At 41.0% G+C, this 57604-nt stretch overlaps 4 protein-coding genes across 4 annotated transcripts; 1 reads left to right on the top strand and 3 right to left on the bottom strand.

Moving 5' to 3' along the window:
* Positions 1-16047: 16047 nt before the first annotated feature.
* Positions 16048-29780, bottom strand: LOC311056412 (dual specificity mitogen-activated protein kinase kinase 6). The gene is made up of 12 exons (XM_084073001.1): positions 29747-29780; positions 26560-26629; positions 26196-26244; positions 25767-25880; positions 24143-24262; positions 23758-23874; positions 23476-23527; positions 23230-23357; positions 22440-22517; positions 21212-21351; positions 20787-20832; positions 16048-20040 (listed from the first exon to the last, which is right to left on the bottom strand). Exons 1-12 carry the CDS (start codon positions 29763-29765, stop codon positions 19963-19965), a joined length of 1011 nt encoding a protein of 336 aa, XP_083929127.1. The 5' UTR covers positions 29766-29780; the 3' UTR covers positions 16048-19962.
* Positions 29781-34063: 4283 nt separating this feature from the next.
* btbd17b (BTB (POZ) domain containing 17b) lies at positions 34064-38236 on the bottom strand (the record flags this gene model as incomplete). Its single annotated transcript, XM_084071800.1, has 3 exons — positions 34064-35138; positions 35688-35973; positions 38143-38236. 3 exons carry the CDS (start codon positions 38234-38236, stop codon positions 34064-34066), a joined length of 1455 nt encoding a protein of 484 aa, XP_083927926.1.
* A 4087-nt stretch (positions 38237-42323) lies between these two features.
* On the top strand, positions 42324-50249 carry LOC311055640 (G-protein coupled receptor family C group 5 member C-like). The gene is made up of 5 exons (XM_084071889.1): positions 42324-42702; positions 43777-44807; positions 47478-47581; positions 47843-47968; positions 48245-50249. Exons 2-5 carry the CDS (start codon positions 43844-43846, stop codon positions 48275-48277), a joined length of 1227 nt encoding a protein of 408 aa, XP_083928015.1. The 5' UTR covers positions 42324-42702; positions 43777-43843; the 3' UTR covers positions 48278-50249.
* Positions 50250-51644: 1395 nt separating this feature from the next.
* On the bottom strand, positions 51645-56527 carry ccdc137 (coiled-coil domain containing 137). The gene is made up of 6 exons (XM_084072161.1): positions 56355-56527; positions 55355-55503; positions 54637-54859; positions 54026-54108; positions 53714-53793; positions 51645-53137 (listed from the first exon to the last, which is right to left on the bottom strand). The coding sequence occupies exons 1-6, from the start codon at positions 56435-56437 to the stop codon at positions 52940-52942; spliced, it is 816 nt and encodes a 271-aa protein (XP_083928287.1). The 5' UTR covers positions 56438-56527; the 3' UTR covers positions 51645-52939.
* Positions 56528-57604: the final 1077 nt, after the last annotated feature.

Below are 57604 nucleotides of genomic sequence, written 5' to 3'. Positions count from 1 at the left end.
ACTGATTAGATTTTGGTTTGCCAAATGAGTAAGGTTCACTGAGACGTCAAAAAACATGTTTCTGGACGTAAACTCAAGAATTCATGTGCTAATTATAACGACATTTCACACAAATATCTAACAGGATATTAATGATGAAGTGAAGCTTTTTGTGATGAAAGTCAATTCTCATCAACACAATATCTCAAGGACACTGGAGAGAATTTATTTCCATCTAATGAAAGCTGTGTATACAGACTGTAGGTGTAATGGAGCCCGATGTCTCTAGTAGAGAGAAAACAGGGCAAGTTTTCCATGTCCAGTGAGTAGAGCATGCAGGTAACAGGAGAGCGGCGACCGGGCACCACCTCAGGAAGCCCTCGGAGCAGAGAGAGGTCTTAGTGTTACACCAGGGCTCAGGTAATCAAGGTTCTGTTGCGGACCGTTGGTTTCCCTACTCTTGTACAACAGTAGACCAGCAGTCAGCCAAAAGTCAAGCTGTTGATTCCCAGACTAGAGGGGGTGAAAGATTACAGAGATGGTTATATGACAGCAATAAGTTATCATTTTTTTGTGGTTGATGGTTTAATGGTTTTTATCAGGATCCTGCCATTTGAGACTCTGAATATGTGCCTGCGCGCAGTATCACGTGTGTGTAATGCACACAATGTGATGTGCCAGCCTGTGAGATTCATTTGAAAGGGGGAAGCTTTCCCAGAAGCCTGGATTATTTGTCCTTCAAATTGTAGCAGATTTAGAAATAATCTGGTCAAAGATCCAGCCTTTTTCCAGGTCTATTTCAGGGACGATATACATCATCTCATTCAAAAGGGGCAATTGACTTTCCATTCCCTAATAAACCATGAATGAGTTGAACGCTTTGGGTCTGGGGACACTAATAGCTTCCTGGTGCACTTGCCGGGTCCCAGGTGCGAGACCAGACTGCTGGCTCTGGTCCTTCAAGTCTCGCTGTCTCTCAGTTAATCAAGAAAGACCTTCCTCTGTTCCAGCGGGGAACATAATCCCTTAACATACTGTACACTCCTGCCTCCTTCAATGACACTTTATAGCCCTGCCGTGAAACATTTACACGTCGCTTTCATTCACTCTGTCCCTCTGTTTCCATTGGTGTCCTTCTGTCTGTCTTCATCATTCACGGCCTGTCAATTTGTCTGGCTGTCACGCTTTATCTGTCCTTTTCTCTCTCTCTCTCTCTCTCTCTCTCTCTCTCTCTCTCTCTCTAATCAATGTCACTAGCTTCACTTGCCAGTACTTGTAGAGGAAACTACAAGCATAAATATTCTTGTTCTGCATTGTGTCTACTTGACAAGAAAGTACTCAATGGTCTGAGATGTGACTACTATCTTTCAACACTGATCCAACAAAGACATAATATGGGAGAAAGGGATAGAAATCTAGGGTTAAGTTCACAATCTAGTTTAGTGGATTCAGAAGACTAGCAGAGGTTCATATCCAACATTTTGTCTCTGTGGAGCCAGTACAATTTTAGCCCTTGTTGTTTGGCATCAGCAGGCACAGACTTGCAGAGTGGCCTTGATGAGAGTTTAGCGTCTCTCTACACTCTCCATCGCTGGGGACCAGCGGATGTTTCCATTAGAACAGCTGGGTTCTAAATGTACTGCCTCTCCTGCAGGAAATACGAGCTTGAGTTAAAGGCTAATTTATACTTGAACTACTGTACTGAACTTTTTCCGTGGAAAATAAGCTATCTTTGTTGTACGACCACCTTTAAATTAGCCTTAAGAGGCACTGTTTTTTGCTTTCTCGCCCCACTACAAGGAGCCATGTGATGCTACTGAGGAATAGATAACACTGTAGTTCACCTTCTGACCTCACTGCAATATCAACAACAGGTGTGCAAAGGTCCGAGAAATACAGTCAAGAGTAAGATAAACTTGCCGTGGGGGAATTATCCTTTCATTTGAATGTAAAGTAGGCTAATCAGACGCAATGAATGGCAGCAGATCATAGCTTGGGCCATTGTAGTACATAAGCAGCAGCTACATTTGCATAAGAGGTGTTTTTTTTAACAGTGTTAAGAAATTGTCGATTAAGTCACACCTTGATGCATTGTGTGCTTGTCAATCTGCTGTAAAATAAAACAATTATAATAATTATTATATATTTGATTAAAAAAATACACATTATACATTTTAGCCTATAAAAACATGCCCAAATTTGGGACGCCATGATAAAAGTGGTTAACATCTAACCATGACGTAAAGGTAGATATCAAAATTTCACTTTTGAAGACTATGGTTCACTCCCTGCATTTTACACGGATATTGTGTGTGTATGAGTTTGTGTTTGTGTGAATGGGACGGGGACAGACGGGGGTGGGGGGTGGGGGGGGTGCAGGTGTGAGTGAGGCATGGTTGTGCATCGACACAACCCCTCGTTCATTCATTCATACCGCTCCAGAACATTTCTGTGGCTTCTGTGTGAGTGGTCTATTTACACTTTGCCCACCACAACATCACTGGCAGATCAATAGACACTGGTCAGTCACGCTAGAGGTCATCGATGGAAACACATTTATGTAATCAGGGGAATGGAAGATGCGAGGTCTCCAAAAATCATTTTCTACCTCTTTATGCCCTTATGCATATCGCACTGTACATCTGGCAGAAATTCAAAGCTGTGGGTGGGTTTAAATATAGGCCCTAATGCCAATATGAATTTGCAGCTGTTCTGCTCCCTGCCATGAGTTCTCCTCAGGCAATGAATAGAGAGATATTACATTTCACTTTCTTCGGCTGTCCTGGGTTTTAAAATAGCCGGAATGTCCCAAAACATTCAGTTTAAAAAAACAAAAAACATGTGCACTCCACATTCACTCTGGCTGGTGTCACATAATATTAACTTAACAGTTAAATTCCTAATGACCATTATAGGCCATGACTGAGCCCTATGAAGCCTATAATAGCATACTTACAGCAGTGTCGCTTTCAGAGAAATAACAGATTTCCAACTGATAACGGTGACGTGCAAATGACAAAGTCTGCCAGGCTTAATGGGAGCTATTACAATGACATGCTCTTGGCTCACGGCGTCCTCTGTGGTACAGTATATCCACAAACAGCCATCGCATGACTGAGACACACCTAACTTTTCTGCAGGGTTTCAAGTTCTTCCATTGCAGTGCTGAGTTACAAATGCCAACCAGTGCAGAACGGTGTCACCCATTCCCCTCTGCGTGGCCCCGATCTCAAAGTGACCTGTTTAAACCAGGGCACGATATAAAGAGCATCAAAAACCAGTGGGAAAACCCCCCAACATATCCTATAATGTTTATGAGGCCAAGTTCAAACGGAGAGCCTGTATTTACATTGTCGTGCTGTGTTTCCAACGATGCTGCTATACTGTGTCAGGAAGCAATATGACCCTCAGTGATGTGATGAAACACACTGTCATCGGGTTTTTATGACGATCTGTTGTTTCAATCACAAATATTTGCTTTCAGGTGGCACATACACACACATACACACACACACTCTCACGCACGCACGCACACACATAAACACACACGCTCGGCTCGGTTCATCACGGTCAAAGACACACCCACGGAAACAGACACAGGCACACAGGTACACACACACACACACACACACACACAGACGTGAAACACCATAGGGGCAGATTTGCTTTGGCATGGTGATTTGTGATGGATGGTGTTTGACACTGGCGTCTCGGGGTGTAATTACGATGTACTTTGGTCCAGGCTCGGCTATCAAATCCACTAATCTAGCCAGGCTATCACCTTCAACGTCCATAGCAGAAGATGAATGTTCAAGGCAGCGATTGTTTCAGCACCACCAGGAGAAGCTGAGCTGCTGTACTGGATTATGAGGCTGTAATGCTAGGAGTATTTCCAATGGTTTGAGCAGAGTACCACCTTCCAACTTCATTTGGAAAAGAGACTCATAAGCTGGATAATCAATTCGAAACACCCAAGTCCGCCAAAACGACAAAGGTTCACGTTTGGAATGTGCCTGAAGCAGGCTACTCACGATTCCCATTTCGGCTTCTATTCTCTACCTCAGTGTTTCAACTTGTTCCCCTGGGGGTATTTTGAAATAAAGTATTACTGTTATGGATACTCAGGGGATACTTTCCTATTATTGATTAAGAACAATTGATTAAAAAAGTCCATTGACCACGAACCCTAGAGAACCCTAGACCTATTCTGGGGTGAATATTCTGTGAAGATTGTAGTTATACAAGCTCACAACGCATCGCAGTGCATTGTGAGCTTATAGATTGGCTATTTTCGGCAAAGATATGTACTGTAGCATAGAAGGAAAAAGGATGGGGCGGTAGTATAGACCCCAGTGGGTCTATATTAAAAACAAAAAAGTTGCCCTAGCTATATAGTGCATAATTTCTTCACCTGGCCTAAGTCATTGTTTCATCTGAAAGACGAACAAAATAAGATCAAGGAAACTGATGAGTGGTTGAAATGTGTAACAGAAAACAAGGACAAAGAATGAGCACAAAAAGAGAGAAACACCAACACATCAGTATCAGGAAGAATAATGTTTTGTGCTGGGTGAAGGGGGTACTCAGCTGACAGAAATAGACTGTAGATGGGGTACACTAATAAAAAAGTGTTTGACAACCACTGCTCTATCTAAAACAGCCTGCTTTCATCTGATAAACACTGTAGTTCCTTGTTTTTGTTTAATGCCCTGTGTAAGAGGTGTCATTTCAGTGCTCAAACCTGGCATCCAATTGTTGCCAAGTGGGTTAAATGTAACAGACTTGGAAAAACTGCGGCAGAGTTCTAAGGTCTTCTGTCATTTTTCATCAAAACGTAATTATCTAATTACCTCATGGTTTAGTGATTGAAGCCTTTGATTCCCGAGAGGACAGCTTTCCCTCCCAGGCTTTTCATATAAAAGGGAGGATGATGAGGATCATAAAAATGCACTTACAATTTACAATTTAGGTATTTAGCAGACGCTTTTATCCAGCGCTATCTTATACAAAGTGCAAGATCAGAGTAAATGGCAAAATGACCGGGTCAGGTAAATAGAGAGCAAAGGAATCAATTAAGTACTACATAGGAACTAGGATACCAGGTAAACATCAAACCTAGCTAAATAACATTCTTAGCATTTGTGGTCAAGCAGTAGAATGTCTAAATAACTCAACATATGTCATCCATAACCAACACATATGCTAGCATAACTAGCATCTATGGAAGATAGGTGACAAAACTGTATATAAGGAATGAGGATTGCTAGGGAAGTCTGAAATTGAAACTGAAGAGGTGAGTTTTCAGCTCCTCCTGTGTAAATGGGGAGTCCTGACTGGGAGGGGGCTGACGTTATTCGCTCTGTAGATAGATTTAAAGCACAGCTCAAGACCTGTTTTTTCACTCTTGTTTTTTAGTTGATTTTCAAATCCCTGTGTTGTTATTCATGTCCTCACTGTTTTGCCCGAGTCATAGTTTTGCTATTCATTTAATGTTGTTTTATGCTTTTTTGCTTTTGCTTTTATTGTTAAATTATTTGTACTTTTTCTGTAAGGCTGTGTAATTCCACAGCTTGGGAGCCAGGAGGGAGAAAAGTATAGGCTGCTTGGAGTATTGGACAGGGTGTCATAGGGAAGGTAGGTAAAGACCAGCAGTGGAAAGTAACTAAGTATATTTAAGTACTGTTCTTGAGTAAAATGTTGAGGTACTTTTGCTTTACTTGAGTATGTACATGTTTCAATCCTTCATTCATACTGCTCCACTACATCTCAGAGGGAAATATTTTACTTTATACTCCACTACAAGTATTTGAAAACTTTAGTTACAAGTGAGTAAGATTTAGTGTAGAATGTGAGTGTAGATTTAGACAACAAAAACACTTTAGGCTCTATTTTAGACTGTATATTCGAAAACAGCCGATCTACAAGCTATGTTTGTGAGCTTGTAGACCATTTTCAAAAAATACTTGAATAATTTTTATGGCAATTCTTTAGTACTTTTACTTGAGTCAAATTTTGAATGTGGGCTTTTTGAATGCAGGGCTTAGTTGTAGTATTTCTACATTGTGGTATTGCTATCTTTAGTTTAAAAAAATCGGAGTTCTTCTTCCACCGCTGGTACAGACGTCCTGTGTTAGCTGATCTAAGTGTGGAGGAAGGGGTGTGGGGTTTGATCATGTTCTGTGAGCCAAGAGGGTGCCATGCCCGTGGTTGCCTTGTACTCTAGATCATCACCAGTGTTTTGAATTATATGCAGGCAGCAACCAATTGAAGGGAATACAGAAGGGGAGAGTCATGAACATTTAGGGAGGTTGAAGACCAGATATAGTGTGGTATTCTAAAACTATAAATTGTCAGAGATTTTCAAAGTAGGACACAAAGGCAAGGGAAGAAAGCAAAACTTGACATGGAAGCCTCAGAACAGACAACAAACCAATCTATGACAACCATTTCACAGGCAGGTATAAATACGCTTGGAAACTAACTAGACACAGGTGAACTAAAGAACAATCAACACAGGGATTGGCTGGAACTGAACAGGACACAGGTGAACTACAATTGCAATTACAAGACAGGTGAGACAGGCAACTAAAGGACCATTACTTCAAAATAAGGAACAGAAACACAAAACACACAAAACAAATGAAAGGCAAAGTGTACACAGACATCCAGTGGAGTACAGTATGTACAGCGCTGGATGATATGTGCAGTGGTGGAAGAAGTACTCACATTTTTTACTTGAGTAAAAGTATCATGTATGTAGAAATACTCTGTTACAAGTAAAGGTCTGGTATTGGTATACAAAAAAAAGTATCAAAATATACTTAAAGTACCAAAAGTAAAAGTGCTCATTATGCAGAATGTCCCATTTCAAGTTTAAAAAATGTTTAAATATCTTTTGAAAATAGCCGATCTGCAAGCTCACAACGCGTCACAATGCGACGCGCTGTGAGCTTGTAGATCGGCTATTTTCAAATAGCCTAAATATATATAGAGCTTAAGTGGTTAATGTATGTTTTGTAAAGATCTAAAGGCAGTAAAGTAATCATAAAGTAGTAAAGTAAAGTAACTAATAACTAAATAACTAGTTTTCAAATAATTGTATACTAAGAGTAAAAATACAATATTTTCCTCAGAGATGTATGTGATGTAGAAGTAAAAGTATTGAAAATTGGAAATACTGTACTAAAGTAAAAGAAAATACCTAAAAATTGTAATACAGTACTTAAGTACTTGGTTACTTTTTACACCACTGACAATGAATTGTTGTCAATGGGCGAGACATGACAAACCACCTGTATGGTCCCGTAATGTTCTCAATGTAGGTCTCAGGTGTCAGACCAGGTTAATGAACTGTTTCCTCATTCAATGAATGCGGATCCTTTGCTGATTCAAGTTCTTGGTTTCCTCATTCCAGCAGTGTGGGATCTTCCCTTTTTCACTGCACACTAAGATGCTCCAATATTTAGACTAGCTTCACAATTAGGCTGTTGACATGATCTGTTAGGGTTTGAATAATGTTTCAAATTGTTAATCGTGTGCTTCCTTTTTGTCTCCCTCGCAGGCAGGGAGACAAAAAGAGAGAATTTGTTCACTACTTCCTGCTGTAAAATGTCCCCACCTAACCTGTCATCCAAGTTTGTCTGAGGAGAGATTGGTCACATAACACGTATCATTGATACGTGTTATGTGACCTGATCTCTTCATCCTAATAACACTATACACTCTGGTGTGGCTGATGTCTGTGACAACACACATTACCCCTTCCATCACATCCCCTCTGAAACCTTAACCAACCTTAATGGACCATACTGCTGTCAATACATGTCATTATCTATTCACAGCTTTGCCCATTATGTCATACATAATCATGGGCCATTTTCGTTAATGGCTTTATTTTTAGATTTCGCGTGTGTTTCACCAAAGTCATTAAAATGTTACTTGAGCCTGTTATAATTGAGTCAATGTTTTCTAAACATCATTGCACGGTGTAAAGTCAAGGACCTTTGAATTGCATTTGAATAAATAATCTCCAAGGGATAATTTTCACTGTGACTTTTGAAATCAATTCACACTTTAAATTGCACTAAAACAATGCAACTATCTAATCTGAGGCTAACATTTGGCAAAATTGCAGATCTACAAGCTCACAAATGCGTTGCAACACGACACGTTGTGAGCCTGTAGATCAGCTATTTTGGGTGAAGAGATTTGGTGTACAGGGAAATACTAGTGGACCTAGTACAGAGCCCTGGGGGGACCTATATCAAGTTCACTATATAGTGGTTAACATGCAATGGGAGCCATCAAAGAGTTGCGTAAGCTTGCGCACTGACAACCAACCCTCAGGTCTGGTCAGATCTGGTTCCATCATCTGAGTTTTTTTTTCCTTTTTTACCTTCAACAAACACGGAAGTGTGCTGACATCCCCCACCAGGGGACATCCTGTTTTGTTTGGCTGTTTATCCCAACGAGGTGCTAGGTAGAAGAGATGGGGCCCCGCCAAGTTATCTGAGAGGGGCCTCTTGCAGCTCTGCCATGTAAGGACACCGTGACTAGGATGGCTCAGCATTCCTTGGCACAGGATAGAGGGGTTGGCTACTAGTTGCGGGCTCAGTGCTCTGGCTGGGATGACCCTCCCTGTGTACTGTTAATACTTTTCTCCAATTAGTTGGCCTCCGTTCTTTCACAAACCTCATATTGTCCATACAAAACCTACATTGAATCATTATTATCACCAATTATGTTTTTTCCCTCTCCCGTTTGTCTCGCTAATGAGTTGCTGTGTTCCTAAAACACTGAATTCTGATGGGAATAGTGACTGTAGTCACTACACTAGTCAGTAGTCACTCAAGCTTTGTGTACGCCACACCAGTGGCTCTCAACCTTTTCTGGCCGTGACCCCCCAAAATAATCATATTTGACCTGGGGACCCACCACCCTGAATTGTAGGAGTTGAGGCAATTGTTTGACTCGGTTCCACAGATAAATATTGTGAAAATAGCCGATCTACAAGCCCATTGTACAAGCTTGCACAGCCCCTTGTACTAGATCGTCTATTTTCACATTTTTGACTCTTCCTTATATTATTTGACAATTTGGTCAATGTTTGACCAGTTTTTATGTTTTTTTTTTTTTTTTTAATTAGGCCTTAAACGTAAAAGGTCTTAAACATCATTCAATTGTCACATCACTGTCATTTGGGGACCCCCCCCCCCCAAAATCATGTGGGCCCCCCGACTGGGGGTCCCGACCCACAGGTTGAGAACCCTTGCACTACACTGTAGTCTATACACATAGCTTGTCTGACACAGCTTTGTCCATCTTGCAGTCTGTGTCTCATGGTATAAAATGCACTTCTTACAGTTGTGCAGTCATCTGACCTTAGGGAGACAGAAGGATATTGTGTCAATGATAACACCTATGATAACACCTATATCATATACACTTATTGCAACACAAAATATGTTATTACCACGCTGGGCAAGACCTGGGATGTTGGTTGTCTAGGAAGTGAAGAACCGGAAACGGTTGCATTTGACGGAAGTACTGCCCAAGGAAATGACGTTGATGCTTTACAAATCTGTTAACATTCTCCGTGAATGAAATGAGTGTTGTGATTGGTCAAAAACATATCGTTTCCGGGGGAAACGCGCACGACGATAATCCTACCCACTCAGCACTTCCTAGACACTCGCTGCTTTAGGTCGTGACCAGGCTCTTCTTTTCGCAGATAAGTGAGGCTGGGACCGAGGCTAGTTATTACAGACAGAACTGGAGGTGACAGAAAGTGGGCTACTTAAAGAGATAGTACAAGACCAAGAGACTATTGGCAGAAGGGTGGCATAAGAAGAAAAGGCAGTGTTCATCCTGCAATCTGCCTATTAGATTATGAGGTATCTTGCGTTAAAGGTTATACATTTGGCCGGTACTAGAGGTCATGGGGTGACTGAATATTCAGGATTCTTCCTCCAGGGAACATGAATGCACTCAGTTTCATGGCAATCTGTCCATTAGATTTTGAGATAACCTGTGTACAATTGGAAACTTTTCGCCTACTGGTGGCGGTAGAGGAAAGCACACATGTGTCATCAAAAACAATGGGGATCATCCTCACGGGATCATGAAGGTGAACAACAAATTCCACGGCATTACAGCTAGGAGATGTTGTTTGGGATCAAAGTGGTACGGATGGACCGACTGACTGACCAATATCGCCATCTCCCGCCAGCGGGACTAAAAATATATGCTATTAAGTACAAGGATGTCATCCGCATTTGTGAAAAAGGTCAATAGAAATAGATCCTGTTGTTTTGAATTCATACAGTCAAACTAAAGAGAGCAAGAATTCAATCACTGCTTGCTCAAGTGATCCAGTTACTACTATTTGTTAAATCTGTTCTGTAAGCAGGTCCTAACAGACGGACAGACCACCAGAGTCAGGAATGTACGGGAGAAGCCTATCAATGCATAAATCATCGGGCTGCTAAGATATGGTCAGAAGCCAGCTATGATGGCCAGCCATTGGTATGATATCTCTGACACCTGTTTCAGACCGTAACCACAACAAAAACAACCACTGATGTTTACAATGGTACCCCTGGGCTGGGATTCTATGATAATGATATGGTTTATTACTGTGTATTTGAAGACAAAGATTATGTTTCTTGTGTATTTCAAATGTTGGAGGACTGGATGAATGACATATTGCAAATTTTTGGAAGATCTTCTATGTAGAATAACCAAGAGTGTGTAAACGTGTACCCAAAAAACAATAAGATTAACCCGTTACAAGGATTAGGGTCAAATATCAACTATGAATAGAAACATTACATTGACTAGTTCAAAACAGAGGGGAAGCTATGAGCTTGTATTGGTTACTATCAGTGGTGGAAGAAGCACTCAGATATTTTACTTAAGTAAAAGTAGCAATACCACAACATAAGAATACTCTGTTACAAGTAAAAGGCCTGTGTTCAAAATGTTACTTGAGTAAAAGTACAAAAGTATTGGCATCAACATGTACTTAAAGTACCAAAAGTAAAAGTACTAAATTGTTTGAAAATAGCAGATCTTCAAGCTCACAACGCGTCATGGTGTGACGCATTGTGAGCTTGTAGATCGGCTATTTTCAAATAGACTATGTATAAAATAGGGCTAAAGTGGTTAATGTATGTTTTATAATATAATAATTTATATCTGCAAAGTAACTAGTAACTCAGGTTTTCAAATCATTTTAGTGGAGAAAAAGTACAATATTTGATGTAGTGGAGAAGAAGTAAAGGTACCTCAAAACTGTACTTAAGTACAGTAGGCTACTTCAGTAAATGTACTTAGTTACTTTCCACCACTGGTTACTATAACATTTAGCATGTGTCACCGTCACCCATTTTAGCCCCTCCAGTGGCAGTGTTGGTCAGTTGGTCAGTCAGTCAGTCAGCCGGTCAAGTTTGACCAACTATCCGTCCGCAGCTTTGGTCCCAAACGATATATCTCGATAAAACTATTGGATTACCATGAAATTTACTGTGCACATTCATGAAATGAATACTGATTGTGGTTACCAGATGGCCTTTCCTCTAGCCCACCATTAGGCCACAATTTCCACTTGCACACCAGATATCTCAAAAGGGGATTGCCATGAAACTTGCCGATCGTATAAATGCTATAAATGCAGAGGATGACCCCTGATGATTTTAGTGACCTATAATGACCTTTGCCCGAGGGCCACCATTAGGCCAACTCTACCAGTTGCACACATAGTAATAATGTTCAATCAATGTTGACATTCCAGGCTTCTCAGCTAGTGATCACTTGCTATCTTTGATGCAAATATCAATTCTTAATTAAGATCATTGATTATTTGTGAAAATTCCTTTTCCTTCTCTCTGTAGTGTGAGAATTATTATAACACACAGTAAAGTCCAGTATGTTCATTTATCTCTGAAATTGTACTGTGTAGGAGTAGGCCACAGAGAAGCCATCATTATATGGCTGGGAACAACATTTGTGGCATGTAAGGGCAAATAGCATTAAATCCCTCTTGGTGGTACAAATGGGTTGTGGATTCTTGTTTCCCCTCAGAGTCTCATGTCATTGTGTTGTGTTGGGACAGTAATTCATATTGACTTTGATGGCCATTTCCCTCATGTATGGCAATCCTTTTTAAGAGGTGTGTTACATAAGTTCTCATGAGAGGCCTTTTTTCCTTAACCCATTAAGACCGGGAACGCGTCGTTTTAGATTTCTTTGGCTATTCAAAAATAGCAGATACGAGCTTGTAGATCTGCTATTTTTGAAAAAACATGAAGATTTGTGCAAATCTTTGAATATATATATGTTTTAAGCTTGTAACTCAAATCTTTGCTTCTGGGGGGTCCCTGGAACAAAATATTTCGAGATGGGGTTCCGCGGCCACATTTTGGGGGTCCTTAACATGAAAAGGTTTGAGAACCACTGATATAGCAACATGTGTTTCTTTTTTTTTTTTAACTGTTATGATTTAGAAGACATTTTGTAGAATCCACCTCAGGTGTTAATGGGTTAAAAAGACTGTCTTTGGTTTGGCGAACGGTCCACTCTTCCATACAACCCATTGAGTTTCCTCATCCTAGCATAAAGACATTAGGCTTTGACAGACATGCTGAGCAGAGTGGTCCACAGCTTTTGTTGACCTTCTCTGCTAACATTCTCTGCTAAAAAGCACTCGGAAAGAGAGACGGAAATGGACTAGTGTTGCTATTCAATACAGAGCCTTTAGAATTAGTGGTTTGCCAAGAGCACATTCACTTCTGTCTCACCTTACATAAAGATGTTTACTCAAATAGACACATCAACCGCAGCATTGCCGCAAAGAAGCACGTGTTACAGAAGACAACGCTACACAGCAGAATCCTGAGTGTTTATTTAACTCCGAGACTTTACAAATTAACTAAATTGATGCTTATAAGGGTCTATTTGGTTCAATTTGAGTTACAAATGGATACATTAACACTGAAAAAAGTACTGTGTTAAGTGCAGGGACAACCATTGCCCTCAGTGGTTAAACATTGTCCATGCATTTCTCTTTCAAAACTGGTGGGTGGAGGGATTAGCTACTGGTGGTTGCACCGAGCATGGCAGGTTTTAACATTTAATCACATTTATAGTCCACATTTTTAAACTTGATATTTAGATTTAAAAAACATTATTCTGCAACTGATGTTTTCAAAGTTTTATATCAGGCTTCTGAAATGTGTTATACATTTCTTTATTTAGCTAGTGTTTAATTATGAATTATTATGACAGGTTAGATGAGATGTACAGCTTCAGATGGCCTTTTGTCAAGGATTTGGTGGTGAAGGAGAAATGGATCAATTTAAACCATTTAAAAGGATCCCTGGCTAATAAGCCTTTTATGCCTTAATACATTATAATTGCCCTCTATAACAAAACATGTAAATGAAATCAATTATTTAGAAATAGTTGATGATGTAATTTGTCCAGGTGTGGCCCAGCCCTATAGAATGTATGGAATGCATGGGCTAATATAAAATGTTTAAAATATTGTTTTGATGCCGTAGGAAGTATTACGTCGGTTTTTAGTTAGCACATGCATTCCATACGTTCCTAGGGACCACACATGTGATGGGAGTGGTCCCTATTGAGTATAATATGAACTATTTCTAAAATAAATAAAATATTTAAGGTGTTTTCATTTTTTTATTTTAGTTATATAGGGCAATTATAACGTATTAAGGCATTTAAGGCTTATTAGCCAGGGATCCTTTTAAGCTCAGACTATAAAAAGTGGCAAAAAACACACATTTATTTCTGTTAATAAAAATGTGGTAAATGTGGTAAGCTTTTCATACCCCTTTTGTTATTACATGCACACATTCACACGCATAACTGCCAATGAACACAAACAACCTCTCTTCTCTTTCTCTCTCTCTCTCTCTCTCTCACACACACGCACACACAGTGTGATATTTCAATCTGTTTCAATGCAGACTCTTCAAATCCACAGTGCAGATTCATGCATACATTCACACACACGCATAACTGCGTATGAACACATATCTCTCTCTCTCTCTCTCTCTCACACACACACACACACACACACACACACACACACACACACACACACACACACACACACACACACACACACACACACACACACACACACACACACACACACACACACACACACACACACACACACACACACACACACACACACACACACACACACACACACATCTTTCCCACACAATTAAAACCTCATTCATACTTGATGCCCCCTTTGAAAGCTTCCAAATCAAAGAACTTCCAATTAAGCCTTTACTATGTACAAACTGTAAGCTTTGAAGTGCCTTGTTTTGTCTGTTTTCTTTGTCCTATGTGCACGCTCACACAGACACAGACACACACACACACACACAGCTTGGAATTTGGGATTATTAAAAAAAATAAAGATATTCATTGTCTGGCAGCTTGTAAGCGGTAGGTTTGAGATCTACATCTGATCTACATGCCATGGTATCCACGTGTACAGAACGTTTGAGCGCACTGATCCAATACATGCCATGGTATCCACTGATCTACATGCCATGGTATCCACGTGTACAGAGCATTACAATGCATGTGCGTTTGCACGTGCTGGGCCAGGTGCAACCCATCTTTCTCTTGTTTCAGTTCCACTTTCATTATGGTGTGGCATCACATCAGTGGATACAGGGAACAGGTCTGTGCTGAGAAACGTCTGCAGAGACCATTTACTGCTGGTAGAAACCAGTGGTGGACAAAGTATGTCCACCACTGGTTTCTTCAGGAATACTTAAGGATTTTTAAGTAAATCCTGAAGTATTCAAAAAGGTACAAATTACGAAGTATATTTTCTGAAATGTTCGGAAATACTGAAAATAGCAGATCTGCAAGCTCACAACGCGTCACTCTGTGACGCGTTGTGAGCTAGTAGATCGGCTATTTTCTCTCTCTCTCTAGGTAGTCCTCAGACGAGCCCTCCATCGTCGCTTCCAGTCATCCCGGTTCTCCACACGTGACCAGCTCGTCGGTACTGTGCGCCACAACATCTTTCTGGAGTAGCCTACATCCACGTAAGTTAGTGTGGGACGTCCTCGTGACCGATGCCCGTGTGTTGGTCCCCACAGCACCCATTTTCTGGCTGGCAGCTCTTGATGTCTTTGGCAGCGTCTTTCACTATATTTGAAATGGGGCTTAAGTGTAGGGGTGTAAAGATACAGTAACTGTATCGATTCATCGATTTTAATTTAACGATTCAACTGTATCGATATGCAAACAGCAAAATATCATATCGTTTGACATTGTATCGTATCGTTTGACTTTGTATCATATGCAAAGAGGGAAAGAGGGGTTTAATTACTTTTCCATTCCATATTGCTACACTTGGTCTATAGATAAATGTGTGTAATCTGTGTTCATGTCAAGGTGCTTTTGTTTGTCCATAATGTGTTCAAATATTACAATGTCCATGTATTTGCCAGAGAATCAACAGTGTTTACTCATCTACAGTATATCCATAATAATACGTTTTTCCCTTAAAAAACCTGCACTATCCACGTTTCACACAGATTCTTTTTTTTGCTAAATAGTTACTGTATCGATTTCAAATCATTGAATCGTATCGTAACGAATGAACCAGTATCGTCAACCATGTATCGTGATGTGCACCTTCTTTCATTGGTAGAAAACCATAGAGAGATAGAGATAAGATAGATATATAGATACTGGTCAGACTGAATTAAATGTAGACTCTCAGATGTTTGATATTGATATCACAATTTAATAAAAATGCATGGATGGCACATTTGACAGCGCTGCCCCCCTCCCACCAAATGTATGAATGTGTGTGTGTGTGTGTGTGTGTGTGTGTGTGTGTGTGTGTGTGTGTGTGTGTGTGTGTGTGTATAATTTTATAGCAGATCTACAAACTCACAATGCACTGCAACATGTGAGATTGTACATTTGCTATTTGTTAACAAATAGGGCTTAAGTGGTTACAAAAAGTTAAAAAAAGAAAGAAAGGAAAACACAATACAACCTTACTGAAGAATAAAGCCTTTATTTGTATTTTTTTTTTCTTATCTTCCCGTAGTTCAAGTTTGTCAGTCCCACCCAATGACAAGGTGGAAATAGAGTGAAGGAGTTAAGAGGTAGAGCAAGTGTTCCATTCTCATTGTGATGAGCGAAAAAAAAACAGAAGAAAAAAAAACCTAAACTCACTTTTACACACTATGGGAATGGCCATTCAAAGGCCTATACCTACTGGGGAAACAATAACATTACAGCAGCTTCTCTGTGGCTTTGCTAGCTTTCCCTTCTTATTCACAATTATAAATACTCCTCGCTCTCTGACGTCTTTTTTTTTTCTTTTTCCCATTGACTTTTGATAAAGATCACACTACAGTGTAAACTGGAGAGGGAGTGAACGCTTGCCGCGTAAAAAGGGACACGCGGCAGTCGTCATCGTCACTATCGTCACCACCACCACCATCATCATCACAGTCTTTGAACACTTGGAGTGGGGAAAGTGCCCCATAGCAAAGGGTCTCTTGATGTGTACCCGAGGTTAAAGCCCAATTTTATGCTTCGGCGACAAAGTACCATGCAACAAAAAAAAAGGAGGGAAAAAAAGGGGGGGGGGGGGACGTACTTTCATTACATTATTTTTATCGAGCGCTGCATCGCACGACACTTCGTCGCCAAAGCATGAATCAAGCTTTAAGGGTCACTGCATAGTACAGTCAGACAGAAGAGATAATGGCTGCCCTCTATGGCCCAGATAGAGGCTCTCAGTCCAGCACTCAGGAGGAGAACAGCCCGGGGAAAAAACGGGGCCGTGTCCATATAAAGCAGGGCACAGAAACCTGAGCGGTGGAACTTGACAGCACACATCAATCCAAAATAGGAGTACAAGAGTCAGCTGGCCCTGTATATGTGTGTGTGTGTGTGTGTGTGTGTGTGTGTGTGTGTGTGTGTGTGTGTGTGTGTGTGTGTGTGTGTGTGTGTGTGTGTGTGTGTGTGTGTGTGTGTCACACTGTATTAAAACTAACTACCAATAACCACTCTAGGAGCTTCTTCACTGCCAGGTGACAACAGTGCCAAGTTACGTGGAAAAAAAAGAGATAGTATTTACATCTTCAGCACATAAATTATTTCCCTAATATACTGTATGTGTAAGGCAATAATAAAGGTCTCTGAAATAACAAAAAAAAAACAATAGGTGCCTCTGATGAAAAACAAAAAACCGACTCCAGCATTCATTCAGAAAGGTAAGCAAACGGGAAAACACATTGAAATTCTGCCAGTCGAGTCAAAACGCAGCCCAAACCAAGTCCAAAAGAGGGAAAAACTAAACAACTAATGCAATAATAAATTCATGAGAACAATCTTCAAAATGGCACAGTAACACAGTAAAATCATCTGTGTTAATTCAACTATGAGAGTGTACAAATAGGACCAAACGGATCCTTAGGTAAGTAACTGAGTGTTCAAATGTAACCATATTTGGGCTGTGAGATGCCACCGCCCATCGGCGATTCGATTGCTCAGATGAATGACAATGCCCCCCCCCCCTATCGCCAATCCTATCGCTACGCCCAAGCCCCAGGTTATGCTTAACAATTAATCAAATAATCAATTTAATCCATTATTAAAAGATACAATAAAACAATCGATCCCCATTTGTTAAAAAAAATACAAAAAAATCTAGAATAGTGAAAATAGACTATGTACAAGCTCACAACGCATCGTGACACATTGTGAGCTTGTAGATCTGCTATTTTCACAATTCTGGCACAACTCCATTGTGCGATAAAGTAGAAAATAATGCTTAAGTGGTTCATCTTGGTTGATATATAAAAAAATACAAAATATAAAAAAACACACTTCTCGATTATTTGATTAATCAAAAAAGGAATCAATAAAATAATCGGTAGTGTATGTATACTCGACATACTTTCCCCACATAAATGCCGAATGGAGCAGCCTCGTCTTTCCAGTTCATAGTTCTGGCGCTCCAAATAGTATTAAGTTCTTGTTTTCCCATTCTCACCTAAATATAATACCAATTGAACACATAATGTACAATGTGTTTTAGCCATACGTTAACATATTGATGTATTGTATCTGCAAATATGTACAATATGTACGTCTTTGTAAGATGTACATATTGTACATCCTGAACAATTGCACTGTGCAAGTTGGAAGTAGATGATTCCGACCCTACCGGTAGGCGCTGGGTCGACACAGCATGGCCATCGGCTCGTACGGCGCGGCACTTTTGTCAGCGCGCCTGCCTCGTTGCCAATATATTAATCGGCTCTTTTATTACAACAAAAGGACTAGCTGCTACTGTCTATTACGCATTAATATACATACATTATACATACTAAGATACGTATGAAGTTCCAAATGGACCTTGAAGGGTCCATTTTGGTTACATTTGTACACTCTCAAGAGTTTAATTAACACTCGGTATTTCACAGTGAAGATGGAGCCATGAGCGTGAATAGACGACCCCTGAACAACTGCAGGTAACAACACCGGCTAATTCCACTAGCTACTGCAGGGGAGGCGTGCAGCTTACACAGGTGTGTCTTCCTGGAGCAAAATTAGGTCGGATGACATGGATTCCTTACATTCCTGCCTTACATTAACCACTTAAACCCTACAGACAAAGTTGACCGGAGTCCCCCAGGGCTGTATAGCGGGCCCCCTCCCGTTCTTTTTGCTCTAATCTACAGGTCTTTGTGGAAAATAGCCCATCTATAAGCTCACATCGCGTTGCACGCTTGCAGCAGATCTGCTATTTTCGAGCGATCGACCCAGAATAGGGATGCTAGGGTTCATGTGGTTAAGAGCTGCCAAGACATCAAAGGCAGTGGTTCTCAACATCAGGTCTGGGGACCACCAGGAGTCCAAAAGGACACTTACAGGTCTGTAACTAAGAGACTGTACACATGGAACCAAATGGAGACTTACGGTCATTTGGCTCCATTTGTACCCTCTCTGAGTTATATTAACACAAAGGATTTTACGGTGTAGATCGGGGGTCCCAGCGATTAAAACAATATATACATCAAACTGGTGGCCCTTGACATGAGAGAATCACTGATATAGGTAAAAACTGCATCTCTCCCTCTGAACGACATGCTTTTTGTTTGACTCTGAGAGTGGAATCTCAACAAAAGGGGGGTCCATGAAATAAAAATATGTATGTCGAGAACCACTGATCTATGACAACTGCTGCCTCGCCCTGACCCATCCATTCTGCAGAGCGAGGTCCGACTCTTCACCGGTATATAGAAAAAGGGTCATTGTAATTCACGCTCAATGTCGAAATACAGTATTTGAAAACAAAAATAAATGTATAATGAGAAAACATACCAATGCATAATGTAAATAGTTTTCATTACACAGAAACATAAACAATAACTGTTTTTTCTTTTTTTTTGCAGATGAAATTCATATTTAGCATAATATGTGACAAAGAAATAATGGCTGGCTCTGTCTGTTAGAGAGAGAGAGAGAGAGAGAGAGAGAGAGAGAGAGAGAGAGAGAGAGAGAGAGAGAGAGAGAGAGAGAGAGAGAGAGAGAGAGAGAGAGAGAGAAAAGAAAGTCAGAATTCAGTTCATATCTGTCAAATTGGATAATTGAGCACACACAGGGAAGTGGGGGGGGGTGCGAATTTAAACCTCTCCAGTCGGTTGGACCACTTGAGTTCATATTACCCACCACACTCCCGCTCCAGTGCTGCAAGAGCTGGCTTCAGTCTTTGGGTTCACCCCCCACCGTGTGGATGTGTGTGTGTGTGCGTGCATGTGTGTGTGTGGGCGTATGACAGTCTGCGTAATGTAATTCCAGTGAGTTGAAAAGGTAAGCCACTGGGGGGCGCTGATGGAGAGAGGCCTCCCCGCCCGCCTACCCTGAATGGTGGTGCAGTTGAGAGAGGGAAGGCCGTCAGTCAGACAGTACGTCCGTAACAAAACTGGCCACGTCTGTGTCTTTGGAGTCATGCAGGATGAGAAAGGGATGTTGCTGTGAAAGGAAACGTGAGAAAAACACAAACTTTACTTAATGACCAGCAGTGGAAGAAGTAGACTGATTATTTTTTAATTAAGTAAAAGTAGCTAGCAATACCACAATGTGGACATAGTCTGTTAGAAGTAAACGTTCTGTATTCAGTATTTCACTTGAGTAAAAGTACAAAAGTAAAAATGATACTTAAAAGTACCAAAAGTAAAATTAATCATTTTCACGTTTCCAAATCTCTTACAAATAGCAGATCTACAAGCTTGGAGATCCATTTTCGCATGGACCAAATCATAAAACAGGGCTTAATGGGGGTGTTAACAAATTAACTTGTAACTAAAGTTTTCAAATAATTCTAGTGAATCAAAAGTACAATATTTGCCTCTAAGATGTAGTGGAGTAGAAGTATACAGTATTGAAGAATTGACAAGTAAATTAAAGAATTCCTCAAAATTGCACTCAAGCACATTACTTGAGCTCAAGCACATTACTTGAGTAAATCAAGTTACTTTCCACCACTGTCCATGACAAATGATTAATGTTCAGAACACTAAATGGGTGTATTGATTTACACCAAATGGCACACATCCCACAGATCGTGGGTTAATTGGGTAAGCCTGGCCTCTTGTGGACAAAAGCAAGAGCCCAACTGGAATTCACAGACATATGGAGGAAGGTAAACCGTGGAGGGAAAAGAAGCTAAATGCATTCAGTTCAAACCCAATCCCATAATAATTGAGATTCTAACTTACCATTAATTCTGTGTAGGCTGGTCTCTCGATTGGCTTCTTTCTTAAGCTGTTAAGATGGGGAGGACATTTTAAAAATAAATAATAATTTAACAAAATATTCACCAACATTTATGTTACAGGACCACAATTTAAAATAAGTGTTTCATTACAATTTATGTGTTTATCCTGGGTATATTATATTGTGCTGAACTTGTGTCATTTCTTTAACCAAATAAAATCAATCAATCAATGTTTGCATATAAAAGTAGTTACACGAACAGATGTTATATAAAGAAATAAGCATGTGAGCATGTTCCTGAAATGTCTCATGTTTAAGCAAAGGGAGAGTCGAACACTGTCCCCTGGTGGACACTGGATGTCACTGCCTTTACACCAAGGGAAGCAAAACAAGTCGTGTACAGTGAGTCAGAGGCTCGCTCACTCACCATTGGGAGCTGAAATCTACAAACTCTGGGGAGAAGCGGTCGGTAGGCAGCTGTGGAGATGGCTCATCAACCACCTGCTTGAGCTGCTGGAATGGCGTGCCCCACGAGTCATAGGGGAACTTCAGAATGGCCAGCTCAATCTAGGAAGAAGAAACGGGGGAATCAGACACAACAGGATTCCATTCAGTAAACTGTACCATGCCTTCATTTCTGAGCTGGATTTGAAGGTTTTGTTCAGGGCTCCATGGTGTACGCCAGAGGTTCTCAAACCTTTTAATTACAAGGCCCTCCAGTTGGTATGCAGAAAGAGTGGAGTGTGTACAAATGGAACCCAATGGTGTCCAATGGCTTCCATTTGTACACTCTCAAGAGTTACAGACCTGTAAGGGTCCATTTGGTTGCTAACTATCAACCATTTGGCTGTGGACCCCCTGGAACCCCCGGCAAGGACCCCTGGGGGTCCCTGGACCGCACTTTGAGAACCCTTGAGGTATGCGAATGGTAGCTGGGTAATGGAATTTGTCTCTACAGTCGTGTAGGGCTGGGAATCGGCATGTACCCCGCGATATGGATATGCATCTTGATACAATTTAGTTTACAATACCGTGAGGATCACAATATGTGAGTGGAAGGAATGAAAACTAAAAAACAACAACAAAAAAAACATAGGTTATTGCTTTTGCAAATTAATTTGTTCGTACTACAAATCAAATTTTATTTTTACTCTTTCCTGTACCTGTCCTGTGTTTCACGCTACTTGCTGCTATGACACCTGAATTTCCCCATGGGGATCAATGAAGGTCTATAGCTATACACTAATAATGTTAACAGATATCAACTAAACCCAAAATAGTTCACTTCCTGCCTTCACAGGGTAGAGTAGAGGAGCCTGGACTTGCACTCGTAAAAAGGGGTCTTGGATGGCAGCTTTCATAAATCAGACACATCTTTAGTTTTCTACTATAGAAAAATCATTTGAAGGAAGATAGTGCAGTGCTTCTTTGCCAATCACAAGTTGAATTCAATCAAATCTAAAATAATTGAGATGAGTTAAAAAAAATGTTTGACTTTTTAACCCTGGCATCCCTATCTTGAGTAATGGGCATGTAATAAATAATAGGCGAAACATAAAAAATATCTTTGATATCTGACGTAGGACTTCATTCTTTGAAATCAAAAACACTGAAATCTGGTATCTGAGTGTGTGTTGAATTACAGTTCTACTCACCATAGTAATTCCTAGACTCCATATGTCTGACTTGACACTGTAGCCTTTCTGGTTGAGGTCAGGGTTGATCCGTTCAGGCTACAACAGGATAATTGACAGCAATGAACAATAGGTGACAAGCAATATTCCTTTTGACAATAAGTAAATAATTAATGCTGCTACGGACAACAATGGAAACAAGCACCCCAGGGATTTTTGTGTTATTCTTTTAGCATAGTTTTGTTACTGTACCTTCGTACTGTTTTCAAAAGTATAAAAACATATATATATATTATGTTTGCAGAGCATAAGAATAACAGTATCGTTTAAATACATTTGGGTGACAGAATTCCTCCTGACCGAATGATTGAAAAGCCTGTGAGTAAAACCATGTTTTAGGAGGTGAATTATAGGCCAATTTTAAAAAATGGATTTAAGCTTTGTTGGCAAGGTATCACAGAGTGCATAGGAAGGCATCTAAAAACTAGATTTCTAAATGGCTAGGAGGGAATCTAGCTATGACGAGGTCATGCTCTGGCTCATTAAGGAGGCTTGAAGATTGGTTATGTTGCCTGGGACCAAGCCTAGGTGAGCCTTGAAAGTAATTAGTAAAGTTTTACATTGATAAACTACTAGAACTTCACTCAACTCCGCTCATGTGAACTCTAGCATCCCTATAGTAGAAAATATTTGTTGTAAAAGGGAAAAGAGGAGGTGACCAAGTATTGACCCCTAAGTAGTGCATTGGGTTTAAGTGGTTCTACACCAACTAGTCTGTGCTACAAGTCTCTCCCCAATTCTCCCTGCTTACCGCCATGTAGGGCTTACAGCCAGCATCCATTGTTTTGGCTACTGAGTCCACCAGGTGGCCACTGATGCCAAAATCACACATCTTCACTTGGCCCTGAGTGTTGATGAGAACATTGGAGGGTTTCACATCTGGAAAGGAAAAGTGTTATGAGAGAAAGGATGAGATCAGCAACAGGCAATGTATGACACTGCAATGTCTTTGTAAGTGTGGCTAAATTGACAACAAAAAAAGCAGTTCTCTGCTTACCTCTGTGTATCACAGACAGGTTGCTGTGCAGGTGCTCTAATGCCTTAACGATCTGCAAAGGACCAAAGATGGAGAATAGTGGATAATGAACCAGGGATATTAGGCATGAGAAGTGGACTAGTTGACATGGAAATTCTCTTCACTAATCCACTGCCCTGGGGGACACCGGTCAATGAAGTATATAGGGTTTACGTTGTTAAATATCTCTGCATGCCAGATGGTATCCCGCACGATAACATTTAATGAAATAATGAAAATGTGGGGGAAAAGTCATAAACGTACTGCTACAGTGATCTTTCCCAAGATGTCTTCTGGGATGGTCATGCCCTTCTCTATGACCTTCTTATAGAACTTATCCAGAGAGGTGTCCATCAGCTCCATACAGATCCACACGTCTCCCTGAGAACAGGGTGTTGAACAAGCATAAGTGAGATGGTTATCATCGACATTATTGTTAATATTGTTTTTTAAGCACTTGAACTCCAGCGTCCCTATTCTGGGCATGTCATAATAATAGGCAAACGAACATTCGGTGAAAATAGCAGATCTATAAGCTCACAAGCATGTTGTGATGCGTTGTGAGCTTACAGGTCTGCTATTTTCGCAGGGGGCCATGGATAGACCCCTGCAGGACTTCCAGTCAACAAAATAAATAGGGTATACTGACCTCTCTGAAGAGGGCACCGTAGAAAGTGACAGTGAAGAAGCAGTCCACTGTCCTCATGGAGATATCCAGGTCCATTAGTAGCCTCTTCTGCTCCAGGGTGTTGACTGTGGCCCGGATCCTCTGGGAAGACAAAGTTACATCATACATCATTAAAAGTAAAACATTTCAGGTGACTAAAATACGACTATAACTAAACAGCCTTTTATTCAAAAGACTATGACTAAATCAAAATTTGCTGTCAAAATCAACACTGGCTGCCAGGTTCCAGAGCACCCATGTTGAGCACCCATGTTGACGCCGTCCCGGCAAGTTGCTGCCCCAGGCAAGATGCCGGTGTCGTCCATTACCTAAATCCCCCTCTGCCGTAGTCAGCTATGGCAGGGTTCACAACAGGGCAGCTAACTGGAAGCCACTTTACACCGTGTGTGAAATTTAAGCAAGGAAACCGTGCACATCAAGTCCAATGCAGTAAGTAAAGGGGATACTAATGATTGATTTCTATAGGGAATTCTTTGCATACATTTGAAAAAAAAAAGTATTTTGGGGGTAATTTAAACCGTGGGTCTGTTGACCATTCGCGAGTGGTCCGCGACACCATTCCTCACGAAAGGTATTTTTATTTTATTCATGACCATTGTGTATATGTAGAAGAGGTAACGCCCTAAGTCCGATCTCACACTGCTATCTCTCACTGGTCAGGCTACCCGCCCTACTTAACAAAACAAAAGATATTAACAACCCTTTGAAACCCATTGAGCGTGACACCTCAGGTGTCGAAAGGTGCTAAATGTTAATGGTGCTATGTTAATATAAACAGGCACAGACACAACAATGCCCATGCACCTAAATCACCAGTAAGAGAGAGAGAGTTTGTGAACTTCTAGTGCGGACTTCAAAATAATCTGTGTTGACAAATCATACACAAGTTTCACATCGTATTATCACCGCAAGTCTTATTTTGAAGCCAGGGTACAATCTATAGGAAGTCCAATTTTAACTGAAGCTGTCTTGATGCTAATGGCAAGAGAATAGAAGACATTCTGGTTTAAAAACAATATTTTAGAGACATGAAAACCATGCACTGTGAAATAGGGATAAAGGCAAAACTGTTTGTATGCCTGGCAATACCATGCCTCCATCATAGGGTGACACGTCTTATTAGATACTCCCCCATTTTGCCAGTTCTCTTTCGCTTTGTCATGCACAGATATAATTGATTGAGGCTGCAATTTCACATGTGGGATCTTGCAAATACCGCTAGTAGTTTCTGGTGTGCAGTGGGCAAAAGAAACACAAGCATCTAATAACCGACTTTGTTTTCGTGCTTACATTTCAAATATTACCACTGGTGCATTCTCAAGAGACTCAGGCACCAGTAAAAGTAGCCTCATGCTAAACAACAGACAAGACCGTAGGAAAAGCCTTGAAATACGATTTTATACACTTTTCTAAAGATACCCCAGCTGTTTTTTTTTGTTTTTTTTTCCGTCACAGAATCGATCCGGACGTGTTCCCAGTTGAGAGCATATGTTGAGTACATCTATGACTCACAGCAGCACTATTTTAAAAACAGTGGTATATCTACTGTGCAGCCAAGTCAAGGTAACCTGAGCAGTGCGCCTACCTTGACAGCCATGATAACGCCACTGGGCACATGTCTCATCTTGTCCACCACCCCGTATGCCCCTCGCCCCAGCTCGCCAATCTGCTCCAAGTCATCTGCCTTCACAACAAAATTCTGGATACAAGAGAGAGAGAGAGAGAAAGCACACATTGAAATTGTTGAGTGTTGTAAGCCTGATTTATACTTAGTTGTAAGACAGTGTACTGTACCAGAAATAGCCGATCTAAAATCTCACACGCCTTGATGCGACGCATTGTAAGATCGGCTATTTTAGGCATAGGACACTGTCGTGCAACGTAGTATAACACTTTCAGAGTTTGATTGAAATTTTCAATGAACTGAATTACTATTTGGAGTGACATCATCTCCACGATGCAAGTTTTAAGCTAAGGAAGGAAAGAAGGAATACATTTTCAGGACCATCGTTACCTTATCTCCAATAGTGACGCAGGCTTTAGAGTCAAGATCTCGAGGGGGCCTGCAGGAGAGGAACCAAGTTTAAACTGAGTAAAAACAGGCTAGTTGCATATGGTGATTTGTCAACACACAATACGCTTATTGTAATAATTAATGATATTAACTATAGGTAAATATTGCTATAAGACAATACAATACCATATCATTCCAGTGTATTTCTATATGGGACCACAGTAAACAATTATACATCACAAATTCTCCTAAAGAGGGGTTCCACAAGAAAAGCGAGAACAGTTTTATTTTGCGATTACATCACTTAATATGGTATACTAAGTGGCTTCCACCCTTAGACCCTGATAACAGAGAAGAGTCTTACGCTGCTACTGCTGGTGGGGGCTGTTCAAACACTTCTTTGGACAACTTCAGCCCAGGGCTCTTCTTCTTCCCTGTAAGAGAGGTGAAAGGTTTTAGAATCTGAAGCTTAAGATCTATAAAGTTTAGATCATATAGAAATTGGCTTTATAACTACTGTGGTTGACCTCAAAATAACCAAATGGGCATGATGTGGATACATTTTTTGTTTCATTCGGAGAATAAGGGGGTTTTGATGTTGTGTTGAATTTAGGCTATAGCTAAACACTATTTACTATTTACATTGTTTAGCTATCTAATCAGATTAGGTGTACTCAAAGTTGAGTCCCTACACAATAGAGAGAGAGGCGACAGAGAAGCCAACACACTGTAAATGACTTATCTTCATTGGTATTATGACTCAGAGGGAGAGAAATGGAGGGGGGACCCCAAGGAAATAAAGAGGCTTCCTTCCTGTCTTACAGGTTTTTATTTTTATTTGCCATCACTGCAAACAAGCCTACGCTACCAAATGTTTTTAGAATGTCAAGCTTTTAGCGATATTACATTTCTCAATCTATAGTGGAAGGCTAAACACGTTGCTGTAAGCCCTGGAGCTCTGGGACCCTTCTCAGTGAAAGTAGTGACAGTCCATTCATAAACATGTTTTACCAGCAATGCCTAGCCTTGGGACTTCCCACAAGGGGCCATGGGTCCATGCCAGAATGACCCAGCTAGCGGGCCTACCAGGAAAACAAAGAAAAACTCAACAGCTCAACAAATTCTTTTTGACAAGGATATTGGTGTTGATGTTTGTTCCCTTCATTGGGTTAATAGGCAACACAGAGCACTTCCATTGCATCTTTCTGTACAACAAAGATTCACGTGTGCTTTAATCACACATGGTCACTAAAAATAGATGAGCATTTCCCCTGTAATAGCTAAATAAGGAACATTCATAATAACCTCCCTATGATGTGACAAATACAGCAGCCTTTTGTTCCATCCACTATATCAGATAGAAAGCTGAATCCGATACAACTAGGCTCTGTACTCTGTCAAGGAGCGCAGTGAAGAAAAACAAACAGTTTGCATACTTTAAATACACAACAGACATCTAATCTAGCACAACATGACATGTCAAAGCTCCAGCTATGTTCTGGCAACGCACAGCGCCAAGTTCAGTTCTATCCATAATTTGTCTGTCATAAAACGTTGCTCATTTTCAGCTCGATGTCACTTTTGAAAGAGACACCTGCATGGACCTAGCGATTACAGGACAAGGGCAAGCTGTGCGTGTTTACAGCCACAATTGACTTCCAACAACCACACGGCATGTAGCAGGTGGGGTCAGGGTGCCAGTCATACGTGGTCACACGGGGGCACGTGTGTGCAGTCCGTTTGTGGTCTGGGCTGCAGAGTGGGAGATGACTCAGTCTGTCACACTGGACACATCCTCTCAGAACACAACAGCTGTCAGGACCCTTTGGGAAATATGATGTCACTTCACTTGGCCAGGCTGCTTGCTGTCCTCATTGGGCTGAGGCTTTCCTGTAGCTTTCTGTGGCAAGACCTGCCTAGTTTTTGAACCGGACCAACTGTGAAACTAAACGGCCTTAGAGCTGACACACCGATTGACTTGGGGCCTACGCCTGGTGTTCAGACTTGTGAATGCAGAAAACTATACGAAGTATTCCTGGATTGTGCATGGGATCAAAGTGTCAATAGCTGTGTGGCGAGTCACCATCAGGAAGCTTCGGGGCCCCAGAGCAAGTCCGTATATGGACAATGATGAGTCACGTACAGATAATCTTCCACACAACCCTATCACCGGCGTTAGGGGAATCAAATCTCTGAACATGCCAAAGCAATGCTGCAAATTGCATTGCATTGCACTTAGGCGTTCTCCGTGAATTATCAACCAAAGCCACAACTTAACTGTAAGTGGTCAGAAATGTGGTTTGCGTTGTTCTCATCTACACAACAATAGCAGTATAGAAGCTGTGTAGCAGCTATGCCAGACTGCTTGCAGCCAGTTAAGTGTCAACAGTGAACGTCTGCAGCAGTCATTGGGAATGCAAGTCAAAACATGCCATGGTAGGCCAAAGGCTATGATTGCCTGCGCAGCACACACAGCCAATCTGCACAGCCCTCTCAAAACAGTGTGTACTCCCGACCATGGTAACGCTAGTATGATTGTGTAATAGCACGCGGTGAACTTGAAATGTAAATTGACATCATCATCATGCCCTCTATGTCTGACGCAGAGGAAGGACCTTGATTTTCCAAGGTGTGGATTTTCTAAAACAATGCTATACAATTCATGTTTTACACATTTAAACCAGCAAACAAAGCCATGCGTGTGATATAGGCGTGTAATAGATTGATTTGTTGCCACGGTGAGCAGGAATATTTTTTAAATATTTCAATTTACAGGTGGGGACCATTTTTTTAAGACGATGCTACTCTAAAAAAAATGTGTTGACTAACTTCAGTCACAAGGACCCAACCAACGCCAGTCAATGAGTCATGACAACCATAAGGCCGAAAAACACCTGTGGTAACATTGTGCCGACACCATTATTATAACCATTATTATTATTATTATTATGGGCCCAAATGGGTGGTGCAGCAAGATACAGTCAGTACTTCTGGCTGAATAATAAACGTATTTATATCCATTTACACCAAGTTAATTGTACAACCACACAAGAAACTAAATGCATTGAATGTGGAAAAAAATGCAATCCACACACGTGTTGAACTGCACATAAAAAAACACAGTAACATCCTCAGTTAATGCATACGATATGTAACATTTTGCACACCCTCAGCGTAAATGACTATTATATATTCAACAGTGTTAACATAATAATAATAATAATGGTAATCCTCGGGCTCTGAGGTGGATGTTTCACTGTTTCGTGATGACAGAAGCAGGAATAATAATAAAAAAAAGACCTTCAGAAGGTCTTTTTTTATTATTATTATTCCTGCTTCTGGTTTGTATTCTCTCTCCAAACAGGCAGCAGCGTGCAGCAGTTTATTTCCACCTGGTATAAGGTTACAGCCACAGAGATAGATAGCTAACTATTACTCCCACTTCCACACACACACACACAATCGCGCTCCAAATGCACATCATGATAAGACGAACAAGAACACAAAATAAATACAACAAAAAGCACGCGAACGTATAAACAGATCCTTACCTCCTTTGGAGAGAGACATTTCCCCTTTGCTTTGATGAAGGGGGAAGGGAAGCACAAAGACTTTTTGCCTCTTTCACTCCCTCCCTCCCTGCATCTACCCTCTCTCTCTGTCTGTCTCTTACACAGCCTGTCTGTCTCTACAGCCAGTCTGTCTCTACGGTCTGCCTGTCTCTACAGTCTGTCTCTACACAGCCTGTCTGTCTCTTACAGCCTGTCTGTCTCCAGAGTCTGTCTCTACAGCCCGCTCAGGATCTGCGCTTGTGCGCTTTCGTGCAACAAAAAAAAAGAGAAAGAAAAAAAGAAGCTAGCAACGATAAAAAAAAAAGATTGCCTTTTTATCTCCGTGCAATCGTCGCTCTTTCTACCACTAATCCACCAGGGGCTACGGATCGATTACTTGATCGATGCACGACTTTGAATAAAAGACGAGCGCTGCGGATATTATGCAGCTCTTAAAGGTAGTTTGCTAACAAAAAAAACTGCACTTTAGGGACGGGTGGCCAAAGTCTGACAGCTGAAGGAGGATCCTACATCGACGGAGTGCTACGCAATGACGTGTTTCCTGCCCCACATTGAGGAATTGTGGGATTTGTAGTTTTTCCCTAAAAGTAAAAGTAGCAATACCACAATGTAGAAATACTCTGTTACAAGTAAAAGCACCAGTATTCAAAACTGACTTGAGTAAAAGCACAAGTATTGCCATCAAAATAAATACTATTGTGAAAGTACTCATTTTGCACAATGTCCCATTTCGTAAGTTTCCAAATGAATAAAATCGTTTGAAAATAGCTTGTGCTTGTGGATCTGCTTTTTTTTTTCGAATAGCCAAAGTTTAAATAAGGTGGTTAATACATATTTTGTGATATTAATCAAAATCCACAAAGTAACTACTACTAACTAAAGTTTTCAAATAATTGTAGTGGAGCAAAAAGTAGGTTACAATATTTGTCTCTGAGATGTAGGCCCAATGCAGTAGAAATAAAAGTATAGTAGGCTACTTGCGTAAATGTACTTAGTTACTTTACACCACTGCATAGCAATATTTTTTGCCAGGGTCCCCCTTACAAGAATTGTGTTAAAATATTTCGACTTATTTTCAAATAGCCAAAGGTTAAAGTATAAATGTGTTTGAACTAATATTTTGCTGGGGACCCCCTGGAACCTAGGCGAACATTCTACAAAAAAATAGACAAACGTTCATCTAAAATAGCAGATCTACATTTGCAACCAAAGCACAGTTATGCCATTATAGCAAGATAACAGTTCATGCCTTACTTACACATTTAACTACATAATTTATCTCTAAAACATTCTGCAAAAACATTAATCGAAAAATGCAGATCTACAAGCTCTCATGGTCATGGGACTGGTTGTTGTAGATCGGCTATTTTCGCTTTATTTGACAAAGCATATGCATTTAGGTTGTTAAAATGGTGTACTTAAAACTGGAACAAAACTTACTTCTTACGGCAAATCCATTCTTTGGGGCGCACACACTGGACGTGACCAAATCCGCCATCAGCGTTGCGTTTGATAGACGGATCGTGTGTTAAATTAAATAAATCTATGTCCTTCTCTCTCTCTCCAGTCCTAACACAAAACTATGGTGGTAGTAGTATGCTGCAACAACAACCACCGTCTCATGCTACAAATAACAAATAATGAAAACGGGACGTTTTGGCACGTTCCCTAGCCACGAAATAAAAGCAGCAAAATAAATCCTTATTTATCACCAACTTTCACAACAACTCGACCCCGCCCCCTTTTCGCACCTACTAGTGCATGATGGTTAATGGGTGTTTTCCGGTGCATGTTACATCCGCCTGCCTACTTGCTGCCTACCTGCAAGAAGGCCTACCAGATCTACAAGTTGAACAAAACATCAGTGGTTGAAGAAATAGGCCTGGCCTACTCCATAGCAATACCACCACAATGTAGAAATACTTTGTTACAAGTAAAAGTCCTGTATTCAAAGTTCTACTTGAGTAACCTACTGGCATGAAGTATCAAAGTGAAAATACTCACTACACTTTGTTACATAGCGGCAGTGGTGGCTTATCCAACAGGCTTTAGGTGCTGAAGCACAGGGCACCAACCTTGGGGGGGGGGCACCAAACGGCGTGAAAAAAAAAAAAAAAAAACGGCGAAGAATGCCGAAATGTAGAACCAGGGCTGCTAAAGGAGCGCTACAACATTGAAACACGCCGGTGAAGCGTCATTCTTTTTCGACTCGCACCCGGAAACAAGCCAATGGCTTTCTTGTTTTTTTTTATTCCTATTAGCTGACCTTGTATTGAATTGTACTTTCTTGTGCTTTTTTACTGCAAACTTCTAATACACGATTCAATCAATCAATCAATCAATCAGTCAAGTGCAGCAGGCGCTCTGAGCCTTTGATTAGACAGCAGTCATTATTCAGAAATAACCTTTTAACTCGGAAATAACGCACCGCTGAATTCAGCTGTTGACCAATCAGAATCAAGCATTCAACCAAGCTGTGTAATAATAAATACTAACAAAGTAACTTGTAATAAAGCTGCAAAAAAAAATGGAGTAAAAAGTATATATATTCTAATATGTAATATATATTCTGAAATGTAGTGGAGTAGAAGTACACTAGGCTATAAAAAGTATCTAGAAATGGAAATACTCTAAATGTACTTAGTTACTTTCCACCACTGCACAACAATTATGACGAAATCGTGATGTGTTAGTGGCTTTTAACCACTTGAACCCTCTAAATAAATAAGTAAATCGGACCTTAGTTTGCTCTGTACTTGGACCACTTTTTACCCCTGCACCAAATTTCTTCACCAAAATTAGTCGATCTACAAGCTCACAACATGTCACAATGCCACGTGCTGTGAGCTTGTAGATCTGCCATTGCTGGCTAATGTTCCCCCCAGAATATGATAATAATAATAACAAAAAATGTATAGCAACATGGGGTTCATGTATAAATGTGGCCAATCTGCCCTAAAATCTTACTTTACGTGATTGAATCAGGAACTGATTGAACATTTGCCTAGATGCCTATATGCACCCAGAGGTGCTGGTCATCTTGATATAATAAATCAACGTTAAAACGACACAGATTATGCCATGGATAATGCCCAAGTCCAGTAATATGCGGCAGCTAGCACTGTGTTAAATCTTTCATAATTTATGCATAGGCCTATGTTTGTTATTGTGGTGAAATCATTATGATTTTGGTCTAATCCACAAACAACAATTCATTATGTTTTATTCATTTTATTGCATTTCTTTAAACATTACACAAAATGTGAGGACAGCACAAAATTAATGAAATTGCTAATGCATCAGTGCAATTGAAAAATGTAACTCCCCACTGACATGTATGAGATTACACAGTATAGAATTCAAAGGAACAATGACAATGGGATTGTAGGCTACTTCAACACGTTGGAGAATGCAAAAAGAGGATAGTCACCTTTTTTGACATGTGTAAGTGTATGTAAACCTATAAACTACAAACCTACAGTATATGGATGCTATAGCATATATTATCTCTGGAATAATGATTATAATGAAACCAATTGCCGATTGCATTGATTTAAAAGCAAAACCACAGCACATACACAAACTTGTCACAACATTGATTGTAATGTGGACTTATTTTATTAATCACAATCAACCAAGAAAACTGATTTATGTGGAGAGAAAAAACATATGATTGGTATTTTCGGAGAAACCCACTGACTAATCTGAAACTCAGTCCATGAATTGCTGTCAGCAAGTCCAAATTGGCACGAGGTACCTCCTTGTTAAATTGCTGGAAGACAACACTATTGCAAAAATGCCCCCCACAATGTAGATGTCAATCTTTTTCATCTATTTTTCCCCTTTTCTCCCAATTTTGTCATTTTGCCAATTCCTATTGTTCCCCCTCACATGTAGTTGGCCATGGTCATATGGGAGGGTGTAGACAACCATGTATCTCTTCTGATACACATGAAGTCACTAGCAGCTGCTTTTCACCTGACAGTGAGGAGTTTCACCGGGAGGGCGTAACGCATATGGAGGAACCCACTATTCCTCTCAGTTCCGCACCCCACTGACAGGCGCTCTAACAACGTGCAGAGAGAGTCCGCCCTCCCCACCCAGTGGAGAGACCGCCATCCCCGGTGGTGGGCAGGAACTTTACCCTGCAGCCACCCAGACGCCCAGAGATGTCGGTCTTGCCAAGAATCAGGAGTTGTGGTATACGTGTGGTCTGGATTTTGTGAATGTGACTGTCAGCTGAGCAAGCGGAGGGTGGACAGCGGAGGGTAGGGTATAGACATAGATTTTCTGCCCTCACTTCCTGGCAACAATAAGGGTATGATAGAGGGGTTTTACTACAATATGTAGATAGAGGGAGCTATCAATGAGGTACTCTGATGACCGTTTTTGCAGGTCAGCATCTACAAGGAAATCCCCGGCCTCCTCTGTGCTTTGGTGGAAGTTGTACACATGGCGCACCACCACTTTTCCCTGCTGTCTTGCCATCACGATCACTGTCTTCTGGAAACTCACGCCGGCAAATTCTGGACTGGAAGTGGCAGGAGTTACAATGATACGGGGGCGGCCACCATCCGTACGGGTGGGCAGCATGGCCCCTACCTCGGTGTAGGTGGATCTGACGCTGAGAGGAAGCCAGCGGGGGGAGAAGAGGGCGTTCCATGTCACCCTCTTAGTTGTGTCAGCGCCGCTGGGCCCCAGTTGTGTCTGGAAGCTGAAGCTGCGGTCGTCACGGGTGGGATTGTTGATGATCCAAGGAGACCCCCAGGACGATGACAGGTAGTTACGAGGGGTGAAGATACTGCAGTTGACGTCAAAGTACTTGGCCAGCTGGATGGGTGAGGCGGAGTGGAACTGGAATGCCAGATAGAGGAGATCACGGATGGACTCGTAATACTTCACCATGAGACCCGACTGCTTCTGCAGACGGAAGAGGTGCTGGGGAGGGATCATGCCGTATCGGATCGCCCTCAGAGCACTCTCTACGGTCAAGCTAGCAGGCTGGTTCTGGCCTATCCAGGCCTCCAGAGCCTCGTAGAGCTCAAGCTCACTCTGCAGAATGAGGTCGGAGCGCTGGAGCAGGGACAGTACCAGGTCTTCGCTGATTGAGCCCCACTCTGCACTCTGCAGCACAGAGGACAGGTTCCAGGACAGGTACTGCAGGCAGTTGTCCCGAAGCGACAAGTCCCCGATTTGCACTGCGTACTGGTACCAGCAGACCACGTGGCCCGTGGGAGACTCGCTTGACAGATGCTGTGTCATATACTGGGTCAGACCCTGCTGCAAGCCCCACACATGGTACTTGCTGGCCAACTTGTGCAGAGGAATCGCCTGATCCAGCCGCACTGAGATGTCACCGCAGTACAGATACCTGCAGGGAGTAAAAGGCCGGAACAGTCACAGATGGTCACAAAACACAAGCATAATATTTATGGGGTGTGATATATTCAGCTGTGGGATTTATCTCCCAAAATCTGAGTCACTCCAAGAAGATTTAGTCAGATTTAGACTTTATGTGTGTGAGTCACTGAATGTGGGTGTAATTTATTGATTTAGAGACAGAGCACATGTTAATAACACATGTTATTAGAGAGCACATGCTAATAACAAAGGAGATCAAATGTATACTGTATATATGATGTACATTTGTGTGTGTGTGTGTGTGTGTGTGTGGCGTGTGTGTGGTGTGGTGTGCCGTGGCATGTGTGTGGCGCGAGTGTGTGTGTGTGGCGCGTGTGTGTGCGTGTGTGTGTGTGTGTGTGTGTGTGTGTGTGTGTGTGTGTGTGTGTGTGTGTGTGTGTGTGTGTGTGTGTGTGTGTGTTTGTGTGGTGTGGTGTGGCGTGGCGTGTGTGAATGTATATAGTGGTTATCACTGTCTGTTCTCCAGCCTGACTGACAGACTACTTCCTGCTGTTCACACCTTACAAACTTGTCAAAGACTGCGGCGCAGTCCGCGGTCTCTCTCAGAACCAGGGCACTGCCGTTGTGGTTGAGCAGCAGCTCCTCAAACACATCGCTCTGCAGGCTGAGCACCAGGGTGTGGGCCTGGATCACCTTCACTTCATCTGTGCTGATGGTCTGTATCCGGAGTGTGACATCGCTACCATTTCCCAACGTCAGCAGGGTCTCCATACGCTGTACCAAGGTCATAGAGTGGTTGAGCACCATAGCACTGTTCTCCAGCACCGCCTCCTGTTTCAGAGCAGCTGTGGAAGAGAGTGCAAGATGGCAAGCCATACAACGCACAACAGCATCAATATCACGTTTGCCAGTATACATTTTTTTCAACCAAAAAAACGTTCATATCAAAGATCCCTTTCTGATCATTTGGACCTTCCTGGTTGTCCTACGCACCTGTCACTAACCTTTGAGGTGTGCATGGGTTTGAGTAGAAACCACTAGTAAGAACTTTGTATTAAGTCTATTTTATCCACATGAACCCTAGCCCTATTCTGGGCATGTCATAATAGGCGAACATTCTGTGAAAAATAAATACAGCTGTAGCTGATCTACAAGATCATAACATGTTGCATTGCAATGTATTGTGAGCTTGTATATCGCTTATTTTCAACAAAGAGATTTGGTGAATTAAACAACTTAAACCCATGTTGGTTAATTCACCTCTCATGTGCGTATTGAGGTCTTTGGCTTATTTTGTGTCTCAGACCTTAATAAAACTCATTAGCTTGCATAGACTTCTTAAACTATAGCAGCTTGATATGCTGGTCTACTTATGGCACTGACAATTAATTTCAAATGTAATCATCCATTATTTATTACAGGCTGTTAACCCAGTCCCTCTTGAGACTGAGCGCGCTGTCCTTCAAATACCACAAACCCAGAAATTTGATCCAGTTTGACATCAGCTCAGGAGTGGGTTAGGGTAGCTAAAAAGTGACACTACAGAGTAAAACAGATTTGCACAGATTACAATCGTGCTCTCAGTAGATTTGTTTTAGCTTAAGCATAGGAACAGATACTGTAATGAGACTGAGACTTTTTCTGCTATGCATAATGCAGGCTATTGTATATGGCTTGTTATATGTTGTATACTGGTTGCTTTCTTTTTTGTCTAAGCATAGGGTGGGGTACTGTAGCCACATGATTATTGTGTGTATTCTTGTAGTGCAGGCTATTGTAGTGTTGTATATACTTGTTATTTTTTGTGATGTTTTTACCGTACTGTATCTTCTCTATTACTTCTCTATTACTCTATATGTGTATCTTAACTGCTGTGTTGCCTCTGGCGACTGAATTTCCCCTGAGGGATCAATAAAGGTCTATCTACTGTATCTATCTACTGTATCTAAACAGAACAAAATGACGGGTGCCAGCTCTGAAAGCATTAGATGCTAGGCGTTAGGTGTTTCAAAATGATCCAAGTTTTGCTACAACAGTGCAGGCGGCTGCTTCTCTTGATGCTGTTGAGCATAAGTACATGTGGCACTAGAGATACTGGAGTATCACACATGAAAGACCCAGCATGACAAGCTGCTTCCTCCATCCTATGCTGCCGCAGCCATCAGCAGCCTTATTGGACTGTTGGCTGGGGTATATAATGAGACACAGGGGGAGTACTGCTGACTCCCTGGGCTGCATCCCAGTCCTCATATCTCCACCACCATCAAGATGCTTCAACTTCAAAGTAACCTTTGTCCAATTAGTATAAAGCCAGGGCACCCTGAGCCAGCTGAGCTTTGGGGGCAATGACAAATGACTTTGACATTCAAGTTTTATGGTTCAGCCATTGCAAACATGTTCACATTCATTCTTAGGGAAAAGGTGAACCTATCAGTTATATGCTCCAAATTCCTCTCAGACCCCATGAAACAGAAATGCAGGAAAACGAATTATGATGAAGTCTCTCTTCAGATCAGTGTAAACATTAAATTAAACATTTTGTACTCTGTCACCTAAAATTATAGCACTAGACCTGCTGGTATTCCAAAGGAAATAATGTCTATGATCTGATAAAGCTTGTATGTGCAGTATGTGGTCTTCACATCCTCTGGTGAACACGGTTGATGGACTTTACGGAGGAAGAAACCTTTTCCATAGCATTAATCTACCACTGTGCTGTGCAGTATCACATAATTGGCTCACTGAAAATAGATTGGACTGCACACAGAGACAGATGAGGACAGGATAAAATAGAGTAGATAGGATGCCCCCCCCCCTCGCCCTGGGGCTGGGTGAGCAGTGGAGCACTCATACTGTGTGCCCTACTGCCCACTGACAGTATGGATGGGGGAAGCTGGACTGAAATAGAACAATACAGCTCTTCTTGCAATGGAAGACAACATAAAAAGGGCTACGAGGGACAAGATCGAATCCCTGAGACGGACACAGACTGATCTTTTGATGCAGCATCTTACCTCCTCCAACTGCAACAGAGTGGAAGTAGAGTGAAATGAGCAGGGTGCCGGCATAGACCCAGGGAGAGCCTCCTTGTTCACATGAGCGCGCCATGCCTTGTCATCTATTCCCCGCTTCTCTTCTATCCGTGTCCTGTTCCCTCTGTTCCTTAGTATTCAAGTGCTCCGTCTCCTTGCTGCCGTGTCTTTTTGTCGGGTACGTTTGGCACCCGACTCCCTGTCCCACACTCTTTATGTAGGACGCCGGCCTTTCCCTCAGCACATCATCGCAACCTCAGGGACACCATTGATTGGTGGAAACTGGCAGGGGCGTTGCCATGACGACGGCTTTGATTTTGAATTTCTCCCTTTTTGGATGTTGCAAGGAATTGATCGATGGCACCGGGCCAGATGGAGGCATGGATCAACACTGTGGAGAAGTTTAAATCTCGAGGTGGTTAGGTAAAGTTCATGATCAAATTCATTTGTGTCATGCCTAGTTAAAAAGGTCCTTTTGCACACCTACTTAAAAGGACAGGTGCATAGAGGCAGTTAATGCACATTGCATAAGACAGGAAAAAAAGAGAGAAATCCTGCATAGGGTCTTCATTTTTACATTTGTATCCCGATGGCCCGATGAAGGTCAGTGCAACTGAAACGTTGTATTTGCATTAAAACAAAAAAAGTGGGAAAAAAGTGAAGACCGTGTGCAGGATTTGTGTCATAATGATAATACATGTATTTGTAATGCACTTTATATTTGACACAACTCAAAGTGCTACATGGCATAAAAAGTCAAGAAAATAGATTTAAAATAAAATAAAAACTATGAAATGAATACAATTCTGATCAATGGGTCATGCCAAAATTGCACTCCTGACAGATTAGTATTCTGAATTGGAAGATTTAATGTATGATCCCTAGTTGAGGAATGTATGACTTATAATTATTCAGTTAATTACTGTAGTGTACCATAGAGACTGTTTGCCCAAAAGTAATTAAGGCTCTAATGTCCGTGTCAGCCTACTGATTGCTTTTATTCTTGAGTCAAAACCATTTTATGAGATGTTTTTAACTGGGCACAATTCATTTTCTCATGGTGTGTTAGTCTAGCTAATGGTCAGGAGTTGAGGTTTTGAGAAAAGGAAGTGGCAAACCTGAATATACCTGGCCTTGTGTGTGCTAGGAATATTAGCATATAGGTTCTTGAATGAATTCAAGATAAGAAAATGAAAAGTCAAAATACAGACCTATTTTCTCCACCTGTAATTCTACCAACATAGACAAATCGACTACAGTTCAAAGGTACATATAAAACATGTAAAATTACCCCAAAACCACGATTGTATTGAAATCCCTGTCAGTTTCAATCCCATAATGCAGTTAAGGAGTAGTAGCATAAAGTCCCTTTTCACCGCATACATAGTAATCTATAAGGCAACGTTGGCAACAGCAGTGTGTGTGTGTGTGTGTGTGTGTGTGTGTGTGTGTGTGTGTGTGTGTGTGTGTGTGTGTGTGTGTGTGTGTGTGTGTGTGTGTGTGTGTGTGTGTGTGTGTGTGTGTGTGTGTGTGTGTGTCTGTCAGCATGTTCTTTTGGGCAGTTTTAAATATGCGTGGTGCACACCAACACAGCACCAACTGGGAATGGAATTAATGGCCTGCTGCAGGCAGGGAAAATGCTAATTGCCATGATGGGGCAATGCCAATCAATAATAGGCACTATAACTGCTCCGGTTTAGAGCCACATAGGACCATTGAACCAGCCATCCTATGACATGTCAGGTATGACATTGGTACATGACTTCAGCAGTTCTGACATTGACCTAAAAGACATCTTTAAAGTGGCATTTAATTTACTGCTGAGCTTTAATATCATTCCCCCTGTTGAAAGCTAATACTAGTTTAATATATATATATAGTTTAGTATAATACACTCTTATCACACAAAAATTCACCAATAGCGATCACCGGTCACTAAATATGCTTTAGATAAAAGGCCATTAGCCTGATCAAAAGCTTTATATATTGGCATATGACAATAGAATAAACCTCTATAGAAAATCAATACAAAATCTAGATGCAAATAACTTTGTTATTGAACAATAAGCTGTCTGTCTGTTATATTGACAGACAGACAGACAGACAGACAGACAGACAGACAGACAGACAGACAGACAGACAGACAGACAGACAGACAGACACTAAGTATAATTTCAGAGGGAATTGGGTTGTGGAAGAGCCCTAAGGCCAGCTAGGATGCAGTAAGAATGCAGGAGAAGAGATTTCCTGGGAGACTTACCTGAGCCATTGCTATGAATAACCTGACATGTTCTCAGAGGACAGATTGCTGCTGAGGTGCTCTAATGAAGCCTGCTACTGTACAAGAAACCGGACTACTGGCAGTCAACTCCAGGTAGGTATAGAACATGGTTCATGTATATGTCACCTATTATATGAATCATATAATATCTGTGATATGGGCTCACCTGGTATAGTAGTGCTGTGCAGGTTCACCAGCTGTTTAATACATCATTCCATTCTGTATCCCTATAAAAAAACGATTATAAAGTTGTGGTATATTGTAGTCACATATTGACTGAATGGAAACAGAATGTACTGTACATCAAGCAGCATGCCTCTAAACGGGCTGCATTACATTAACAGCACAGACCAATAAAATTCAATTTTCCGTTTATATTTCTGTGTGACAACGGTCAAGGACAGGTCGTACTGCTCTCCCCATCACAACCAGCTTCTACTAAGACAACTGCTAAACAGGATCACAAACAGAGGGGATGGATTGACAAGCTGCCAAATTTGTAAAAGCACCCCATGGGAGGACTTCCGCTGATGGATTGATTGCCTCAGTGTTCTCCATCCCGCAGCATAAATGCTGAATGCCGGGGCCACCACCAATAAGGTGTGAAACCATGACCTTATTTTGGTGCTTAATCCAAGGGCATAAACCAGAACCACCAGTATATTTTGTTGTACGACAATTCGACAAATAATGAAAATAGCCAATCGACAACAACTCACAACATGTTGCAAGTTTGTAGATCTGCTACTTTCGCTATTTTGGAACATTTTGGACATTCTTTTGCCTATAATGACATGCCCAAAATAATAGGGAGGTCAGGTTGAAAGTGGTTAAAGGGATAGTTCACCCTAAAAAAAACGTTTTCTATCGATTAGTCACCCCATGGAGACTTGAATTCATGGATATGTTTTTGTCGCATTCCTAAGCCAATAATTTTATGACCAGCGGACCGGTAGGCAGCGGTTCCGGTAGGAGACACAAAGGAGACTCTGTGTCTCCTACTGGAACCGCTGCCGGTCATCAAATTATTGGCTTAGGAATGCGACAAAAACATATCCATGAATTCAAGTCTCCATGGGGTGATTTTTGGGGGTGAACTATCCCTTTAACAAGGCCCTTTGGTTCCATTTGTACACTCTCAGAGTTATGGGGGTCCTTGAAATGAACAACTGTATTCACCGTAGCCTAATCATGAGAGATTATAGTTATAGTATTCTAACGCAACACTCCTGATCATGATAGTATTTTAATAAAAAATATATTGTTCAGAGTAGATCATCTAAAGATGACTAAAGACTTATATTCACCCTTCCTCTTTATCAAATGAATGGCTTGCAAATGATCGAGATTGACATTTAGTTGTTTAGTTGTGATTTGACTTGTGGTTTTAACTAGAACAAATAATGAGCTCTTTATCTTATATCAGTATTACCCACCAGGTGGCTCTACACTCTATTCTCTGATGAAGGTTGGTTTAATTTGTAAAGTATTAAACCAAGTATTAAAGTTGTGTTTTACATTTTCTCTTCTTAAGAAAACATTCTTTGTCTTTTTAACTTGGATATATCTACCAACAAAAGGTCATTATTTCTTACACAGCATTCTGTTTTCATCATTCATAGTCCATTTTAACCTATTAAATTGAGATCCTTACATGACACTAAACACCACAACAACCCTGGACCAAAAAGGTGGGTGATCAGCACAAATGGGACACTTTTGTAATACTGGTGCTATTGTTGTGGACCTTAAGCTGGGTTATGAAAAATAAGGTGGTTTAGTAGGCTAATCACATAAGTATGCAAAGCACTAGGAACCACTAGGAACTGTGTGTTGGGTCACTGTGAAATGAGCTGAGGACAATGAAAGGTAACCAGCTCCAACACGCAACAAGTGAATGATGGGGCTGATGGAGGCGGATCGACGAATATATGATAAGATTACAACAAAACACTAGAGTTGCAGGGGGTCAGAATCCGTAAAGAACACAGAACATTTTAACAAGTAGACCTAATCCTGACGAGTTGGAGAGACTTGAGTTGCATTTGGAAATTGAATCGAGCAGAAAGTTCGCCTGGATTTTTCACATGGTGCAAATCAGATCTCACAGTGGACCAGTCACAACAAATTTACTTTTCCCTTTTGGATTTTCGATTCTGCAGCTAATTTAGCCCAGAGCCCCTAACGGCTCTGGTTTAGCCTACCTGAACTGGAGCACCTGAAGCGACGAGTAGGCTACATTTCAACCTTTCTCTTACAAGGTAGGAGATAATGAGCAGGAGAAACAAGTGTTGCGAGTTACGTTTAAGAAGTTACTGTTACTCCTTAAAATATTTTTTGTCTTTTCTAATTCATGGAAATAGATGTGTTTTTTAAATGTAACTTACGATTTTTGGGGATTTATTATTATTTATTTTTTTGAAATAATAATAATTAAAAACAAAATGTAAGAAACTAAAAATATGGGGATATTCACGCGACCCATGAAAATGGATCCGCGACCCACTGTTTGGGAAACGGTGATCTAGACAAATGAAATTAGCACATTAGCCTACGTTTGAAAATATACAGTCTAGTCTGCCTAATTGCATTTGAATGACTAAAGTGGTGCAATGTTTGGGGCACACACTATAGTGTGAAATGTAAAACGCTACTTTGTTTTGAAATGTAAATACAAATATTTAGTGGTGTTTGTGTTTGGGGGGATTATCCTGAGATGCCCTCACTATTGTGTGTGTGTGTGTGTGTGTGTGTGTGTGTTTGTGTGTGTGTGTGTGTGTGTGTGTGAGAGAGAGAGATTTATATTCGTCAAGGGACTACAGTATTTTCAGACCAACAGCTTTACATCCAGTTTTGTTTGTTTATTAATAAGGTGCACTGGGTTCATGAGGAAACATTTGTGTGGGTGTTCAATTGTATATGGGGGTGGGGGGGGGGCACTCCCTCTTTTCTATTCAGAATCAACTTTATTGTCCCATCATTTGATTACAGGTGCATATAAGTGGGTGGAATTATTTTCTATGCAAGCTCTCTATTACAGTTACAGGAAGAGTTAGAATAGGGAAAAGAGAATAGAGAAGAAAGGGACACAGAACAAGTCAAATAACAGGAAGGCAGAGTCGAATGAAGTACACAAGGTCCAGTTACACACTGGATTGTTTTTTTGCACCATAGTATAAGGTGCAACAAAAAAATCCATTATTTTTGATTGAGGGCAATCTATGTAAGAAATTAAAATGGAAGCAATATTGTACATCACATTGACACATTGGACTGATCATTTCCTTCACATAAAATAACCTCAGTCTTGAATGTTTTGTCTGTGTTTGTCTCAGATTCCAGCCAGAGCCAGGTGTGCACCAGCAGAGAAGTTAGGTAAACATAGAAGCCAGAAAGGAAGCCATGGACCCTACCCGTGTGCCCGATGGGTGCGGTGCCTCCGTCACCTCCATGTACTACAATCTGTGTGACCTGGCCACAGTGTGGGGGATCGTGGTGGAGGCCTTGGCGGCGGCTGGCGTGGTGACGTCCTTTGTCCTGCTCATCATCCTCATGGCCAGCCTGCCCTTTGTGACAGACAAGAAGAGGAAGTGTACGGTGGCCCTGCAGGCCATCGTCGTCGTCTTCACTCTTGGACTTTTTGGTCTCACGTTTGCCTTCATTGTGGGCCGGGACTTCACCACATGCACAGTGCGGAGGTTCCTCTTCGGGGTGCTGTTTGCCGGTTGCCTGGCCTGCCTGGTGATGCATGCGCTGTGGCTCGTCCTGCTGGAGCGTCGGGGCTGGGGGCCCAGAGGCTGGCTGCTGTGCGTGGGGGCCCTGGGGCTCTGGCTGGTAGAGGTCATCATTAACACAGAGTGGTTGGTCATCACCGTGGCCAGGAGCCCCCTCACCGGCGTCACCAATCTCTCCTGCAGCATTGGCAACCAGGACTTTGTAATGGCACTGATCTATGTGATGGCTCTGCTTGTGGCCGTGGTGCTAATAGCTGTGCCATCCCTCACCAACAAGCACAAGAGGTGGCGTCGAGACGGGGCCTTCATCTTGGCAACGGGGGCCTTCACCATGGCCATCTGGGTGGCCTGGATCGTCATGTACATCCATGGGAACCGGGTTCTCGGTGACCCCAGCTGGGATGACCCTACTCTCGCCGTAGCCTTGGTGTCCAATGCGTGGGTCTTCCTCATTCTCTACACCATCCCAGAGATCTGTTGTCTAACCACGCAGGCTGACCCGGACCATGAGCAGCCCCATGATGGAGAGATTGTCTACCCTGCAAGGAGCCTGGTCTATGACAACATTCTCAAGGAACAGCAGCACGTGTATATGGAGAATAAAGCCTTCTCTGTGGATGAACCTAGTGCAGGTACAGCATGCCACATTATTCATTTGTATTCTTATTTGAATTCTAAATATAACTTTTGATTTTGCTCCCCAGACCCCACATTGAGAACCACTGTGTTACAGTAAATAGTGTACTTTGAGTGCAGTGAATCGTTCCTGCAGGATGCCATTCCCTGCCTCAACCGTAAGAGTGGACATGACAAAGAGTGTCTTCTAAATCTAACACACTATCGTTCTTGCTCACTGTCCCATTAAAGTCATGGAAGACTATTTAAATGTCGATGACCTGACCAGGCCTGCTACCAAAATGATGAATTGGTTTCTGTCCATCTGCGTTATTTTCTGGCAGTGCCCACGAGATTACCGTAGTGGTGTTGGTATAGGAATTAGGTTTGTAAGTAGGTGTAGAGTAGGATGAACAAAGAATCTGTGGCATACATACATCAAGCCATTTTTAGGCCAAATGTCTGGCCTTAGTGGCCTATCTACATTTTTTTCACTGTACAATAGCATGGGGCAGTCAGAACTCAGAAGGGTGCTTGTCTTAAAATAATTAGTATTTAATCGTATTTATTACTATTATTCTTATTCTTATTATTATTATTATCTTTATAAAGAGTGCAAACAAGGACAATATATCAACAGAATCAAGTTATTGACAAGGAGAAAAGAATAAGACAAAAGAAAAACATGGGGGAAAAGATACATAAACTCTTGTCACATGCACAGTTGTACTAGCCTGGCATTGGCCAGACTGATAACGTGGATTCACTCTCACTTTCCTCCCCGGGAGGAACATGAGAGTGAATCCACGTTATCAGTCTGGCCAATGCCAGGCTACAGTTGTACATCTTAAGTCAGGTGCTGGGTTGGAAAAAAGAAAAAAGGTCCATAATGAGCAACAAACAGGGAAACCACGATAACCAGGGACCAACTATCTCCTGGCAACATCACTGATGTAAATCACATGTGCTGCTGTACATATTCCTCAAGTTCTGTGCGCTTTGATGAAGTACATAGAATGACCACTCAACCTTATCATACACGGTTCAGTCCTGTCCATCAGGTTGAATGACATTTGTGTATTAGGCCACTTTCCCTAACGCTGTGAACCATTCATAAAAAGAAGCCTCCTGAATATCTCCAAATATCATCTGCCTCCTCACCATCACACAGTCTGGTGATCAGATGCATGCATGGCCACACAATTCCAGTTATTTGAGGGTCACTTGATGTCTTCCTTTAATAATAACTAGACCATACCCGTGGGGGGATACGCGCACATGATCTGGCAACCCGGGAGCCAGCGAACACAAAAACGCTAATAAACAGCTGAGATTTCGTGTAATCGGAAAAGGGGCTTCGCTGTTAGGTGCACATGGTAATGGTCAATGGCTGTGTGCAAAATCAGATCAATTGCTCCAGCCACTGAGGAGAAACGGGCAGAACCAATTTTGGCCTCACCACTACACCACGCACTACACGCACTGCAGAGGCACCAAACTGCATTATTTCCATCATACAGTATATTACAGTTATGAAGCCTCTTCTGTAGAGTCTGAATTGCATGTGATTTATTCTCTAGCACTGGCTTGGAAAGATCAGGGTTTCATTTCCTGTTAAGGATAACTGCTGTAAATGTTTTATTGTTGATAGACTTTACATAGTAAAGCCTACTCATTATATTCACCTTTGATAAGACTGTCTGTCTATACTGTGTTGTTATCCAGATAAGGCTGGCTCACATACAGTACAGATGCAGTCTCATATCCACTGTTGATAATCTGTACATGCATAGGTGATAGCTGTACTGTATGCATATTGTCACTGTGATGAGATTGGATATTGCACTTAACATTTACTGATAGAATATACCTACTGCATGTTAACTGAGTCAGACCAAGTGCAGCTGTCAGACTCTTATGCCTAATTTATGCTCCATCATATGACTGTGTCGCGGACAAAAAAATATGTTCAGTCAGCGATGCTGTAGTAAGACGAAGTATAAATCAGGCTTAAGTCTATTTTATTTTAATATCTGTAATCTCTCTACTCCTGCACCGATGCTGTTTGATCCTTACTGCTGTTGCTGCTGACACCTGAATTTCCCCACAGGATCAATAACTTTTGGTCTATCTTATCTGATTGTATCAGTTCTACTCAAAATACAATAGGGTTACTGTTGACGCAGTCTAAACAAAGCTCAGAGTGGCATCGAGTTTACCTGCTATGTTTGCTGAGCTTTGCCTGATGATCTAACAGAAAACATGTAGAAAGAGAGCAGGATGTTGGACAAGTTGATTGAATCTAGTAATAATCTCTGTCCTTCTTGTCACATAACTAAATAATAGGTTACCAAGTTCCCAGGGTGTGCTTTTGTGATGTGTTCCTGATATGCACGGCAAATTGTCTTTCAATTTAACCATGTGACCATGGTTGACTTGACTGTGTTTTATGAGCTGTTGCCATAGAGATCATGGTCCATGTGCTATATTCAAACAATGGCAGATGTTAGTAAAGTGCATTAAGTTTAAGATTTTTCTGACGTTTTGTTTGTTTGACTTTATTCATACTCACCACAGAGAACTAAACTTAAACCCCGAAATCATGTTCAACAGGATTTTGTTGTGAAATGTCATGGTTAATTCTGTCATTAAAACCTCTCCTCTTCCATTCCCATTTTCCTTGCTAGCGGACAAGAAGCCTACATCTCCATATGGTGCCTATAATGGTCAATTAAGAAGCTGTGTGTACCAGCCAACTGAACTAGCCCTGATTACAAAGGGTCTGGCTAATGTGAGTTCATTCTCACACATTGCACTCCCAAACTCAGAACATCTGTTATGCCACTGAAATGATCATTGTGATGATAACCTTTAATTTCTCTGTGTGTGTGTGTGTGTGTGTGTGTGTGTGTGTGTGTGTGTGTGTGTGTGTGTGTGTGTGTGTGTGTGTGTGTGTGTGTGTGTGTGTGTGTGTGTGTGTGTGTGTGTGTGTGTGTGTGTGTGTGTGTGTGTGTGTGTGTGTGTGTGTGTGTGTGTTTTTCTGTTTCTTCAGAGGGACCAGACCCAAGAGACAATTTTTCCCAGGGCATCAGTCCCGTCTGTGAACCAGAGTAGTAGCAACACCGTGTCTCGATCACCTGAGCACATACCCACGTCTGGACTGTCACATGCAGGCAACGTAAGTAGACACATGCTCACCCTGGAGACCCAGGGTTAAATCTGTAAAACAAATAACAACAAATATTGAAAATGGCCAATCTACAAGCTCACATCACAATGCGATGAGAACTATTGAATATATCACTGTCTACATTTCCCAAAAGGAAATGCATGTATTTAATTCAGTCTGACCGATGGGGATATCAAAATGGAAACCCACACCTGTTGCACCTAATCAGACGTAGTCACTGCTGATGGAAGTTTAACATTTTGATTCCCCCTTTCCATTCCACAGGGAAATGGCTTGAACAAGAAAGTATTCTGGTGAATTTCCAGCAGTATGCCACAGCATGACCCAGTTCCTGTCTCGCTGAATGCCTTTTATCCTGTATATGTAGCCATGTTTGCGCTGTGGTACATGTACTGTACGTTTGTCTGAACTGTGTACATCAGGGCCGCGGGCTGAGTATCGTTGCTGTCGGGCAGAAACCTCTTATCTCCATATTTTAACTTTTTGTGTATTTTCGTAAATTAATGCCCTACTTGATCATACTACAGCGTCACACAGAAGCATCAAAAGTAGCAGATCTACAAGCTCAAAACGCAGTGCAAAGCGATGCGTTTTGAGCTTGTCGATCTGCTACTTTTGAATTAGAATCCTGAAAAGTAGTTTTGGACATATGAGGTTTCCACCCGACAGACGATATGACAGATTATGACAAAATGAAGACATCAAACCTGGATGAGTGACTTGGGAGGGCAGTGTGTGCCCTCAACAAAAATCGCCTCCACCATATCATACCCTCTGTGACCTTAGGGCAACAACAGCCCCTAAACAAAAGAGGACAATGGACATTATTTGATTTTAATAAGGATTTATCAATGTGGATTTCTATTACAGAACAAAACATTTTAATATTTGAAAGTCAAGCCCCACCACCCCATACAGACCCACTCCACAATCACTGACTTAATTATTCTCTGATCTACAACTTGGTAGAAGACATTAGTTTCTTAAGTTGTTTTTATTGCAGGGAAAAATTATAATTAATTAAAGTGAAAAGTGAGCTTGGCTGATAGCAGAGAGATGGGAAATTATGTTTGGGCACTTGGCACGGTAAAGCATGTACTGTATAGTTAACTAGCGTACCCTATGAAACCCTTAAGCATGGTATGTAACAATATGTTTTTCCACAGATGTTTATATAGTCACCAGAATAACACTGTAAATAGCCTAAGTATTTTTCTTTTCTATCATAAATCTACTGGTGGTAAATAATGTTAATCTATTGGTTATTGTAAGTACTTTGTTCACTTGTAAAATGTATATTGTTTGAGATCATTTTATTCTATTTTAGATTATCTGGGACATGTTAAAATAATGTATGTATAACTGTAAATTATAAAACTATGTGCTATTTAACAAACTATTGCTGTTAGACCTTGGATTGTAAAGGGTTGGTGAGAGCTCAAGACAGATGTGGGATATTGAAAGAGGAAATGCCACGGATGAAAATAATGTACGTCTCGTGGCACAGTGATTTACATATGTGGTCTCGATAAGCCTGCTGCCTGTTGTAGGGACAGACTGCTATTATGGTGCATGGTTTTACACATAGATGCTTACCACTAAAGATGAAAAACTTCAGATTAGGGCTGGGCGATGTGACTTCATTTCAAACTTTTGCCTTGATTACAATTAATCTACAAGCTCCACGCAGATGCGTTGTAGGCTTGCAGATCGGCTATTTTAAAACATTTTGTACGTTAACCATGTACAACAAAATATAATACAGGTTTAAGTGGTTAATCAGACTAATCGATTTAGTATATAAATCGCATATAAATCGTGTATATAAAATGCATTATAAAAATGCATTTGAAATGTTTCATGTAGATTCGTTATGTAACATGTTAAGACAAAAAGATGTGTTTAAAAAAACCTTCTCAATGATCTAATTAACCTATTTCAAACCTGATTCAAATGTCGGTTTCGATTTATTTTCCGTTAATTGCCCAGCCCTAATGACATGTAAGTTTTTTTTCCAATGTTGCTGTTTGGTTTTAGACTCAACCAATAAAAATCATTGATCATTGCCAGTGCAACCAATGAGTCCATGTGTGGTTTTCTAATAACCTTTGAGCTCATGGCCTCAGCCACACCAGGACGACAGTGTAGAGTTTGATAACATTGTAAGATTTAGTTACCGAAATTATAGATGAAACATTAGAACAGAACCATCTGACAGTGGCTGCAACTGATGGATACATACACTTTGTGGTTACATAAACTGTGTGGGCTGCAAATAATCCTACCATGTGCACACACACCCACATCGACATATTCTATTATTGAGAACTGGCACAGTGCTAGTACAGTGTGTATATATAGCATAGTAGTGTGGTTTGGCAACTAAAGTAAGATTTGGAAATGTACGATATTGATGTTCTCTTGTGCAATATATTCAACACACTGACTACCGTGAAAGGAGAACACAAGATAGTGTTGGGCATTGACAACTGCCCTCTGGTAATCTGCCTTATATGCTCTACAGGGAAAATTATTCACATGTAATTTGTCATCACACACACACACACACAAAGAAATCCTGTGGGTGAGCGTTGGCTGCCTAGCAGCAGACTGAGGACACACTGTCCCATCAGCAGCTACACAGTAAAATCCTGAGTGTTGATTTTACTCTGTGTACAAATGTAAACAAATGGACCGTGGTGGGTCCATCTGTTTACATGTGTACACCCATTACAACCCTTCCCATACCATCAGTCACTCACTATCTCATCAATAGGTAACTGATCAATTTCCTCTTGAGAGGTGGCATTTCACCTACACAGTGAATGTTTAGAATCATGTGATGGACTACACGAGAGGAATTTGTTCCTGGCCCATGAAAACACTTAATGTCAAATTCACAAGACAACTTAAAAGCAATATATAACACGCTGTCTTGTGCACATGGTCGTTATTTGACCAATGGAGTGGTTGGGCTCAGCTCAGAAGAGCTGAGCCCCACTGATCACAAGCATCTGTTCCCACTCGCTGCACTTCCTCATCACTATGGCAACGCAGTATGTACACAATCTTGGACATACAAATATGTCATCGCAGTCGCAAGTTGATCAAATAGACGCCAGAGTGATTCAGCTGTAAAAGCCTATTATATTGAGATTCATTCTTCAGAGAAATAAACCAGCATGTAAAAAAACAACACATTATCAAAGACAAATATTGGTATTCAATTCCAGAATATTTGGTACGACGATGTAACCTGAGCAATCTTTGAAAAACAAAACATTTCAGAATAATACCAAACAACCTGAAATGGCTTTGGTTCACAGCATTGTTAGGCCATGCAGTCGATAGTCAAACAAAGCCTTCATTCATGCCTGGAATGAGAAGAGAGGTTCAGCCTTTAAGGGATTACAAATGTAAATAGCTGTGCCAGGCTCTCATAAGAGTTTTGTATTTATAAGCTGTATGTGACTTAGTGTACTCTGGCTAATGGCTAACAGAAATGTGATGCCCAAATGTATACTGTATACAAGAGAGAAACAGCTTCATTTTACACAATGGACATTCAATGGAGTGAATTCAGAAGGGCCCTATTTGCACTTTAGCACCAGACAATGAAGTCATTAAGACAAAAAACAAAACAAAGTTAAAACAAAGTCAAATGTGAAAGTTATTGATAAATATTTATAATAATCAATATAATGAATTCAACATGTTTTGTCCAGTACAGCTTTCCATACAAATACCATCAACTACAAAAAGGTATACATTTATCTTTCTATTGGACTGCCACCTAGTGGGTCGACAATGTACATTACAGGCAAAAGTTGACAACAGAAAATCCTGTTGTGTTTCAAGCCCGATGACGTATTCAGATATGATCTCTCTCCCGTCTGGTGCAAATGAGTCTGTCAACAGTTTTCCTGACGTTTCCTGTGGCTGAAGGTAAACGAATGGGAAAACACACAGCAAACACCAGTGCTCACCCGCCTTTGACAGGCATTGTGTGCATGTTACAACAACAACACAGTAGTGAGCTGCTCATTTCAGAGTTCATATCATGTGATGTATCAGTTCCCATTTAACCCATTAAATCCGGGCCATCTGTGTCATTTTAGATTTCTTTGGCTATTCAAAACATTGCAGATATACAAGCTCATGTCATCACATACACTAGATCTATAAGCTATGAACTTGTAGATCTGCTATTTTTGAAAAATTGTAAAAATGTGTGCAAATCTTTGAATATATATATATTTTTAAAGCGAACATCTGTAACTCAAATCTTTGCTTCTGGGGGTCCCTGGAACAACATATTTTGAGATGGGGGTCAAAGCCAAATACATATCTAAACATTTCTAAATCGTAACAGTATGTTGCTATATCAGTGGTGCTCCAACTATTCCATGTCAAGGACCCCCAAAATGATATGTATTTGGCCGCGGACCCCCAGCTCAAAATATGTTGTTCCAGGGACCCCCAGAAGCACAGAACGGAGTTAAAAATGTTCGCTTTAAAACATAAATACATATATTCAAAAATTATTTTTCAAAAACAATTGCAGATCTATAAGCTATAAGAACAATGGTTCAGTGGAAAAGGAAACACAACTGTACAACATACTATTAAAACCATTTAAGTCACATTTTCAGAACGGACACAAGTAACTGCTCTGAATGAATGAGGAAACAAGTTACAACTAACTGCTCCAAAATAAGCACTTATTAAGCCTGATCTATACACTGCCATATGACTCTTAGGCATTACACTGTCAGACACCAGGGTGAACCGTCAAAAACTTTCTAAATAAAATAGAATTGTTTCAGACCAGCTTGTAGATATGCCATTTTTGAATAGCCAAAGAAATCTCAAAATTAGTCAGATGCGTTCCCGGTCTTAATGGATTAAGGCTACACATTAAAATGCATCCAAGAGTTTAAATGAACAATGAACGAGGCTTCACAGGTTCTTCAGCTTCTCCAGACCTGCAGCCTTGGCCGCCCACTGCTGCTGCTTGAGTTTCTTCAGGTGACGATAGGCCTCCACCACTCGCACCCGCTCCTCCTCCATCATCCGCTGTCTGGCCATGGACGGCTTGGCTGTGGAGGCTACCGTATGCCCCAGGAGGGAGTTGAGGAGCAGGGCCTTTGGTGCATTCTGGTGATTGATGGGGGAAAAGAAAGACCTCAGAAGGAGTTTGTGTTTTTGTTTTCTTTTTACCAAAGCTTAACCCATTAAAGGAGCAGTTCAACCAAAAAGTGACTCATTTTCTATCAATTACACACCCCATAAAGCCTTGAATTCATGCATATTCTTTTGATTTTGTCGCATTCCTAAGCCAATAATTTGATGACCAGCGGAGACTCAAATTACCGGTTATCAAAGTATTGGCTTAGAAATGCGACAAAAACAAAATAATATCCATGAATTCAAGGCTTCATGGGGTGTGTAATTGATAGAAAATTCGAGTGAATTACTCCTTTAGGACCTGAGGACCATTCTACAAATGCCTTCTAAATCAGTAGTTCTCAAACCTTTTCGTAATTCAAAATGATTCAACATTTCAAAAATAGCAGATGTACCAGCTCGCAACACGGCACAAAGCGACGCGCTGTGAGCTTGTACATCTACTAATTTCGAATAGCCAAAGCTAAAACCTAAAATGACACAGACGCTTTCTCGGTTTTAATGGGTTAAATTAATTGTGTTATACAGTCCTGTGGAATTACGTACCTGGCCTTTAACTGGAGCCCTTCTGGGTTTGACAGTCAGAGAGGGCGGGGCCATTGCAACTTCACCAAAGGCAACTTCATCTATGGCACATTAGAGGGAGAAGAACGTATATTTTTTGTCACACATCTTCAGCCTTTATTTGCAGTGGGTGAGGGGGTGACAAAAGGACCTTGAGGGTGATAACCCTAGGGTCAGCTGATATGACAGCGGCCGAACCCTAATATATGCATAATATATGAGTGAAAGACATTTACATACTGTGTACAGTACACAATGTACATAATAGATGACAGTTCAATAAAAAACTATTACCTATACGCATCTCTTTTTCCATCTTGTCCACTTGTTTGCCTAATTTCCTCTCCTTTAACTTCTGCTGTCTCACTTGATCGTGGCTGTAACAAGACAGAAGTGAACCAAATGATAAATATAACAGAGCCATAGCTTTGTAAAACGAAGTAACTGTAGTTACAGTTAAGCCTGATATAGGTGATACTTGATATGAATCAAACTGATTTATATTTAAGGGGGATGACATTTTATTATTATTGTATTATACTTCGCTGTACAATGGTGGCTTACAAAAATAGTTCAAGTAGCTGATCTACAAGCTCACAACGCATCGCATCGACGCGTTGTGATCTGCCATTTTCACAATTTAAAAAAAAGATAATCGTTCATTAATTGACCAAATTGTACAAAGATTGAACAAAGATTTGTTCTTGCTATCTGATATATACACCTTCATCCCAGAATGTCTTTACACAGGGAATAAACATACACATACAGTACACGCACGCACACACACGTGCTCGCGTAATCGGGGAAAAAGTTTGAAACAAATCGTGATAAAACTGGTACTACCATTACTGATAACGATTTGAAGTCATATCGCCCTGCCCTAGTACAAACACCGCACTCACCCCTTTCGTTTCTCAGACTTGGCCTTGTATGCAGGGTTCTCCTGTTTGTCCTCTTTCAGCTCAGGCTTTCTGTCCAGCTGGTTCTTTGTGAGGAAGAGTACATGTTGTGATTCAGTCTGCATACGCCGCACGTACGCTTTCTCCGTCTCCTTTTTTCCTCTTTTGAAATGTGGAACAGGGATGTCTCCGGATGAGGCTGCTGCTTTTTCTTTGGCGAGGGCGGCTGCATGAAGGATGGAGCAGACAAGAGATGGGTTTGGGCAGATAACAGTATGTTGTTCTGCTCCAACTAGGACTATAACTATCGGTTATTTTCTTAGTGATTATTCTATTGATTACTCTTTCAATTAATCGAATAATTGAGAAGCGTGTTTTTTTTATTTTTTTATATTGTTTTAATATATGAACAAATCGATTAACCACTCAACCCTATTATACTTTTGCTTTAGCTTGCAGATCAACTACATTCACTAGTTTTTATATTTTTTGAATGTCATCTACAACGACATGCTCAGAATAGGGTTTGATTATGAATCGACTCATTTATTAAATTATCGATTATTTTCTATAATCTATTAAAGCGATTGGTTCAATTAACGATGAGAACGAACAAAAACAAAAGAACAAAAGCAAAAAAAAATCACCCACTGTTTTAGGCCAGTAAACCTGTGATGTGACAATAAAGTTGATTCTGAGTCTGACCCAAATGGAGTCTGACCTTCTTTCATTCTCATGGTCTTTGACTTCTTTCCCATCTTCATTCTCTCCTTGCTCTTCATGATCTCACGCAGCCTGAAAGGGATGTCATTGATGTGGTCCTCGTGCTCTGGTCTTGTGGGTTTCCCATCGCGCTTTGGTTTCCCGTCTCTGCAGTGTGCACACAATTCCCAAGATTCAACATAAAAATATTTTATTTATCACATACTTACCCAACAGGCTACGTGTATTGAGCACAGCAGTAAAATGTTGCGGTGGACTCCGCCCGACTAGGCTATAACAAGTCATGTCCAACATATACAGTACAGTACACACTATAATACAAGTATAGGTAAATAAATAAACAAAATATTGTACTTTTACTTCACTACAATTATTTGAAAACTTCAGTTACTCAATTACTTGTAGATTTGGATTATTATTACAAGACATACATTAATCACTTCAGCCCCATTGCGACCATTTGAAAATATCAGATCTCAGCTCACAATGCGTCTCGATATGTGAGCTTGTAGATCTGCTATTTTCAAAATATTTTTTTTAATACATTTTGAAGTTGTGAAATGACATTCTGCACAATGAGTACTTTTACTTTTGTAACAGAGTATCTATATTGCAGTATTGATACTTTTACTTGAGTAAAAAAAATGGGAGTACTTTTTCCACAACTGGTTTTCAGTGATCATCCCCAAAATGTATTAGCATATGTTCGCTTTAAAAAATATACATATATTCAAAGGTTTGCACAAATTTTCACGATTTTTGAATAGCCAAAGCATAAAAGGTTAAGGTGGTTAAAATGATTGTGATGCTATATCAACACATTTTGCTGGGGACCTCCTGGTATCCCTCCCCCCAAGGACCCCTGTCCCTGGGGGTCCCCGAACCCCACTTTGAGAACCAACTAATATAACATGAATGGGTGAAGCTGTGGTTATTGTTGTGGCTCACAGCTAGCAGGCTAATATTACCTTCATTTATTCCTCATCTAAAGACCTTACCTTTGCTGTTGTTGTCTGGATTTACCAGCGACTTGTTTCCCCGACACCTTGGGGTTACAGTTGATCGGTTTATTCTTTCCCATGTTCGTTTTTTAATACATTGACACTTTATTTACAAAACAACAACAACACGTGAAGAACAGCATGGATGTTTCTGTCTTCACAACCTCTGACCCAGGAACCACAACCTTACGAGCAGCGTTGCCAGGTTCTGTGAGAGAAATAAGCAACCAGCTCTATGAAAACTAATCCTCCGAGGTGGAAAGACTGGTGATGCGAGGTTTTAGGTTAAGGTTATTTGAACCTATGATTTGAACATAGCCATTTTTTTGTAGATCTGCTATTTTCAAAAAAAGAAAACAAAATATCCAGAGGAAAAAAAGAGGTAATTTTGGATTTTATTTATTTATTTATTATTATTATTATTATTTTACATTTTAACAACACAAATCTTGTATGGGGGTCCCTGGGGCCTGGCATAAAATATTTTCAGACGTTTCTTTTTTTTGATAAATAAATGGCAATTCATTTGGGGGTTCGTGACATGAAAATGTTTAAATGTAAACAAGTTAAACAACGTTAGGAAACTAGCCCAAATAAGCAACTTACACTTTAGAAAGAAGCCCCAAAAAACCGCAATTTTTACAAGCAACTTTACAGAAAAACAAGCCCAAAGTCGGTTATAATAAGCGGACTTGGCAACACTGAACCTCACTAGTCCCGCCCATTGGTCCCGATTGGTCCAGCCTACGGAAACCAAGCCCGGCGCTTCTTCGTACTGCGGTGTCGCGTGCCAAAAAATAGCTGATCTACAACATAGATATATCCACATATATCTATGATCTACAACTCATCCGTGACGCGTTGTTGTGAGCTTGTAGGTCGGCTTTCTTTCCGGCGCCCGCGCGTTCTCCTGATTGGCCAGAAATTCAGAGTAATCACTGCCTTTATAACTGCTTTCGTTCGAAGGTAACACCAAAGCAAAGCAAAGTTTGTTGTTTACCCAGGGTGTCGGACTAAGCACGAAGCTTGTTTCCAGCCGGACCCTGCATGGAAGCCTTGCTCAAGGGCTATTCAGCGGTGATTCATGATTGATGTGATGAATTGGGGAATCGAACTAGGGACCTTCCGGTATCAAGGCCGCCCCTCTAACCACTAGGCCACCGCTGCCACCAGGGGGCGTAGTAGTCTCAGATTCTACAGTAAGTGAGGCTTTACTGGGATCATAGAGTCCTTTTCTTTTTTCATAC

Source organism: Gymnoscopelus microlampas (assembly GCF_963454915.1).
Source record: "Gymnoscopelus microlampas genome assembly, chromosome: 11".
Classification (NCBI taxonomy): domain Eukaryota; kingdom Metazoa; phylum Chordata; class Actinopteri; order Myctophiformes; family Myctophidae; genus Gymnoscopelus; species Gymnoscopelus microlampas.
Note: the sequence above shows the minus strand (reverse complement) of the source record. Positions and strands in the feature narration are given on the sequence as shown.

Excerpts from the sequence above, each read along its gene's own strand:
- LOC311056412 (XM_084073001.1), bottom strand. Across the intron at positions 23,528-23,757 it reads TGGGAAAGATCACTGTAGCA|ATCGTTAAGGCATTAGAGCA; the intron begins GTACGTTTATGA and ends GGTCCTTTGCAG. Across the intron at positions 22,518-23,229 it reads GCTGTAAGCCCTACATGGCG|CCTGAACGGATCAACCCTGA; the intron begins GTAAGCAGGGAG and ends ATCCTGTTGTAG.
- LOC311055640 (XM_084071889.1), top strand. The coding sequence starts at position 43,844 with ATGGACCCTACCCGTGTGCCCGATGGGTGCGGTGCCTCCGTCACCTCC. Across the intron at positions 47,582-47,842 it reads TTACAAAGGGTCTGGCTAAT|AGGGACCAGACCCAAGAGAC; the intron begins GTGAGTTCATTC and ends CTGTTTCTTCAG. Across the intron at positions 47,969-48,244 it reads GACTGTCACATGCAGGCAAC|GGAAATGGCTTGAACAAGAA; the intron begins GTAAGTAGACAC and ends TCCATTCCACAG.
- ccdc137 (XM_084072161.1), bottom strand. The coding sequence starts at position 56,437 with ATGGGAAAGAATAAACCGATCAACTGTAACCCCAAGGTGTCGGGGAAA. Across the intron at positions 54,109-54,636 it reads AAGTCTGAGAAACGAAAGGG|CCACGATCAAGTGAGACAGC; the intron begins GTGAGTGCGGTG and ends GTCTTGTTACAG. Across the intron at positions 53,138-53,713 it reads GGGCTCCAGTTAAAGGCCAG|AATGCACCAAAGGCCCTGCT; the intron begins GTACGTAATTCC and ends ATCAATCACCAG.